The sequence below is a fragment of the Zea mays genome, chromosome 2 (genome assembly GCF_902167145.1).
Source record: "Zea mays cultivar B73 chromosome 2, Zm-B73-REFERENCE-NAM-5.0, whole genome shotgun sequence".
NCBI classification, from domain to species: domain Eukaryota; kingdom Viridiplantae; phylum Streptophyta; class Magnoliopsida; order Poales; family Poaceae; genus Zea; species Zea mays.
Genome location: NC_050097.1, coordinates 118,069,703 through 118,140,959, shown reverse-complemented (window position 1 = coordinate 118,140,959; position 71,257 = coordinate 118,069,703). Strand labels below are relative to the sequence as shown.

The 71,257-nt window shown below is 52.3% G+C and overlaps 1 protein-coding gene across 1 annotated transcript; it reads right to left on the bottom strand.

Annotated features, from left to right (window-relative positions):
- Window positions 1-31,109: 31,109 nt before the first annotated feature.
- LOC103646897 (probable LRR receptor-like serine/threonine-protein kinase At1g06840) lies at window positions 31,110-55,809 on the bottom strand. Its single transcript, XM_008671521.2, has 20 exons — window positions 54,957-55,809; window positions 54,058-54,228; window positions 53,670-53,820; window positions 53,024-53,095; window positions 52,828-52,899; window positions 51,909-52,052; window positions 51,765-51,836; window positions 51,623-51,694; window positions 49,986-50,060; window positions 41,060-41,128; window positions 40,838-40,906; window positions 40,632-40,703; window positions 40,134-40,220; window positions 39,988-40,056; window positions 37,967-38,457; window positions 36,725-36,877; window positions 36,232-36,515; window positions 35,790-35,841; window positions 31,917-32,167; window positions 31,110-31,839 (listed from the first exon to the last, which is right to left on the bottom strand). The coding sequence occupies exons 2-20, from the start codon at window positions 54,167-54,169 to the stop codon at window positions 31,348-31,350; spliced, it is 2,859 nt and encodes a 952-aa protein (XP_008669743.1). The 5' UTR covers window positions 54,170-54,228; window positions 54,957-55,809; the 3' UTR covers window positions 31,110-31,347.
- Between the last annotated feature and the right edge of the window lie 15,448 nt (window positions 55,810-71,257).

The following is a 71,257-nucleotide window of genomic DNA, read 5'->3' as shown; positions in this document are numbered from 1 at the left end:
GCCGACCACGCGGCCATGTCCGAGGCCATCTCGGACTTCTGCCGGGTCTTTGGCTTCGGCGACGTCCCCTCAGGAAGCTCCCCTCAAAGTCGCCTGCAGGCCTTGGGTGATCACGTGCGCGGCAGACTCCGCAAGGCGCTACACCACGACGTCAGGCGGGCCTTCGCCGTGCTTGCTTCCCACTACGTCATGGATCTGGAGCGGGTCAGCGAGGGGTATTGCCTTCCTGACGAAGATGAAGCCGCCCTGGCTGAAGTCCAGAGGCTCGACGCGGCCGCCGCGGACCCGAGCGCAGTGCTGGTGACCACCTTCGAGGCAGAGATCCTCCCGCCTGTGCCGTCGTCCGAAGCCGGGGTGGACTTTGCCGAAGGCGGGGGCGAAGCCGAAGGCGCGGCTCCTTCCCCGGGCGACGCCTAACTCTGTCGGAGCAGTTTCCTTTGAAAGCACGTGTGTCTTTTGCGGCCGCTGAGGCCCGAACACTTTATTATCGTAGTATAAAGTAGTGCCCCTTTTCCTTTCATTTTGCGTGTCCAGCCCCGCTCGTCAGTAGCAGGGTGGCTTGCCCAAGTAGGAGTCATTTTTCGTGGTGGGTGACGAGTGAGGTATCCGTAACCTAGAGGCATAGGAGTCCCTCGGCTCAGTCAGCCTTGCCACTTACATGCACCCGCGTTCGCTTCCTGGGGTCCTGCTTCCGACATAGCCGGGGGAACGCGGGAGCCTTTTTGATTGAAAATTTTGACGCAGAGGGGGTTCCCCCCTTTTAGCCCCCGAGGGAGGGTCGGGCTTTGCCGAGGCAAGGCTGACCCTTCATTGATGACCAAATTTTGCGTGGGAATGAGGTATACAAATAACTTGAAAACATCTTAAGGGTAGAAGCGACGTAGCTGTTGGATGTTCCGAGTGTTGGTGTAGACCTTGCCCTGACTGTCGGCCAGCTTGTCCGTTCCGGGCTTCAGAACTTTGGCGATGACGAACGACCCTTCCCAGGGGTGCGTGTAGCCCCCGGGTGCCTTCTGCAAGGGGTCGACGAGGTCCAGACCCCACACAGCAAAAGGCCAGGTGATGGGTATCGCCTGCAGGGCCTGAGCGGCAGGTGGGTCTGCCTCGCGTAGAACTGACACCTTTCGCAGGTGCGGGCAATTCTAGTGGCGTCGGCCACCACCGTCGGCCAGTAGAAACCTTGTCGGAAGGCGTTTCCAACAAGGGCTCGAGGTGCTGCGTGATGGCCGCAAGCCCCCGAGTGTATCTCTTGTAGGAGCTCCTGGCCTTCGGCGATGGAAATGCATCGCTGGAGGATGCCTGAGGGGCTGCGGTGGTAGAGCTCCTTCCCATCTCCCAGCAAGACAAACGACTTGGCGCGCCGCGCCAACCGCCGAGCTTCGGCTCGGTCGAGGGGTAGCTCTCCTCGGTGGAGATATTGCAGGTACGGGGTCTGCCAGTTTCGATTAGGCGTGACCCCACTTCGCTCCTCCTCGATGCGCAGTGCTTCACCCTCGGGGGCCGAGGGTACCTCGGGCCGAGCCGAGGGTACCTCGGACTGAGCCGAGGGTACCTCGGACTGAGCCGAGGCCTCCTCGGGCTCGGGCATGTCGTCGGTCTTGACGGAGGGTTGATGCAGGTCTTGGGAGAAGACGTCCGGGGGAACCGTTGTTCGCCCCGAGGCTATTTTAGCCAGCTCGTCCGCAGTCTCGTTGTAGCGTCGGGCGATGTGGTTGAGCTCGAGCCCGTAGAACTTGTCTTCCAGGCGTCGAACCTCATCGCAGTAGGCTTCCATCTTCGGGTCGCGGCAGTGGGAGTTCTTCATGGCTTGGTCGATGACGAGCTGCGAGTCACCGCGAGCGTCGAGGCGTCGGACCCCTAGCTCGATGGCGATGCGCAAACCGTTGACCAGAGCCTCATACTCAGCCACATTGTTGGACGCCGGGAAGTGGAGGCGTAGCACGTAGCGCAGGTGCTTTCCGAGGGGCGAGATGAAGAGCAGGCCCGCGCCTGCTCCTGTCTTCATCAGCGACCCATCGAAGAACATGGTCCAGAGTTCCGGTTGGATCGGAGCTGTTGGGAGCTGGGTGTCGACCCATTCAGCCATGAAGTCCGCCAAGACCTGGGACTTGATGGCCTTCCGAGGGGCGAACGAGATCGCTTCGCCCATGATTTCCACCGCCCACTTTGCAATTCTACCTGAGGCCTCTCGGCACTGGATGATCTCCCCCATGGGGAAGGATGACACCACAGTTACCGGATGAGACTCGAAGTAGTGTCGCAACTTCCGTCGTGTCAGAATCACTACGTATAGCAGCTTCTGAACTTGTGGGTAGCGGATCTTGGTTTCAGACAGTACCTCGCTGATGAAGTAGACTGGCCTTTGGATGGGCAATGCATGCCCCTCTTCTCGTCTCTCAACCACAATCACGGCGCTAACCACCTGAGTGGTCGCGGCGACGTAGATCAAGAGGGCTTCTCCGGCAGCGGGTGGCACCAAGGTGGGCGCGTTTGTAAGGAGCGCCTTCAGGTTCCCGAGGGCTTCCTCGGCCTCAGGGGTCCAAGTGAAGCACTCGGCCTTCCTTAAGAGGCGGTACAGAGGCAGGCCTCTTTCGCCGAGGCGCGAGATGAAGCGGCTCAGAGCCGCAAGGCATCCCGTGACTCTCTGTACGCCTTTCAAGTCCTTGATGGGCCCCATGCTGGTGATGGCCGCGATCTTCTCCGGGTTGGCCTCGATGCCCCGCTCGGAGACGATGAACCCCAAGAGCATGCCTCGGGGAACCCCGAAGACACACTTCTCGGGATTGAGCTTCACGCCTTTCGCCTTGAGGCACCGGAATGTCACTTCAAGGTCGGAAAGGAGGTCGGAGGCTTTCCTCGTCTTGACTATGATGTCATCAACGTGGGCCTTGACCGTCCGGCCAATGTGTTCGCCGAACACATGGTTCATGCACCGTTGGTACGTCGCACCCACATTCCTCAAGCCGAACGGCATGGTGACATAGCAGTACATGCCGAAGGGTGTGATGAAAGAAGTCGCGAGCTGGTCGGACTCTTTCATCCTGATTTGGTGTTACCCTGAGTAGGCATCGAGGAAAGACAGGGTTTTGCACCCAGCAGTGGAATCCACGATTTGGTCGATGCGAGGCAGAGGGTAGGGAACCTTCGGACATGCTTTGTTTAGACCAGTGTAGTCTACACACATCCGCCATTTCCCTCCTTTCTTTCTCACAAGCACAGGGTTGGCAAGCCATTCGGGATGGAATACCTCTTTGATGAACCCTGCCGCCATTAGCTTGTGGATCTCCTCGCCTATGGCTCTGCGCTTTTCTTCATCGAATCGGCATAGAAGCTGCTTCACGAATCGGTCTCCAGCTCGGATGTCCAGCGAGTGCTCGGCGACATCCCTCGGTATGTCGGGCATGTCCGAGGGACTCCACACGAAAACGTCGGCGTTCGCGCGGAGAAAGTCAACGAGCACTGCTTCCTATTTGGGATCAAGCTCGGAGCCAATCCGGATCTGCTTGGAGGCGTCGTTGTTGGGGTCGAGGGGGACGGACTTAACCGTCTCCGCTGGCTCGAAGTTGCCGGCGTGGTGCTTCACGTCTGGCACCTCCTTAGAGAGGCTCTCCAGGTCGGCGATGAGGGCCTCGGATTCGGCGAGGGCCTCGGCGTACTCCACGCACTCGATGTCGCATTCGAACGCGTGTCGGTACGTGGGGTCGACGGTGATGACCCCGTTGGGGCCCGGCATCTTGAGCTTGAGGTAGGTGTAGTTGGGTACGACCATGAACTTCGCGTAGCATGGCCTCCCTAGTACTGCGTGGTAGGTTCCTCAGAACCCGACCACCTCGAACGTGAGGGTCTCCCTTCGGAAGTTGGAGGGTGTCCCGAAGCAGACGGGAAGGTCGAGTTGTCCGAGGGGCTGGACGCGCTTCCCGGGGATGATCCCGTGGAAATGCGCAGCGCCTGCCCGGACCGAGGACAGATCAACGCGCAGGAGCCCGAGGGTCTCGGCGTAGATGATGTTGAGGCTGCTGCCTCTGTCCATGAGGACCTTGGTGAGCCTGACGTCGCCGATGACGGGGTCGACAACGAGCGGTTATTTCCCCGGGCTCGGCACGCGGTCGGGGTGGTCGGCTTGGTCGAAGGTGATGGGCTTGTCGGACCAGTCTAGGTAGACTGGCGCCGCCACCTTTACCGAATAGACCTCTCGACGCTCTTGCTTGCGGTGACGAGCCGAGGCGTTCGCCGCTTGCCCACCGTAGATCATGAAGCAGTCGCGGACCTCGGGGAACTCTCCTGCCTGGTGATCTTCCTTCTTGTCGTTGTCGCGAGCCCTGCCACCCTCCGCGGGTGGCCCGACCCTGTGGAAGTGACGCCGAAGCATGGCGCACTCCTCAAGGGTGTGCTTAACGGGCCCCTGATGATAGGGGCACGGCTCCTTGAGCATCTTGTCGAAGAGGTTGGCACCTCCGGGGGGTTTCCGAGGGTTCTCGTACTCGGCGGCGGCGACAAGGTCCGCGTCGGCGGCGTCGCGTTTCGCTTGCGACTTCTTCTTGCCTTTCTTCTTGGCGCCGCGCTGAGTTGACGCCTCGGGGGCATCTTCCGGTGGGCGGCCCTGGGGCTGCTTGTCCTTCCGGAAGATAGTCTCAACCGCCTCCTGGCCAGAGGCGAACTTGGTGGCGATGTCCATCAGCTCGCTCGCCCTGGTGGGGGTCTTTCGACCCATCTTGCTCACCAGGTCGCGGCAGGTGGTGCCGGCGAGGAACGCGCCGATGACATCTGAATCGGTGATGTTGGGCAGCTCGGTGCGCTGCTTCGAGAATCGTCGGATGTAGTCCCGGAGAGACTCTCCCGGCTGCTGTCAGCAGCTCCGGAGATCCCAGGAGTTCCCAGGGCGCACGTACGTGCCCTGGAAATTGCCGGCGAAGGCTTGGACCAGGTCGTCCCAGTTGGAGATTTGTCCTAGAGGCAGGTGCTCCAACCAGGCGCGAGCAGTGTCGGAGAGGAACAGGGGGAGGTTGCGGATGATGAGGTTGTCATCGTCCGTTCCACCCAGTTGGCAGGCCAGTCGGTAGTCCGCGAGCCACAGTTCCGGTCTCGTCTCCCCCGAGTACTTTGTGATAGTAGTCGGGGTTCGGAACCGGGTTGGGAACGGCGCCCGTCGTATGGCGCGGCTGAAAGCCTGCGGACCGGGTGGTTCGGGCGTGGGACTCCGATCCTCCCCACTGTCGTAGCGTCCCCCACGCCTGGGGTGGTAGCCTCGGCGCACCCTCTCGTCGAGGTGGGCCCGACGGTTGCGGTGATGGTGCTCGTTGCTGAGGCGACCCGGGGCCGCAGGCGCTGTGTTGCGCGTGCGCCCGGTGTGGACCGAGGCTTCCCACATGAACCGAGAAGTCGCGGCGCGATGTTCCGAGGGGTACCCCTGCCTTCGAGAGGTGGAGCTTTCGGCCCGTCGGACCGCAGCGCCCTCCAGGAGATTCTTGAGCTCTCCCTGAATTCGTCGCCCCTTGGTGGTTGATGGCTCCGGCATCACGCGGAGGAGCATTGCCGCTGCAGCCAGGTTTTGGCCTACTCCACTGGAAGTGGGTGGCGGCCTCACCCTGACATCGCCGGCAATGCGGTGCTGGATACCCTGGGGTAGATGACGCACTTCTCCGGCCGGAGGTTGGCCCGCCCACTCCTGCCCGACGTCCTGGCAGATCGGCTCAAGTGTTCCTGCTCCCTCGTCGAGTCTGGCCTGCACCCCGCGGATTTGCTCGAGCTGTGGGTCATGACCCCCCCGCCGGAACGGGGACCACAGCTAGCCCGTAGGATGTCAACGCGAGGCACAGGCCTAGGGAGATCACCGTTCTCCGGCATACCAAGATGGTTGCCTTCGGAGGGACCCCCTAGATCGACGTGGAAACATTCACGACTCGGGCCGCAGTCCTCGTCGCCGAGGCTGCGGCTACCGTCAGAACAGTCAGAAAGGCAGTAGTCGCATGCGGTCATGAAGTCCCGCATGGCACTGGGGTTACCAAGTCTAGAGAAATCCCAACAGAAGTTGGGCTCGTCATCTTTCTCGGACCCCGAGGGCCCGTAGGTCGAGACGTCCATCAGCCGGTCCCAGGGTGACCGCATACGATACCCCAGAGGGTTTGGACTCGCCTCTATGAGAGCGTCCGCCAAAGCGAAGTCGCTTGGCGGGTCGAGGCTAAATCCAAAAGGCGTGAGATGGGAATCGGTGGGTACCTCTTGGTCGACGGGCGGTGACGAAGTCACGTCAGGGACTGACTGCACCGTCGTCTCAGGTACAAGGGTGACGCCCAGCAAGCCTTTCGCGAGCGTGCTGGCATCGTCCGTTTGCTTGGGATTGGCGTGTTGCGGGGAGACGGCGCTCGTCTTCGTCTTAGACGCGAGGTCGATGCCCGACGTGCCCCCCCTTTGGGGCGCCGGCGTCGTCGACTCGCTCGACAGCCGACGTGGTGCCGCCTTCTACTTGGCCTTGGTTGCCCCGCCTCCTCCTCCGTCGGCGGGGGAGGGGACGGGGTGAGATCGAATGTTGTTCTTCCACCACGCGGGGAAGACGTCGTCGATTCCGCCGCCGGTGGGCGGGCTGTCGGCCGCCATTGTCGATGTCGCACGGCGGGGGAAGGAGTATCATGTCGTAGCTGCCGTCGAGGGACATGAACTCAAGACTCCCGAAACGGAGCACCGTCCCGGGCTGGAAAGGTTGCTGGAGACTGCCCATCTGGAGATTGACGGGAAGCTGTTCGTCAACACGCAGCAGGCCCCTACCTGGTGCGCCAACTGTCGGCGTTTCGAGACCGGGGGGTCCCTGGGCCGACGAGTAAAATGTCGCCGCGTGCCCCAGCCCAGATGGGTCGGCGCGAGACGGAGCGTGAAGGGGGGAGGAGACGGGCGTGAGAGGTGGAAATCCCGCGGCCTTCGTGTTTGTCCCGCGCCCAGGTCGGGTGCGCTTGCAGTAGGGGGTTACAAGCGTCCACGCGGGAAGGGAGCGAGCGGCCTCACGCGAGCGCCTGTCCCGTCCTTTCCCCGCGCGGCCAACCTTCTGTAAGAGGGCCCTGGTCCTTCCTTTTATAGGCGCAAGGAGAGGATCCAGGTGTACAATGAGGGTCTAGCAGTGTGCTAACGTGTCTAGCGGAGGAGAGCTAGCGCCCTAAGTACATGCCATCGTGGCAGCCGGAGAGGTTTTGGCACCCGGTTTGTGTGGTGTCGTGGCCGTCGGAGGAGCGCTGGAGCCTGGCGGAAGGACAGCTGTCGGGGCTGTCGAGTCCTTGCTGACGTCCTCTTGCTTCCGTAAGGGGGCTTAGAGCCGTCGTCGTCATAGAGCGTGCGGGGCGCCATCATTACTTGTCTGGCGGAGCGAGCCAAATGGGACGCCGGTCTTGTTCCCCGTAGCCTGAGTCAGCTTGGGGTAGGGTAATGATGGCGCCTCCTGTTGACGTGGTCGGTCCGTGGTGCCCTAGGTTGAGCGATGTGGAGGCTCCTCCGAGGTCGAGGTCGAGTCTGTCTTCCGTGGCCGAGGTCGAGTCCGAGTCCCTGGGTCGGGCGAGGCGGAGACTGTCGGTTGAGGCCAAGGCTGAGTCCGAGCCCTGGGGTCGGGCGAAGCGGAGTTCGTCGCCTTCCGGGGCTGAGCCTGAGTCCGAGCCCTGGGGTCGGGCGGAGCGGAGTTCGTCGTCTTCCGGGGCTGAGCCCGAGTCCGAGCCCTGGGTTCGGGCGAAGCGGAGTTCGTCGTCTTCCGGCGCTGAGCCCGAGTCCGAGCCCTGGGGTCGGGCGAAGCGGAGTTCGTCGTCTTCCGGGGCTGAGCCCGAGTCCGAGCCCTGGGTCGGGCAGAGCGGAGTTCGTCGTCTTCCGGGGCTGAGCCCGAGTCCGAGCCCTGGGTCGGGCGGAGCGGAGTTCGTCGTCTTCAGGGGCTGAGCCCGAGCCCGAGCCCTGGGGTCGGGCGAAGCGGAGTTCGTGGTCTTCAGGGGCTGAGCCCGAGTCCGAGCCCTAGGGTCGGGCGGAGCGGAGTTTCCCATGGCGCCTAGGGCTGGACTTGGCTGCTGTCAGCCTCACTCTGTCGAGTGGCACAACAGTCGGAGTGGCGCAGGCGGCGCTGTCCTCTTGTCAGACCGGTCAGTGGAGCGGCGAAGTGACTGTGGTCACTTCGGCTCTGTCGACCGGAGGGCGCGCGTCAGGATAAAGGTGTCAGGCCACCTTTGCATTAAATGCTCCTGCGATTTGGTCGGTTGGCGTGGCAATTTGGCCAAGGTTGCTTCTTGGTGAAGACTGGGCCTTGGGCGAGCCGAAGGTGTGTCCGTTGCTGGAGGGGGGCCTCGGGCGAGACGTAGATCCTTCTGGGTTGGCTGTCCTTGCCCGAGGCTGGGCTCGGGCAAGGCGTGATCGCGTCCCTCGAATGGACCGATCCTTGACTTAGTCGCACTCATCAGGCCTTTGCAGCTTTGTGCTGATGGGGTTTACCAGCTGAGATTTAGGGGCCTTGAGGGTACCCCTAATTATGGTCCCCGACACTATCAATGATCCAACTTGAGCCCTCGGATGCATAAACCTACAAAACAATTTTAGGTCTTGTTCTTAGGTATCCAAACGGTCTTGGGTCCTTTGACATTAGAAACAAGCACCTTGGGTACCCAAACACAAGTCTTTGACCCCTTGTGTTTGCCCCCAACATATTTGGCAACTATTTTGCCTGATTTGTTAGTTAAAACATATGATGCATCAAAAGTCTTAAATGAAATGTTATGATCATTTGATGCAATAGGAGTTTTCTTCTTAGGCAATTTAGCATGGGTTGATTGCCTAGACCTAGATGCCTCACTCTTATACATAAAAGCATGATTAGAGCCAGAGTGAGACTTCCTAGAATGAATTTTCTTTGCATGAATTCTCCTAATCTTATCCTCAGGATAACCAGCGGGATATAAAATATATCCCTCATTATCTTGAGGCATGGGAGCCTTGCCCTTAACTAAATTAGACAATCTTTTAGGAGGGACATTAAGCTTGACATTGTCTCCCTGTTGGAAGCTAATGTCATCCTTAATGCCAGGGCGTCTCCCACTATAAATCATGCTACGAGCAAATTTAAATTTCTCATTTTCTAGTTCATGCTCGGCAATTTTAGCATCTAATTTTGCTATATGATCATTTTGTTGTTTAATCATAGCAAGGTGATCATGGATAGCATCTACATTAATATCTCTACATCTAGTGCAAATAGTAACATGTTCAACGGTAGATGTAGAGGGTTTGCAAGTGTTTAACTCAACAATCCTAGCATGTAAAATAGCATTCTCATCTCTAAGATTGGAAATAGAAACATTGCAAACATTTAAATCTTTAGCCTTAGCAATCAATTTTTCATTCTCAATTTTAAGGCTAGAGAGAGATGCATTCAATTTGTCAATCTTAGCAATTAAACTAGCATTATCATTTCTAAGATTAACAATTGAATCATCACAGACATTTGATTTCTCAACCTTAGCAATTAATTTGGCATTTTCATTTCTAAGGCTAGAAATAGTGTCATGGTGCTTAGCTCACTAGTTAATTTTTCACATTTTTCTACCTCTAGAGCATAAGCATTTTTAGTCTTAACATGCTTTTTGTTTTCCTTAATAAGGAAGTCCTCTTGGCTATCCAAGAGTTCATCCTTCTCATGAATAGTGCTAATTAATTCATTTAATTTCTCTTTTTGTTGCATGTTAAGATTGGCAAAAAGAGTAAGCAAGTTATCCTCATCATCACTAGAATTATCCTCATCACTAGAGGTTGCATACTTAGTGGAGGATTTTGATTTTACCTTCTTCTTCTTGCCGTCCTTTGCCATGAGGCACTTGTGGCCGACGTTGGGGAAAAGAAGACCCTTGGTGACGGCGATGTTTGCGGCGTCCTCGTCGGAGGAGGAGTCGGTGGAGCTCTCGTCGGAGTCCCACTCCCGGCAAACATGGGCATCGTCGCCCTTCTTCTTGTAGTACCTCTTCTTTTATCTTCTCTTTCCCTTCTTATCGTCGCCCCTGTCACTATCACTAGACAAAGGACATTTAGCGATAAAATGATCGGGCTTACCATATTTGTAGCAAACCTTCTTGGAGCGGGGTTTGTAATCCTTCCCCCTCCTTTGTTTGAGGATTTGGCGGAAGCTCTTGATTATGAGCGCCATTTCCTCGTTGTCGAGCTTGGAGGCATCGATGGGAATCCTACTTGGTGTAGAATCCTTCTTTTCTTCTTCCATCGCCTTGAATGCGACGGGTTGCACCTCTGGTGTTGAGGTGGCGCCTTGCTTGATGATTTTCTTGGAGCCTTTGATCATCAATTCAAAGCTCACAAATTTTCCTATCACTTCCTCGGGAGACATTAGTTTATACCTTGGATCACCACGAATTAATTGAACTTGTGTAGGGTTAAGAAAAACGAGTGATCTAAGAATAAACTTGACCATCTCATGGTCATCCCATTTGGTGCTCCCGAGGTTGCGCACTTGGTTCACCAAGGTCTTGAGCCGGTTGTACATCGCTTGTGGCTCCTCTCCTTGGTGAAGCATGAAGCGACCGAGCTCCCCCTCGATTGTTTCCCGCTTGGTGATCTTGGTCACCTCATCTCCTTCGTGCGCGGTCTTGAGCACGTCCTAAATCTCCTTTGCACTCTTCAACCCTTGCACCTTATTATACTCCTCTCGAAGAGAGGCGAGGAGTATAGTAGTGGCTTGGGAGTTGATGTGTTGGATTTGTTCAACCTCCTCCGAATCATAATCCTTGTCCCCTTTGTTTGGTACCTGCGCTCCATATTCAACAATATCCCATATGCTTTTGTGGAGTGAGGTTAGGTGATGCCTCATTTTATCACTCCACATAGAATAATCTTCACCTTCAAGCATAGGTGGTTTGCCTAATGGTACGGAAAGTAATGGAGTGCGTTTTGAAATACGAGGATAGCGAAGGGTCATCTTACTATACTTCTTGCGCTCATGACGCTTAGAAGTGGCGGATGCCGATTCCGAGCTGGAGGTGGAGGGTGACGAAGAGTCGGTCTCGTAGTAGACCACCTTCTTCATCTTCTTCTTCTTGTCACCCTTCCGTTGGGACTTGATGGAGGAAGAGGATTCCTCCTTGTGCTTGTGGGCAGACTCCCTTGAGTGTGTTCTCCCTGAGCTTGCGAACTTGTCGTCGGTCCCGATCTCCCTAATGGCGGATGCTCCCGACATCACTTCGAACGGTTAGGCTCTAATGAAGTATTGTGCTCTGATACCAGTTGAAAGTCGCCTAGAGGGGGGGTGAATAGGCAAATCTGAAATTTACAAACTTAAGCACAGACTACAAGTCGGGGTTAGCGTTAGAAATATAAATGAGTCCGAGAGAGGGCGAAAAACAAATCACAAGCGAATAAGAGCGGATGACACGGTGATTTGTTTTACCGAGGTTTGGTTCTTGCAAACCTACTCCCCGTTGAGGTGGTCACAAAGACCGGGTCTCTTTCAACCCTTTTCCTCTCTCAAACGGTCACCTAGACCGAGTGAGCCTTTCTCTTCAATCAAATGGGACACTAAGTCCACTACAAGGACCACCACAACTTGGTGTCTCTTGTTTTGATTACAAGTGAGTTGAACACAAAAAATAAGGAAGAAGAAAAGCAATCCAAGCGCAAGAGCTCTAATGAACACAAATGTCTCTCTCTAGTCACTAATTTCTTTGGAGTGATTCCGAACTTGGGAGAGGATTTGATCTCTTTGGTTGTGTCTTTGAATGAAGTCTATAGCTCTTGTATGAGGTTTGATGGCTGAAAACTTGGATGCAATGAATGGTGGGTGGTTGGAGGTATTTATAGCCCCAACCACCAAAGTGACCGTTAGTGAGGGCTTCTATCGCATGGCGCACCGGACACTGTCCAGTGCGTCAGCCACGTCACCTAGTCGTTGGGTTCTGACCGTTGGAGCTTATGACAGGTGGGCCACCGGACAATCCGGTGGTGCACCAGACAGTCACTATTCACTGTCCGGTGCGCCTTCTGGCGCTGCTCTGACTTCTGCGCGCGCAGGCACGCACTGTTCACTTTTACTGTTCCGTTGCAGACGATCGTTGGCGCTGTGTAGCCATTACTCCGCTGGCACACCGGACAGTCCGGTGAATTATAGCGGAGCGGCTCCCAGAATCCCGAAGGTGGCAATTTTGGAGTTCGGTTCCCTGGTGCACCGGACACTGTCCGGTGCGCCAGACCAGGGCTGCCTTTGGGTTGTCTTTTGCTCTCTTTGTTTGAACCCTTTCTTTGTCTTTTTATTGGTTTGTTGTGAACCTTTGGCACCTATAAAACTTATAATCTAGAGCAAACTAGTTAGTCCAATTATTTTGTGTTGGGCAATTCAACCACCAAAATTCATATAGGAAAAGGTGTAAGCCTATTTCCCTTTCAGAAATCAAGTGAAGAAAAATATCTTGAGTGAAGTGGATCTTGCCCCGGGAAGGGGTAAGATCCTTGTGTTGTCTTGCGGTCGGCAGGCCACTCAAGACAGATCTGGATGACGTAGAGTCGAAAAGAGGTGGAGGTGGATATGCGGAAAGCTACAACTAGTACTACGCTACATCTACTCATAGGGCAGGAATGACAAAGAAAGTAAATTGATTCAATTGAAATGTGTTTAGGGGGTTTTCAATTGACCATACCTTTCATATATGTAGGAGGAGGTCTGGACACGTTCCTAAACAATATCAAACTGTCGGCGTTTCGACCCCGGGGGGTCCCTGGACCGACGAGTAAATTGTCGTTGCGTGCCCTAGCCCAGATGGGTCAGCGCGAGACGGAACACAAAGAGGGGAAAACTGCGGCTTCGTGTTGCCCTGCGCCCAGGGTGGATGCGCTTGCAGTAGGGGGTTACAAGCGTTTGCGAGGGAGAGAGAGAGAGAGCCCGTTCGTCAGCCCGTCCTCCCGCGTGGCCACCTCTTCGTACGAGGGCCCTGGACCTTCCTTTTATAGATGTAAGGAGAGGGTCCAGGTGTACAATGGGGGGGTGTAGCAATATGCTAACGTGTCCGACAGAGAGGAGCCAGAGTCCTATGTACATGCCGACGTGGCTGTCGGAGAGGTGCTAGTGCCCTGTGCATGTGATGTCGTGGCCGTCGGAGGAGCGCTTGAGCCTTGTAGAAGCACAGCTGTTGGGGCTGTCGGGACCTTGCTGACGTCTCCTTGCTTCTGTAGGGGGCTGAGAACCGTCGTCGTCATGGGAGCACGCGGGGTGCCATCATTACTTGTTTACCGGGGCGAGCCAGATGGGACACCGGTCTTGTTCCCCGTAGCCTGAGCTAGCTAGGGGTAGGGTAATGATGTACCCCCCCTGTGGCGTGGTCGGTCCGAGCCCAAGGTCGGGCGAGGCAATGACTCCTCCGAGGTCGAGGTTGAGGCCGAGCCCTGGGGTCGGGCGAGGCGGAGACCGTCTTCCGAGGTCGAGGTTGAGGCCGAGCCCTGGGGTCGGGCGAGGCGGAGACCGTCTTTCGGGGTCGAGGTTGAGGTCGAGCCCTGGGGTCGGGCGAGGCCGAGACCGTCTTCCGAGGTCGAGGTTGAGGCCGAGCCCTGGGGTCGAGCGAGGCGGAGACCGTCTTCCGAGGCCGAGGCGGGGGCCGAGCCCCGGGGTCGGGTGAGGCGGAGCTTCCTATGGCGCCTGAGGCTGGACTCGGCTGCTGTCAGCCTCACCCTGGCGGGTGGCACAACAGTCGGAGCAGGGCAGGCGACGCTGTTTTCCTGTCAGGTCAGTCAGTGGAGGGGCGAAGTGACTGCGGTCACTTCGGCCCTGCCGACTAAGGAACGCGCGTCAGGATAAGGTGTCAGGCGATCCTTGCATTGAATGCTCCTGCGATACGGTCGGTTGGCGAGACGATCTGGCCAAGGTTGCTTCACTGTGAAGCCTGTCCGAGCTGGGCCTCGGGCGAGTCGAGGGTGCGCCCGTTGCTTGAGGAGGCCCTTGGGCGAGGCGTGAATCCGCCTGGGTCTACTGTTCCTGCCCGAGGCTGGGCTCGGGCGAGGCGAGATCGTGTCCCTTGAGTGGACAGAGCCTTGACCTGAATTGCACCCATCAGGCTTCTGCAGCTTGTGCTGATGGTGATTACCAGCCGAGTTTAGGAGTCTTGGGGGTACCCCTAATTATGGTCCCCGACAGTAGCCCCCGAGCCTCAAAGGGAGTGTTGGTACTCGCTTGGAGGCTTTGTCGCACTTTTTTGCAAGGGGACCAGCCTTTCTCGATTACATTTTGTTCTGGTGGGTGCGCGCGAGTGCACCCACCGGGTGTAGCCCCCGAGGCCTCGGAGGAGTGGTTTGACTCCTCCGAGGTCTTAAGGCCTTTCGTGACGCCTCGGCCGGTATGGTTGTTCCCTCATGCGATCTGATCGTAGCCCGGGTGCATGGTCAGGTTCCGAGTTCTTGGGCTGGTATGTTGACGCTGTCAACGGTTTGGCCGGAGCCGGGTTTGCGAGAGCAGCCCCCGAGCCTCTGCACAAAGCGAGAGGACGATCAAGGACTGACTTGGCTTTTATCATACGCCCCTTCGTCACCTTTCCGCAAGGAGGAGGGAGGGAAAGTGCCATGTTGTCCTCGGAGGGCGCCGAACTTGGTGTCTCCAGTGAGTTGCTAACGGGTGATCCGAGTGGACGTCCGTCCCCGTTCGATAAGGGTCAGCTAGTGGCCCAGAGGCGCGCTCCAAAAGTACCTGCAGGTGATTTGCCGGACTCGGTCCCGTTTGATAGGGTCCGAGGGCTCGATGCCTCCCTCTGATGGGATTCCATTACAGAATCGCTCCTGCTGGTCTCGGAAATGTCCTAGGGTACCTCGGGAGCGTAGCCCGAGCCTCGGCCATGTATCGGACGTACCCAGAGTCATCCCTCGCTCTGCGTGTTATGGGGCGGCCATCGAATCCTTCGGGGGGCCAACCTTCCACCCCTGATCAGTAGTGGGCGCGGAGCCCAAGTGGTCTGAGGCGGCTGTCGAACCCTTCCGAGGGGCCAGCCTTCGAACCTCTGATCAGTAATGAGCCTGAAGCCCGAGTGCTCTGGGGCGGCTGTCAAACCCTTCCGAGGGGCCAGCCTTCAAACCCCTGATCAGTAGGAGGGCTCGGGGCCCGCTTCCTTCGCGGAGAAGGATCCCTTTTGGATTATCCCCTTTCCTGGTCCCTGTAGCAAGAGAGAGAAAGGGGAAGAGGAAAAGGATACGAAATTAAACGATGTGGCGCACCTTTTTTGACACGGTCATCATGGTGGAGGTGAAACGTCGCCCGCTTCACCTGCCAAAGGTGTCGCCTGCCCTGCCGCGAAGTTAATGCGACGGGACGGGTGGTTCGCGGGGCAGCCGTTGCGCGAGCCGTTCGAGGGACGGAACACGGGCGCGTCGTCTTCACGCCATGGGAGAGGGCTCCCTGCTGCTCCAGGAGGGGACGTGAGCTTGCAGACGATTTGACTGCTGCTTCCGCCCGCCTGCTGCCGCCATTACTGCCGGCCCACTTTTGGCCATATCGACCGTCGTGCCTTCTCCCGCGGCTGACTGACCCTTGACCAATGCGCTTGGTTGGCACTGTTGGGCCATGCGCAGGGTTGCCTTGAGTCGCGGCATTGGTTCCGCAATCGAGAAGGCGCGACATTAGCGTAAGTGGCGGTGCAGTTTTTCGCACATAGTAACCGGCGCGCCGGTTACATGACGTGTGGGCCTGGTCCTCCATGCTGGATGCGTCGAAGTCGAAAGGGTGCGTCTCCGTGGTGCAGTTGCATGCCACCTTCATGGCGGTCCGCCCTTTCACCCGCTGGTTTAGGCGAAGATGGAGGTGTGCTTGTAACCGCTGGGCGGTTATACGCTCCGCGCGCGGCGGTTTGGCTTCTTCTGTCCCGGGCCAGCTTGCATGACGTGTGGGACCCATCCCCCGTGTCGTAGGGGGAGGACCTTGGAGCGCGTTGGTGAAGACTTAGTCCGTGACACCTGAGGACGCGAGTGGGGAGAGTCGCCTTTAAAAAGGGATCGACCCCCTGGGTGGTAGCCACGCCTTCGCACTCCCCTCATGCATTGCGCCCTTCCACCTTCTGAGCCCCCAGATGGGGAGCGCCCGTGTTGCTTTCGTCTTGCTGCTGTTGGAGGAGCGCAACTTCGCGGAGGTTGGCACCTTTCAGCCATTGCTCGGCTTCAAGGATTTTCATCACGCAGCCCGGCTGCATTCCCTCACCAATGGTCACACAGGATGGCGACCATCGGTTTGATGGTGGGAAGAAGCAAGCCAGGCTGCGGCCTCTGCCCCCCCAGCTTCAAGGATCTTCATCATCCTTGCTAGGGCGGGGGGGCGAGCTGAGCCGGAGCTCTACCTCCCGTATGGGTCGGCGGGCCACCTCTTCCTTCAGCGTTCAGAGGAGAGGGCACTCACCAGCCTAGCGGAGGGGGCGGACTTCGATAACGCGGGGCCGATCGGCCACAAGCGTCGTCAGCTCGAGCATGCCTGGTTCGCTGGCCCAGCTGCCTCTGGCGCAGCTTCCGGTGCCACCTCCCACCGCTGGGCGGAGTGTGGCTATCTGCCCACCGTACGGGCGGCTGTTGCGCCGCGCGCACCGGGGGACCGCCCAAGACATCGCACGCCGCTAGGGCAGCGTTCATGTTCTTGGGTTGTCCTGCCCTCGCTCCGGCACGACGCCTCCGCGCAGGGGTCGGTGCTCGCCCGTCCGGGAGGACTTGAGTGGGGATCTACCGGTCGACAAGTGGCTATTGTCGTCGGTGCTGAGGTGGTGGCAGCTGGAGAAGGCTTCTCTGCTGACGAGACCGTCAGCGCCACCCGCAGACCGATCTCCGGCTCTTTAGCTTTGATAGCTTCTCCTCGCCCCTCGAGTGGGGACGCGGGCGAGGGCCTTGTTGCAGCAGCGTCTGCCCTGAGGTCATCGCTGCTGTTGTTTAGCCGCCCGGAGCGGAGGTTGTTGTCGCTGCTGATGGAGCAGGTGGCGGCGAGCCAACTGGAGTTTGTCGTCCTGCAGGCCCTCCGATGTGGAGGTTGTTCATACCCGCAGGAGTGGAACCGGAGTTCCGTTTGTAATGGCACCTTGAGTGTCGGTGTCTGTTCATTGTGGCTATCGGGGCCTGAACATCTAGGTATTTGGGTGCAATACCGTGTTTCTTCCTCATTTCGAGCACCAGGACTCGCCCGTCGGCTAGCTAAACCGCTTAACCAAGTGTGAGTTGCCCTGTGCGGAAGGTGACGAGCGAGGTATCAGTATCCCGGAGGCGTAGGAGTCCCTCAGCTCGGTCGGCCTTGCCACCCAAGGCTTCTCTTGCTCAGTTAAAGAAACCCTAGGCCGCTCTGCGATGAGCCGGAGCCGGAGGCAGCGGTGTCAGCGTGGACAGAGGCGGAGTCGGCTCGAGAAGAAGCTTCGTCGGCCCAGGAGCAGGTGACTTCCTAGGCCGAGGAGGCATAGCAGCGGCGGCTGGAACCTGGCCAGGTCGTCCACTGGCGGGACCAACCCCGGAGTCAGGCTGCCGAGGCCATGAGCCGGGCTGATGTCCTCGGGGGACAGCTGGCTGAGGCTACGGAGCGGCCGGTCAAGCCGTCTGCTCGGGTCGGGTTCCTGGAGGAGACCCTGGCGGCGATGGCCCAGGCGCGGTGCTGACATCTTCCTTCGAGGTGGAGATCCTCCGCCCGTGTCGCCGTCTGAGGCCGGGCCAGATTCCGCCGAAGGTGGAGACAACGCCAAGGGTGCTGCTACTTCCCCTATTGATGTCTGAACCAGCAGGAACAGTTTGTCTATAGTATGCATATGTTTTTTGCGGCCGCCGAGGCCCAAACATATAATTGTCGTGTTATAAAGCTGCGTTTCTTTTCCTCTTGTTTCGAGTATCAGAACTTGTTTGTCGGTAGCAGAATTGCTTATCCGAGCGAGAGTTACTTATCGCGAAAGGTGATGAGTAAGGTATCCGTATCCCGGAGGCGTAGGAGTCCCTCGGCTCGGTCGGCCTCGCCGCTTACGTGTACTCTTACTCGTCCGCAGGATTTTGTTATCGATATAGTCGAGAAGGCACGAAAGTCGTTCTGCCAGAAAAGTTTTTGAGCGTTAAGACCTGTTCGGCAGCAGAATCGCTTATCCGAGCGTGAGTTACTTATCGCAGAAGGTGATGAGTGAGGTATCCGTATCCCGGAGGCGTAGGAGTCCCTCGGCTCGGTCAGCCTTGCCGCTTACGTGTACTCCGTCGTTTTCAGGATCCCGCTATCGAAGTAGTCGAAAAGCGCGAAAGATGTTCTGGCAGAAATACTTTTTCCGAGGAAAATTTTGACGCAGAGGGGGTTCCCCCCTTCTAGCCCCCGAGGGAGGGTCGGGCTTTGCCGAGGCAAGGCTGACCCTTCCTTGACGGTTAGACTCTATTTGTGTATGTAAAGAGAATGAGGTATATGAACAACTTGAAAACATCTTAAGGGTAAAAGCGACGTAGCTGTCGGATGTTCCAAGCGTTGCTGTAGACCTCGCCTTAACTGTTGGCTAGCTTGTATGTTCCAGGCTTCAAAATCTTGGCGATGATGAACGGCCCTTCCCAGAGAGGAGTGAGCTTGTGGCGCCCTCGGGCGTCTTGTCGTAGCCGAAGTACCAAGTCCCCCACCTGGAGGTCTCGAGACCGAACCTCTCGGGCGTGGTAGCGTCGCAGAGACTGCTGATACCGTGCCGAGTGTAGTAAGGCCATGTTCCGAGCCTCTTCCAGCTGGTCCAGTGAGTCTTCTCGGCTGGTCTGGTTGCTTCGGTCGTCGTACGCCTTTGTCCTCGGGGAACCGTATTCTAAGTATGTGGGCAAGATAGCCTCGGCCCCATAGACTAGAAAGAACGGCGTGAAGCCCGTGGCTCAGCTTGGCGTCGTCCTCAGACTCCAGACCATCGAGGGGAGTTCCTTCATCCGTCGCTTGCTGAACTTGTTGAGTTCGTTTGTAGATCCTCGGCTTAAGTCCCTGCATAATCATGTCGTTGGCACACTCTACCTGCCCATTCGTCATGGGGTGAGCTACGGCGGCCCAGTCCACCCGGATGTGGTGGTCCTCGCAGAAGTCCAAGAACTTCCTGCCAGTGAACTGGGTGCCGTTGTCGGTGATGATGGAGCTCGGGACCCCAAAGCGATGGATGATGTTGGTGAAGAACGCCACCGCCTGTTCGGACCTGATGCTGTTTAGGGGTCGGACCTCGATCCACTTGGAGAATTTGTCGATAGCGACAATCAGGTGCGTGAAGCCCCCAGGTGCCTTCTACAAGGGACCGACGAGGTCCAGACCCCACACAGCAAACGACCAGGTGATGGGTATTATTTACTGGGCCTGAGCGGGCAGGTGTGTCTGCCTTGCGTAGAATTGACACCCTTGGCAGGTGCGCACAATCCTAGTGGCGTCGGCCACCGCGGTTGGCCAGTAGAAACCTTGTCGGAAGGCGTTTCCAACGAGGGTTCGAGGTGCTGCGTGATGACCGCAAGCCCCCGAGTGTATTTCTTGCAATAGCTCCTGACCTTCGGCGATGGATATGCATCGTTGGAGGATGCTTGAGGGGCTGCGGTGGTAGAGCTCATTCTCGTCACCCAGTAAGACGAACGACTTGGCGTGTTGCGCTAGTCGCCGAGCTTTGGCTCTATCGAGGGGTAGCTCTCCTCGGTGGAGATATTGCAGGTACGGGGTCTGCCAGTTTCAATTAGGCGTGACCCCATTCCGCTCTTCCTCGACGCGCAGTGCCTCACCTTCAGCGGCCGAGGGTGCGTCGGGCTGGGTCGAGGCCTCCCCGGGCTCGGGCGTGTCGTTGGTCTTGACAGAGGGTTGATGTAGGTCTCAGGAGAAGACGTCCGGGGGAACCGTTGTCCGTCCCGAGGCTATCTTAGCCAGCTCGTCCGCAGTCTCGTTGTACCGTCGAGCGACGTGGTTGAGCTCGAGCCCGTAGAACTTGTCTTCCAAGCGCCGAACCTCGTCGCAGTAGGCCTCCATCTTCGGGTCGCGGCAGTGGGAGTTCTTCATGACTTGGTCGATGACAAGCTGCGAGTCGCCACGAGCGTCGAGGCACCGAACCCCTAGCTCGATGGCGATGCGCAACCCGTTAACCAGAGCCTCGTACTCGGCCACGTTGTTTGACACCGGGAAATGGAGGCGCAGCACGTAGCGGAGGTGCTTCCCGAGGGGTGAGATGAAGAGCAGGCCCGCACCCGCTCCTGTTTTCATCAGTGACCCGTTGAAATACATGGTCCAGAGTTCCAGTTGGATCGGAGCTGCTGGAAGCTGGGTGTCGACCCATTCAGCCACAAAGTCCGCCAAGACTTGGGACTTGATGGCCTTCCGAGGAGTGAACGAGATTGTCTCGCCCATGATCTCCACCGCCCATTTTGCAATCCTACCCGAGGCCTCTCGGCACTGGATGATCTCCCCTAGGGGGAAGGATGACACCACAGTCACCGGATGAGACTCGAAGTAGTGTCGCAACTTTCGCCGCGTCAGAATTACCGCGTACAGTAGCTTCTGAATTTGCGGGTAGCGGATTTTGGTCTCAGATAGTACTTCACTGATGAAGTAGACCGGCCTCTGGACGAGCAATGCATGCCCTTCTTCTCGTCTCTCGACCACCTGAGTGGTTGCGGCTATGTAGGTCAAGTGGGCTTCTCCCGCAGCGGGGGGCACCAGGATGGGCGCGCTTGTAAGGAGCGCCTTTAAGTTCTCGAGGGCTTCCTCGGCCTCGGGGGTCCAAGTGAAGCGCTCGGTCTTCCTTAAGAGGCGGTACAGGGGTAGGCCTCTTTCGCCGAGGCGCGAGATGAAGCGGCTCAGAGCCGCAAGGCATCCCATGACCCTCTGTACTCCTTTCAAGTCCTTGATAGGCCCCATGTTGGTGATGGCCGCGATTTTCTCCGGGTTGGCCTCGATGCCCCGCTCGGAGACGGTGAACCCCAGGAGCATGCCTCGGGGGACTCCGAAGACACACTTCTCGGGGTTGAGTTTCACGCCCTTCGCTCTCAGACACTTAAAGACATTTCAAGGTCAGAGAGGAGGACAGAGGCTTTCCCCGTCTTGACTACGATGTCATCGACGTAAGCCTCGACCGTTCGGCCAATGTGCTCTCCAAACACGTGGTTCATGCACCTTTGGTATGTCGTGCCTGCATTCCTTAAACCGAATGGCATAGTAATATAGCAGTACATGCCAAAGGGTGTGATGAAAGAGGTCGCGAGCTGGTCGGACTCTTTCATCCTGATTTGGTGATACCCTGAGTAGGCATCGAGGAATGACAGGGTTTTGCACCCAGCAGTGGAATCCACGATTGGATCGATGCGAGGTAGAGGGTAGGGAACCTTCGGACATGCTTTGTTTAGACCAGTGTAGTCTACACACATCCTCCATTTCCCACCTTTCTTTTTCACAAGCACAGGGTTGGCTAGCCATTCGGGATGGAATACCTCTTTGATGAACCCTGCAGCCATCAGCTTGTGGATCTCCTCGCCTATGGCTCTGCGCTTTTCTTCGTCGAATCGGCGCAGAGGCTGCTTCACGGGTCGGGCTCCAGCTCGGATATCCAGCGAGTGCTCGGCGACATCCCTCGGTATGCCAGGCATGTCCGAGGGACTCCACGCAAAAACCTCGGCGTTCGCGCGGAGAAAGTAGACGAGCACTGCTTCCTATTTGGGGTCGAGCTTGGAGCCGATCCAGACTTGTTTGGAGGCGTCGTTGCTGGGGTCGAGAGGGACGGACTTAACCGCCTCTGCTGGCTCGAAGTTGCCAGCGTGGCGCTTCGCATATGGCACCTCCTTGGAGAGGCTCTCCAGGTCGGCGATGAGGGCCTCGGATTCGGCGAGGGCCTCAGCATACTCCACGCACTCCACGTCGCATTCGTACGCGTGTCGGTATGTGGATCCGACGGTGATGACCCCGTTGGGGCCCGACATCTTGAGCTTGAGGTAGGTGTAGTTGGGGACGGCCATGAACTTGGCGTAGCATGGTCTCCCCAGCACTGCGTGGTAGTTTCCTCGGAACCCGACCACCTCGAACGTGAGGGTTTCCTTTCGGAAGTTGGAGGGAGTCCCGAAGCAGACGGGCAGTTTGAGTTGCCCAAGGGGCTGGACGCGCTTCCCGGGGATGATCCCGTGAAAGAGCGCCGCACCGGCTCGGATCGTGGACAGATCGATCTGTAAGAGCCCGAGGGTCTCGGCGTAGATGATGTTGAGGCTGCTGCCTCCGTCCATGAGGACCTTGGTAAGCCTGACGTTGCCGATGACAGGATCGACAACGAGCGGGTACTTCCCTGGGCTCGGCACGCGGTCGGGGTGGTCGCCTTGGTCGAAGGTGATGGGCTTGTCGGACCAGTCTAGGTAGACTGGCGCCGCCACCTTCACCGAGCAGACCTCCTGGCGCTCCTGCTTGCGGTGCCGAGATGAGGCGTTCGCCACCTGCCCTCCGTAGATCATGAAGCAGTCGTGGACCTCGGGGAACTCCTCTGCTTTGTTGCCCTCCTTCTTGTCATTGTTATGACCTTTGCCACCTTCGGACGGGGGCCCGGCCTTATGGAAGTAGCGCCGAAGCATGACGCACTCCTCAAGGGTGTGCTTGACGGGACCCTGATGATAGGGGCACGACTCCTTGAGCATCTTGTCGAACAGGTTGGCCCCTCCGGGAGGCTTCCGAGGGTTCCTGTGCTCGGCGGCGGCGACAAGATCTGCGTTGGCGGCGTCGCGTTTCGCTTGCGACTTCTTCTTGACCTTCTTCTTCGTGCCGCGCTGAGCGGACGCCTCGGGGACGTCTTCCTGCTGGCGTCCCTGAGGCTGCTTGTCCTTCCGGAAGATGGCCTCGACCGCCTCCTGACCAGATGCGAACTTGGTGGCGATGTCCATCAGCTCGCTTGCCCTGGTGGGAGTCTTGTGACCCAGCTTGCTCACCAGGTCACGGAAAGTGGTGCCGGCAAGGAACGCGCCGATGACATCTGAGTCAGTGATGTTGGGCAGCTCGGTGCGCTGCTTCGAAAATTGTCGGATGTAGTCCCGCAGGGATTCTCCTGGCTGCTGGCGGCAGCTTCGGAGATCCCAGGAGTTCCCAGGGCGCACGTATGTGCCCTGGAAGTTTCCGGCGAAGGCTTTGACCAGGTCATCCCAGTTGGAGATCTGCGCAGGAGGCAGATGCTCCAGCCAGGCTCGGGCGGCGTCGGAGAGGGACAGGGGGAGGTTGCAGATGATGAGGTTGTCATCGTCCGTTCCACCCAACTGGCAGGCCAGTCTGTAGTCCGCGAGCCACAGTTCTGGCCTTGTTTCCCCCGAGTACTTAGTGATGGTAGTCGGAGCTCGGAACCGGGTCGGGAACGACGCCCGTCGTATGGCCCGGCTGAAAGCTTGCGGACCGGGTGGTTTGGGCGAGGGGCTCGATCTTCCCCGCTGTCGTAGCGTCCCCCACGCCTGGGGTGGTAGCCTCGGCGCACCTTCTCGTCGAGGTGGGCTCGACGGTCGCGGCGGTGGTGCTCGTTGCCGAGGCGACCCGGGGCTGCATGTGTTGCGTCCCGTGTGCGCCCGGTGTGGACCGAGGCTTCCCGCATGAATCGGGAAGTCGCGGCGCGATGCTCCGGGGGGTACCCTTGCCTTCGGGAGGCAGAGCTCTTGGCCCGTCAGACCGCAGCATCCTCTAGGAGATTCTTGAGTTCTCCCTGGATACGCCGCCCTCGGTGGTGGATGGCTCTGGCATCGCTCGGAGTAGTATTGCTGCTGCAGCCAGGTTCTGGCCGACCCCACTGGAAGCCGGGGGCAGCCTTGCCCTGGCATCGTCAGCGATGCGGTGCTGGACGCCCTGGGCCGGATGACGCGCTTCTCTGGCTAGTGCTCGGCCTGCCCACTCCTGCCCGATGTTCTGCCAGAGCTGCACAAGTTGTCCTGCTTCCTCGTCGAGCTTGGCTTGCATCTCCCGGATTTGCTCGAGCTGTGTGTCCTGACCCCCCGCAGGGACTGGAACCACAGCTAGCTCCCAAAGGATGTCAACGCGAGGCGCAGGCCTAGGGGGATCGTCGTCCTCCGGCATACCAAGGTGATTGCCTTCGTCGAGACCCCCTAGATCGACGTGCAAACATTCGCAACTTGGGCCACAGTCCTCGTCGTCAAGGTTGTGGCCACCATCGGAGTAATCGGAGAGGCAGTAGTCACATGCGGTCATGAAGTCTCGCATGGCGTTGAGATTACCGAGCCCAGAGAAATCCCAACCAGAGTCGGGCTCGTCATCTTCCTCGGAACCCGGGGGCCCGTGTAACACCCACTTTGTAAGAAAATCTAAAAGGAGGGATTATATTCCTTTATACGTATGTGTGTGTCCTCTCTATCTATCATTTCATGTGAACCCCTTACTTACACAAATAAATAATTAACAAGAGACACTTAAATAACTTGTGCATCATTTGGATTTTTGTTTGTTTGTGCATTTAAAACAATAGTAACATGGATAAAAAATAATATATTATAATGAGTAGAAGATTTAGATTAAACCCTAGATTTGAATTTGGATTATTATGGAAAAGAAGAAAGGGAATTTTAATGGAACCATTTATACCTTCCATAAATACATGACAAAGAAAATAAATGATAATATGGTGAACAGTAGAGTCTATATATTCACATTAGTAGGAATTCGGACATCTGGAGATTTGATGGTCGAAAGAGGAGTTTGAATTTGAATTGAATTTGAAAAGAGTAAAAAAAAAAAAAAAAGAGGAAAAGCTTAATTGGGCCACCGGGCGCCAATTCGGCCCACTTGGACTTACCCTGCGCTCGGCCCAACTCCACGTTCGACGCAGGAGGGCCCCACCGGGCAGACTCACACGCGCGCACTGACGGGCGGGTCCCGCGCGTCATACACCTCGTCCACGCTTCCTGCGCATATCCGTGTCTCTCTGCGCGTGGGACCCACTTGTCGGGTTCATCCTCTTCGATCGACCGAAACAACCTCCGCGCGGTCGCTGGCGGACTCCGCGCTCGGGCGCGTAGTAATCGGCGCTTCCGTTGCGCCCTGGACTATAAAAGAAGACCGCCGTGATCCCCCACCCTCATCTCATCCAATTGTACCCACCTCCGAGCACCAACACCGTCGCCGCCGTGAGCTCGTAGGACCATAGCGACCCGCCGCCGTCGACTCCGCTCTATATCGCCGCCGGGCGGCCCGTGGGTGGCCGGTTGAGTTCGCCGGACCACGGGGAAACTATACGCGTGCTCAGACTGCGATGATTGGCTTCCGCTCGGCGTGAATTGCTCACCGGAGTACAAACTCCGCCGCGGATCCGCACACCTCCGTGGGCAGTGGCCTTGCTGCCGTGAAGCAAGGTAATTTACCACCCGCACGCTTCCGTCATGCCCTTCACATTGTTTAGCGTTGGTCAATTTTGGGATTCGGGCTCAGGGGCGTCGAGCGATGCGCACCGGCGACCATCACCGCCGTGGAGATGTCTCGGCGGCGCTCCCCGTTGAGCTGAGGTTGGGGGCGATTCGTGGACCGTCTGATCGATCTTTGACGGTCCCGATTAGATCAAAGACACCCCTTCGTTCAATCGAGTTCGACCGTAGATTCATGATCCGAGGGTTGCGCGTCGATCTCGGTTACGTTGAGCGCGGGCCGTTGATCGCCGATCTAACGGCTGTGGATGTGTACCGGTTCGGTTTATACTAAGTCTAATCCGTGCCGTCCGTGGGTGATCCAACGGTCCAGATTAGATGTTACCCCTTCGCGGGTCGATTTTGTTAAAGAACCCCTCGGGTTTCACTAAATCAACCCGCCGTCCCTCGGGCACTGTTCCCTGTGTCTGGGATGACTTACACCGAGCCCCCTGACCTTTCTTATAATTGAGGCCCAGTCCAGTGAATAGGAAAATCATAGAAAATGATTTAGAAAATGATTTTTAGTGTTAAAATAAATCCAGAAACTTAATTAATTCATAACTAATTCATTTTAGCTCCAAATTGAGTCATTCCAATTCCTAAAATTTTGTAATAATATTCTCTACCATTTAGAATCACTGTTTTGACATGAACTCTGTCAGAAAATTTATTTATCATTTAATCATATTATAATCACCTTAAATCTTAGAAAATTCATAACTTGAATTCTACAACTCCAAAATTAATAATTCTTTTTCCTGTGATCTTATTTTAATATGTAGATTATTACTGTGTATTTTGTTTATATGTTTGATGTGATGTTCATTTTGCCTATACCATGTTTGTTTGTATTGCTACGACTAGTGCGAGGTCACGAGTCATCTGAAGAATCATCCTGGTACCTGGAATCTCAAGGCCCAGGCAAGTTGTGCCCTTGATCACTTCTTTTTACCTACTCATGTTCTGATTAATCATAATGATCTGCATAGGTTAATTTTGATGGGACCCAATAGGTTACCCTAGTTTGTCTATCTTTATACCTTGTTTACCACTGAACTTTTTGGGTAGTACTTGCTAGTGCTTTATGTGGTTTTGGGTATGAAGATACATTATTCATGATCACACTTTTATTATCTGTTTATTATCACTGTTCATGATAAGATCATTATGTTAATTGGAACATGGAGAACCACCCGGGAAAACAGTGCTACCACAAGGGTTTAATGGGACGCCCTTGGCCGATTAATTAGGAAAGCTAGTGGAAGACTACCTTACCCGAAAGGGGCAAGGGCAGTAGGGGAGTGGTCAGTGTAGGGAGGCCCTCGGGAGGATTTTGCTGTGATGGCGGTCCTGCAAGGGATTCCTGGGAAGGCCCTCGGGAGGATTTTGCTGTGATGGCGGTCCTGCAAGGGATTCCTGGGGAGGCCCTCGGGAGGATTTTGCTGTGATGGCGGTCCTGCAAGGGATTCCTGCATTGGAGCTTCCTATAAACTGTAGCGGGTTTTCTGAAGCTAGTGGAACTTTGTAAAGGCCTCGTAGTGTTACCCTGCCTCGCCTCCTCGGTAGAGGTGTATGGGAAGTCGCGATCCCTTGGCAGATGGGTAACATGACTTGTGGGTAAAGATGCGCAACCTCTGCAGAGTGTAAAACTGGTATACTAGCCGTGCTCACGGTCATGAGCAGCTCGGACCCTCACATGATTAAATTATGGAATTAAACTCAATTTGTCATATGCATTGCATCGCAGGTGATGTTGTACAGGTGATGTTGTTACTTCTGTTCTACTATTTAATTGGGTTGGTATTTACTTATACTTAGTAATTGCTAATAAAATTTTGACCAACTTTAAAAGCAATGCTCAGCTCTAACCATCCTCTTTGGTAAGCCTTACACTTCACATGAACTCCCACCTTTGGCGAGTTCATTCACATTATTCCCCACAACTTGCTGAGCGATGAACGTATGTGAGCTCACTCTTGCTGTCTCACATACACCACAGGTCAAGACCAGGTACTGCAGGATGATGCTCATGGTGGATGTTGCGATGAGTTCGTGAGTGGTCTAGGTCGTCGTCTCCCAGTCAACTTTGGGTTGCTGGACCGTTGTCTCCTTATAATGTAATTATTTATTTTGTATAGAACTCCTGTTATATATAAAGATGTGACATTCGATCCTGTGCCACTTTACATCATATGTGTGAGACTTGGTCCCAGCATACCTGGTGTTTATGTTAGCGCCCGGGTTTTGGACCCCTAAAATCCGGGTGTTACAGCCCGTAGGTTGAGACGGCCGTCAGTCGGTCCCAGGTTGACCACATATGGTACCCCGGAAGGTTAGGATATGCCTTTATGAAAGCGTCCAACAAAGCGGGGTCGCTTGGTGGGTCGAAGCTGAATCTAAAAGGCACAGGGTGGAAAACGGACGGTGCCTCTTGATCGACGGATGGTGACGAAGTCGCGTCGGGGACGGACTGCACCGTTATCTCAGGTACGAGGCTAATGCCTAGCAAGTCCTTCGCGAGCGTGCTGGCGTCATCCGTCTGCTTGGGGTTGGCGCGTTGTGGGGAAACGACGCTCATCTTCGTCTCAGACGCGAGGTCAACGCCCGACGTGTCCCCCGCTGGGGCGCCGGCGTCGTCGACTTGCTCGACAGCCAACGAGGTGCCACCTCCTGCTTGGCCATGGTTGCCCCGCCTCCTCCTCCTGTGGCGGGGAAGGTGACGGGACAGACCCGGATGCTGCTCTTCCGCCATGGGGGGAAGACGTCGTCGATTCTGCCGCCGCCGGGCGGGCTGATGGCCACCGTTGTTGCTGTCGCGCGGCGGAGGAAGGAGTACCATGTCGTAGCTGCCGTCGAGGGACATGAACTCGAGACTCCCGAAATGGAGCAACGTCCCGGGCTGGAGAGGTTGCTGGAGACTACCCATCTAGAGCTTGACGGGAAGCTGTTCGTCAACACGCAGCAGGCCCCTACCTGGCGCGCCAACTGTCGGCGTTTCGACCCCGGGGGGTCCCTGGACCGACGAGTAAATTTTCGCTGCGTGCCCCAGCCGAGATGGGTCAGCGCGAGACAGAACACAAAGAGGGGAAAACCGCGGCTTCGTGTTGCCCTGCGCCCAGGGTGGATGCGCTTGCAGTAGGGGGTTACAAGCGTTCGCGAGGGAGAGAGAGAGCCCGTTTGTCAGCCCGTCCTCCCGCGCGGCCACCTCTTCGTACGAGGGCCCTGGACCTTCCTTTTATAGATGTAAGGAGAGGGTCCAGGTGTACAATGGGGGGTGTAGCAATATGCTAACGTGTCCGGCAGAGAGGAGCCAGAGCCCTATGTACATGCCGACGTGGCTGTCGGAGAGGAGCTAGTGCCCTGTGCATGTGATGTCGTGGCCATCGGAGGAGCGCTTGAGCCATGTAGAAGCACAGTTGTCGGGGCTGTCGGGACCTTGCTGACGTCTCCTTGCTTCCGTAGGGGGCTGAGAACCGCCGTCGTCATGGGAGCACGCGGGGTGCCATCATTACTTGTTTACCGGGGCGAGCCAGATGGGGCGCCGGTCTTGTTCCCCGTAGCCTGAGCTAGCTAGGGGTAGGGTAATGATGTACCCCCCTGTGGCGTGGTCGGTCCGAGCCCAAGGTCGGGCAAGGCGATGACTCCTCCGAGGTCGAGGTTGAGGCCGAGCCCTGGGGTCGGGCGAGGCGGAGACCGTCTTCCGAGGTCGAGGTTGAGGCCGAGCCCTGGGGTCGGGCGAGGCGGAGACCGTCTTCCGGGGTCGAGGTTGAGGCTGAGCCCTGGGGTCAGGCGAGGCGGAGACTGTCTTCCGGGGTCGAGGTTGAGGCCGAGCCCTGGGGTCGGGCGAGGCGGAGACCGTCTTCCGAGGCCGAGGCGGGGGCTGAGCCCCGGGGTCGGGTGAGGCGGAGCTTCCTATGGCGCTTGAGGCTGGACTCGGCTGCTGTCAGCCTCACCCTGGCGGGTGGCACAGCAATCGAAGCAGGGCAGACGGCGCTGTTTTCCTGTCAGGTCAGTCAGTGGAGGGGCGAAGTGACTGCGGTCACTTCGGCCCTGCCGACTAAGGAACGCGCGTCAGGATAAGGTGTCAGGCGATCCTTGCATTGAATGCTCCTGCGATACGGTCGGTTGGCGAGACGATCTGGCCAAGGTTGCTTCACTGTGAAGCCTGTCCGAGCTGGGCCTCGGGCGAGTCGAGGGTGCGCCCGTTGCTTGAGGAGGCCCTCGGGCGAGGCGTGAATCCGCATGGGTCTACTGTTCCTGCCCGAGGCTGAGCTCGGGCGAGGCAAGATCGTGTCCCTTGAGTGGACGAAGCCTTGACCTGAATTGCACCCATCAGGCTTCTGCAGCTTGTGCTGATGGTGATTACCAGCCGAGTTTAGGAGTATTGAGGGGACCCCTAATTATGGTCCCCGACACTAACTGATCTCATATGATTAGATGGATAACCACATACGAAGTAAGAAGAATCGTCTGAGTCAATCTGATCGCGAGGGCATGAATTGTCCGCCAATTTTGGTGTTCAACAAGATATATAATAAATACTATTAAATCATAGTAAATTTTCTAGTAAAAATATTGTTTTTCTTACAAACACGGTTATTTTCTTAAAAAATACTCATTCAACCATAATTTATAATTTGTTTGGTAATCGATTTGTCGTATTATTTTTTTTAGAAAAAATAAAAAATAAAGTCATACTTAAAATATATTATATACTAAACGATATCACGATAAAAAATATATTATATATTCTGAAATGCTCAGTGACTTTGGGAAAAAGAGTATGTATATGTGTAAGACTGTCTTCAACAACGTGTGCTAAAAGGATTCGTACGCTAAATTAGCATTCCATACGCACGCTATCGCTTCCAACAATGTTCGCTAAGACGTCCACTAAAATATAGGAGCTCTCAGTCATCTCCCAAATCTAGAGAATCAGAGAACACTACTCGGTAGTTGCAGCTCGCTGTGTCGCACAACAGCACGCCTTGGCCGTCGTGGCCGAGTTCGGACATTGCGGCAGCGCAGAGCACCTTGACTGTACCATCCCCATCACCGTTGTGTCAGGCTGCGTGGTCGCCTGGTCGGTATTGGGTCTGTTTGATTCAGCTTTTCTGAGAATCAGAATATGGCTGTGTAGAGAATCTGAGTATCATTACAATTACGTGCGGAGAAAGATAAATGTATCCATAGGACTCAGGATGTAGAAAGTGACAGATTCCTACTATTGCAACGACTCAACTGATTATGTGTTTATGTTGATTTTGAATGATTTTTATACACATGAATTTTATAGAAGCTGACTGAAAAGCTGAACGTTTAGCAGTCCGCAGCAGATTTTGGTGGGCAGAAGCTCAAAAAGCTGAAACAAAGAGGGCATAGTCTGGCGCCCGCACGAATTGAGCTCGTCTACTCTCCATTGCGACGGCCTCCATGCGAGTTTGCTTGCTTGCACCAACTCACGTCGCGGAGCAGGAAAGAGCAGCAACGTCAGGGAGGAGGACCAGCTGGCTGCACGTGGTGGAGGAGTGACGCCTCGAGGAGGACCTGGGAAGAAGACGGGTGTGGGGAAGGTTGGGGAAATAGCAGCGCACACCCGACCAACGCAACTTTATTTTGGCAACAAATTAAATAATGTGAATAAACATTAATTTACAATTTGTAGATCAGTTAAAATTCTATTAAAACAATAGGGGTTCCAAAATTTCTAATAACAGGATTTGTGATAATATGGAAGATAGGATATAGATGATGAAATTTAAAAGAGACTACCGGGGATGATGAAGATATAAATGACGTAATCTTTTAGAGTGCAATTATATATATTTTTTAATGGATGAAATTTAGAGAACGTTGCTAGAGACCGTCTAAGGAATGAAACTTTCACAGTCTAAGTGTGACAACAATAAAATTGAACCCGATAAGAGAATGAATACATGTTTGGTTGCTCACAAGTAGCCTACATCCTCGTCGTGGTGAGTCCAAACTATAATACACACCGCTAGAACAGCAACATATACTAGCAGGTCAGCGCGGATTGATGCTGGGCATAACGCCACTGAGCAGGTTGCTACCGGAGACCTCCATGGACGAAATGTAGTGATCATCCATCCGAGACCCCGATGCTGTGGGTGTGCTGGTGCTGTTGGAGCCCATCCCCATGACGCCAGACTCTGACGATGCAATGTTCTCCGTCCCCGGCGTCATGCGCCATATCATGTCCAGCTCCCGAACCACCTCCACCATGGATGGCCTCGAGTCCGTCTCGTCCTGGCAACACCGCAGCGCCAGCGCAGCAAACTTCTCCACGCACTCAGCAGGGTACGAGCCCATCCGGTTATCCACCACCGAGAATATCATCCCTGACTGATTGGCTGCCAAAACCTCTCTGACAATATTCCTTCCATGAGAGATTGGCTGCATCCCAGTCAGCAGCTCCAAGAACACAACGCCCAGGCTGTACACGTCGCTCTTGTCCGTGAGCTTATGGGTGAGAAAATACTCTGGGTCAAGATAACCCTACAAAAACCAACCAAGAGAGGAGGTATGAATTGATCTGTGTGCTTCACCAGTAAGTATGTATCTGAGGTACTTACCGGGGTGCCTTTTACGACTGTGGAGACATGACCAGGGGCACTCCCCTCTGTTTCTGGCAGCGGAGCAAGGCGTGAGAGACCGAAATCAGCAACCTTTGCGACAAACTTCGAGTCCAGTAGAATATTGCTGGCTTTGATGTCACGATGGTATATTGGAGGATCTGCTTCCGTGTGCAAATACAGGATACCACGTGACGATCCCAGCGCGATCCGTAGCCTCATGGGGAAATCTAGAGGCACCTTAGCTCTAGCTGCACACAAATAAACTTGTCTGGTCAGAAAGCCAGCATAGCAGAACATGAAATAGCGCAGTAATGAAGGTGAACTGTCTTAGCCCACAAAAAGGAAAGTAAAAAAGGTCAGATATAGTTATGGAGTCCTGCAAGATGACATGGTATTCAGGAAACATTTTTTTATATATATAATTTGGAGGCATGGCATTTGAACAAGAGGTAACATACTAATATTTTTAGAGTACCCGTTTAGGGTTTTGGGGTTAACCCTTTGTAATTACAGTTATACCCTGTGTAATAGGCCAGGCCCAACAACCCGAGTCTATCAATACAACTCCCAACCTGAGTCAGGGTTAGGGTTTACCATTCCAACTTGGTATCAGAGGCTAGCTTTAGATTTTCTCTCCTCCCCCCTCACCCCGCACGCGCCCTGCTGCGCTTCTGCCGTGCGCAAGGGCCGCGCTCCTCCTCGCTGGCCTCCGTCACGCCGGCCACTCGGGACGCCTGCGTGCCTGGCCGCGTGCCTCCCTCGACGCACAGGCTCGATCGTGCGCCGCCGACCCTCCCCACGCTAGTGAGGTTCCCCTGCTCGGCTCCCTAGACGCGTGCTCCTTCCCTTGGCCGCCACAGCAGAGCTCACGCCGCTCATCGGGTTCGCAGAGCCACAACAAAGGTTGTGCGCCGGCTCCGAGCTGCTCCTCGTCCACGCCGACATGGATGGCAACTGCGCTGCTCTCCTCCCGAGCGCAGCCCCTCCCTTCCCCAACGCCTCTGGTGGACTCCTCGCCCTGGCTGCCGCCCCGGTCTTCTCTGACCCCCGCTGGACCGCCCCTCTCGGTGCCAGGCATTATCCCAGTGTGGACGTCCTGACCAGCGCCGGCACTCTCCTCCCCGTCGTGCTCCCCCCTGTGGCGCTCCCTGCACTGCTATCCCAACACTTCTGCCACCCTCCCCATAAGATATCTCCCCGCTCCACTCGCTGCCTCTTCCTCGGTTACTCCCCTGAACACAAGAGGTATCGTTGTCTTGACCTCGTCTCCGACCGCGCACCGCATACTCATCCCTCATCACGTTGTCTTCGACGAAGATGTGTTTCCCCTTGTTGGCTCCTCCCCACCCACCGATCTCGACTCTCTCCTTGAGTCCGATCCGGTCCCCCCTACACCCCATTATCGTTGTCTTGACCTCGTCTCCCACCGCATACTCATCCCTCATCACGTTGTCTTCGACGAAGATGTGTTTCCCCTTGTTGGCTCCTCCCCACCCACCGATCTCGACTCTCTCCTTGAGTTCGATTCGGTCCCCCCTACACCCCAGTCGCTCCCGCCCGTTTTTCCCCAGGCTCAGACACCATCGCTCGCACCTCTACCCGCACCACGTGCGGCTCCGACGCCTCCGCTCGCGCCTCTACCCGGCCGCGCCACACACGGCCTCGACGCCTCTGCTCGTGTCTCTTCCCGCGCCACGTGTGGCCCTGTCGACCCCGCCAGGGCCACGCGCGGCCCCATCCACCCCTCCCACGCCATGTGCGGCCTACTTTGCCGACCCCGCCCTGGTCTATCGCTACCGCGGGCGGGCCACTCCCTCGGCTTCCGCCGAACTAGCCCCGTCGATGAGCGCGGCTCGCTTCGCCGACCCTGCCCTAGTCTACCGCCGTCGCGAACAAGCCACTCCCTAGGCTCCCGACGACCCGCCAGCCCGCACCGAGCCTCCCGTGTACCACCTGGTTGCCATCCACCGCGACCCCGGGCACGTCCACCCGATGGTAACTCATCGCGCAGCCGACGTTCTCCGACTCGTCGACCGGCTGATCCTGATGGCTGACGCTCCTCTGAACACCTCCCCGGTCCCCTCCTCCGTTCGCGCCACCCTCGCCGACCCCACTGGAGACGCGCTATGGAGGAGTACGTGGCCCTGCTGGCCAACCACACCTAGGACCTGGTGTCGCGTCCACCAGGCACCAACGCGGTCAACGCGAAGTGGATTTTTCGCCACAAGCTAACCTTGAATGGCTCCCTCGACCGCTGCAAGGCATGTTGGGTCCTTCAAGGGCTTCACCCAGTGCCCCGGAGTCGACTACGACGAGACTTTCAACCCCGTCGTCAAGTTTTCCACAGTTCGGGCCGTTCTCACCTCGCCCTCTCCCGGGACTGGGCAATTCATCATTTCGATGCCAGAATGCCTTCCTCCATGGCACTCTGACGGAGACTGTCTACTGCAGCCAACCCACCGGCTTCGTCGACTCCACTCGTCCGGATCAGGTCTGTCGGCTGAATCACTCCCTGTACGGCCTCAAGCAGGCGCCGCAGGCCTGGTACAGTCGTTTCGCCTTCTACTTGGCCTCCATCGGCTTCGTCGAAGCCAAGTCGGACACGTCCATGTTCATCTACCGACGCGGCTACGACACCATCTACCTCCTGCTCTACGTCGACGACATTGTGCTCACGCCATCCACCACCGACCTTCTACAGCGCACGATCGACGCCCTTCAGCGGGAGTTCGCGATGAAGGACTTAGGGCCTCTCCACTTCCTCGGCATGACCGCCGAGCGCCGGCCTTAGGGTCTCTTCCTCCACCAGCGCCAGTACGCCATCGACATCCTGGAGCGGGCTGACATGTTCGACTGCAAGCCCCGCTCCACGCCTGTCAACACTCAGGCGAAGCTCTCTGAGGACGACCCTAGTCGTCGACGTGGCGTCCTACCGGAGCCTGACCGGCACCCTCCAGTACCTGACCTTCTCCAGGCCCGACATCGCCTACGCCGTCCAGCATGTGTGCCTACACATGCACACCCCGAGGGAGCCCCATCTCGTCGCTCTCAAGCGGATCCTGCACTACCTCCGCGACTCCCTCAACTACGACCTTCTACTCCGACCCTCCCCGACGTCGGAGCTTGTGGTCTACAACGACACTAACTGGGTCTACTGTCCCGGCACGTGCCGGTCCACTTCCGGTTACGCCGTGTTTCTGGGCGCCAACCTCGTCTCCTGGGCCGCCAAGCGGCAGCCCGTCGTCTCCCATTCCAGCGCAGAGACCGATTACCACGCTATGGCCAACGGCGTGGCAGAGGCCTCCTAGCTGCGCCAGCTCCTCTAGGAGCTCCACAACCCCCTTCAACGTGCCACCCTCGTCTACTACGACAACATCAGCGAGGTCTACCTCTCCACCAATCCCGTGCAGCATCAGCGCACGAAGCACGTGGAGATCGACCTGCACTTCGTCCACGAGCATGTCGCTGCCGGTGACGTTCGGGTTCTCAGCATCCCCACCACGCTGTTGTTCGCCAGCATCTTCATCAAGGGACTATCGTCGAGTGTATTCGCCGATTTTCTATCCAGTCTCAACATCTGTATAGGATAGAGTTGAGACTGCGGTAGGTGTTAGAGTACCCGTTTAGAGTTTTGGGGTTAGCCCCTTGTAATTACAATTATACCCTGTGTAATGGGCCAGACCCAACAAACTGAGTCTATTAATACAACTCCCAACCCTAAGTTAGGGCCATTCCAACTAATATGAATGCACAATGATCCATAACAAGGACCCATAAATTTCTATATCGGTCTTTTGGGACCTCGTTTTCCTTCTTAATATAACGATGTGCAGTTCTCCTGCGCGTTCGAGAGAAAAAAAAAAGTCTAACCTGAAAGATGATCACGCAGATTTCCATTGGGCATATACTCGTAAACCAGCATCTGAAAATAGGCTTAGCAGTGTCAAGCTACTTTTATAGTATGTTGAATGGAAGGTATACCTACTACTAACTTCATGTACATCATGATTTACAAGGAGATGGGATATCAAGAAGAAAGTTCTACACAAAAGAGGCATTAGTACCTACCAACAAGGAATGCTTGTTAACTAAGAAATGAACACTTCATTGAATCAATCTACAAGAAATAGGACGGTAGCAGAAACATGTGTTTATGTGCCCTTCCACAAGTGCATTAGAACCAAAAAAAAGTCAACTTTTTCATAACTCAATTCAAAAGAAGCAACCAAATCGAATAATCACCAACATGAAATTGTGTTTAAAATTTGTCTTCTTTAGGGGGGAACAAAGAAAAAGGATTTGAAAGCACTACCTGTTCATCATCTTCATCACAATAACCGAGCAAAGAGACTAGATTACGGTGATGCAGCCTCGATAGCAACTCTATCTCTGTGAAGAATTCCTTAGAACCTTGAAGAGACCCTTGCTGTGCTCGCTTTATTGCTACTACTATTCCATCAGCCAACACACCTCTGTATACCTTGCCATACCCTCCTTGGCCAATTAGTGTTGAATCATTAAAGTCATGTGTACAATGTGACAATTCATCAAAAGTGAAGTCTTTTACACCAGCAATTTTCATTGAAATTCTTTTCGCTACAATGACAATAAAAGCTTGTCATTTGAACAGTACATAACTTGTATGGAAAGGGCATTGTTTTATGGACAGTAAGTCCTACTAAAATAGTAAATAAATTAATGCAGAGGAGGGAAATTGGAACACTTACAATTTTCAGAAAAAAATGATAATTCTAACTTTTTTAATTGTTTATTAAAAACATAGAAAGTAGAGGTGGAGTGTTTACCGGTGCGTTTATTTGAAGAAGACTGTCTTGAGCGTCTCCGCAATATGATGATAGTAACGAGGGATGAAAGAATGGCAGCTGCAACAAATGCCGCCATGACCACCCCAACAATGGCACCTGTACTCAGACCAGACTTTGTACCCTGTGGTATTACTGGAAAGATAGCATAAGAACAGGTGAGACCTTTATCTTCTAGACTTGCTAAGATTGTGGAAATTCAAATGGATTTTCTAGAATATGCAAAAAATGGTCGGTAAACTTTTCCATAACACTAACTTTTGTAGGCATGTTTGACCAACAGCGTCATATCAGTGCCATAACACATTCAAACCTCAAATATTGTAACTTTTAGGCTCATACCTGAAGGTTTTTGTAAAAATGTTTCTATAATATAAAATATTTATGAGAAAACTGTAAACCTCCAAATATTTTAAAAGAATTAACCCTGCAGTTGAGTTCGGTATCCACCAATCACCACCGCCCCAAATGACCAAACTTAACACGTTCACCAATGGACATTCTACAGAGGCAATTTTCTTACCAATGTGGAGTAGCAGCTAAGAAGCTAAGCACAAGAGTAGATAGGCCTATTATTATAAACATCTTTTCATAACTTGCTCACACATACGTTATCACAGTTACTGGTTAGATTCAAGTTTAACTGCATCAGGCATCCTTATGATGGTTAAAACTCATAAATGTTGTCATTCACTCCAGATCGTGCTGCCGCTGCTGCTGGCCGGAAGTCCGGCGAGCTGCGGTTGTTTGGTGGCTGGATGGTTGCAGATCTGGCCCGACGTCGCTGGTCGCCGGTGCAGGCCATGGCTTCATCCAGGCTGTGGTCTGCTGCGGGTGGACAGCGCATGCCACATCTAGCGTTGAGTGGTGACATGGTGTGTCCACTTTTGGAGGCTAATAGGCTTGTTGTGAGTAGGTGGTGACATGTTAGGGCTTCGGCCGTGGAAGTCAGACCTGCTTATCGCTTTTGTGTGATAAGCTTGGCAACAATGACGTGTGGTGGGTTTCTTAGAGTTAATCGTCAGGGTTGTCGTGTTTAGTTTTTCGTTAATTTTCCTTCAATAAATTGTGAGCTGCGAGGTTTATAGGCCTGGCTTTCCTTACAAACCGAGTTCATTCTATTTTTTTCTTAATTGCGTTCAGAAAAAAACTCATAAATGCTCTAATAGAGTCCTCCAATAAATGGACAATACAGAAATAAAAATAAGAGAAGATATATCATACTTGTGTTGTACCACCCTTGGTTGAAGCTGATAAGTTCATATGGGCCAAATATATCAGAGTCTGCAATCTGCCAAGCTGTGAACATACCATTAAGCCTGAACACCTCACTTACAGTGAAAAAGGGAGTGTTATTTGGAAATATTTTCAGGTCCATCTTCAGCCTTGGGCCTTCTTCCCACATAAAAGTAGAAACTTCTAATTGGTACGATGACAGTGAAAGCCCAGATGTTAAGTACTGCTGGAACTGGGATTCGTATGGAATGAAATTTGAGAACCCAGGACTCTTAAGCCGGTAACCCACATAAACTGGAACGACACATGAGCATGGTATTGGTGACATCGGTATTCTTTCAAAAGGAAAGTCGCTAGAGCATGGTGGACAAACTGTACTGTTATCTGCTGAACCTCCACGTGCAACATATGTTCCTGACTGACAATACTGAGAAATATTCAGTTGGTTTTGCCCAATGCATACTGGGTTTCCATGTAATCTAAACATGACAAGTTAAGGAAAAACAAAATCAGATCCTGCAAATAAAGCTGCACATAATAAGTAAAAACTACAATAGCAAGTTTTACAGATTATACTCTCCAATTTTTACATGAACAACCTTTTCTATTCCAAATAAAAATTGGAAAAAGTAAACATTAGTATTTTAAATAGAATCAAGGAAACTACAGCGTATAACATGATTTTTTTTCAAACATGCATGAGGGCCTACATCGCGATATTATAAGAAACACAGTATAAAATGGCAAAGTGCAAAAATTATACAAAAGGGACCATATGGATAGGAAGTACATCAAGGGAAAAAGGGAACCATGTTTCACTTCCTTTCTGTTAACTTTTGACAATTAGAGAATAGAAACAACAGATCTCCTAAAAGGTTCTAACACCAAATGGCCAACTGGACACGTTTTTACATAAAAAAAACTTGAGTTTCTTTTCCCAAGTGGTACACCATATCTGTATCAGGCCATGTAAGGCACAAATTTAAAGTTATCGAACATGCAACAACTAATTACACCTCAACTCCATTCCACATAGGAACCACCAATTACTTTGGACTTGGGATCTCCAGGAAAGGTTAGGTATTGACCTTCACTTATGGAAGCATCCATAAATGGAAAGCAGAGTAAAACTGCAGGGATCTTATCGGGGTTTGTGGATATTCCTGTTAAGGTATAATACTATAAGGGTATTAGTGTAATCTCCTGGTCTAGGGTTTCCTCTTGTGTCTATCATGTACTCTATATGTAGTCCCTTTGAGCCTCAATACTATCATCTAATTCAGCCCCTATTTTTCCTAACAATTCCAATCAACTTAATAACCAATTTTTTGGAACATTTTTTTCCGTAAACGTGCAGGAGAACTGCGCATCAATATATTAAGAAGAATAAAGAAAAGGTCTAAAATAGACCACAACAAGAAAAACCACCTCACGGTGGCCAAAAACAAAAATATACAAAAGGGTCCATCTAAAAAAGAAAAGAAAGATCAAGAAGCAGCCAACACTAAGGATAAAGGGCACGCAGCCCCCAGCACCTGCAAGGCACCATCAATGAAAAGCATAGAAAAAAACTAAGCTGAGTACAAGGTATACTAGGACGCAAGATGGATGACTACAAATACAAAGGTAATCTTCTTATATGCTGATATGTTCTGATATTCAGATAAAAGATATTGCACATATCATTGTTATACTTTATGGAATTTACAGTTTTTTTGAAGCTGAAGGGCAGGCTTGGTACCATGGTGAGAGTTGTTTCACCGAGTCACAAGGTCGTAGGTTCGAAGCAGCCTCTCCGCATTTGCGGGGAAGGTTTGCCTCGGTTTATCCCTTCCTCAACCCCAGGATCTACCTCTTTTTACAGTATTTCAGAAGCTACCATATAATAGATAGGTTGGCATTGGTTCGTCTTTAGCAAAGATCACCAGACAGACAGTGACAACATAACATCTCTCTAATGAGTTAAGGTTTTGTGAAATAACGAGAAACACATTGAATAGAATGCATACAGGATGGTAACATTGGGAGGGGGCGAAAGAGGAGTTGACAGATTGTTGAGAGCATTGTTCTGGAAATCCCTGTAAAATTCAACACAGAATTAGACAATACATTACCTTGTTCTAGAAAAGTGAGATGAGTGAAGATTTGGTCTTACAGTACAAGACTTTTATTTCCTCTTAGATCAATATCTTGCCAGATATTAGATGGAACAGAACCAGTCAAATTGTTGTCGTCAAGTGACCTGAGCAAAGACAAAATTTGGGTCTCAGTTCAGCCTGATATGACTGCATAGCTAGTCCAGTAGTGTTGACAAATAAAGTATCCTCAGTGAAAGCTGAAAGGAATTATTTTTTGTAAGCATGGCATGGGCCTGCAGAAGGTACTGAGAACACATTGATTTTGTCTTGTGGTTACACTGTTTGTGTATTAGATTAAATTCATATAAAAGGAGAGTCCTCTATAAGGAGGCATATTGTAACCATTAGTCCGTTACTATTAAGAAATAATTGCATCAAGGCTTCCACTATTAATGTTGTTATCCTCAATATATAGAGATATATCTTTTATGCAAAATCATACAAGTGATACAAGATATTAACAGTTGTTGCACACACTAACACAAATAGTGCGAAAAGGGTTAGGTCAAACTTACAGTCTTTGGAGATAAGGAAGGCCAGAGAAAATTCCTGGAATGGAACCATTAAGATTATTGTGGGAAAGATCACTGCAGAATATGAATAAGTGAGAATCACCGTCTATGCATTTATAATGATCATTATAGTTTTTTGTCAAATGTTTAGTAATAAAATAAATAAAATACTATTATTTGGCTGCAAGGGTTCTGTTTTGTAGTAGTACATTGTAGTTATGTTGCTCGAAAATTGAATGGATGGTATTGGACCCCTCAATTGATTCCAGCTAACATCCCTGAAACACATTAGACAAAGATGAGAAAAAATAACTTGCCAAATTCTCATAAGCACTAGGTGCAAAAAAAAACTAATGTTTTTTCCTAATAACAAAAAAGGATAATTTCTTGTTCCTAAAAGGTGATTCTGCAGTATAGAATTTTGCACATACAAGTAGCCAAGTTGGGGTATCCCACTGACATCAGGAACAGGTCCTTCCAAGCTGCAGTTCCTTAAACTCCTGATGGTGACAGTATCAATTATTAATAATTAATATAAATTGTAATAAACACTATAGCAGAAAAAAGGAGCAGAAATAAATCCAAATCAAACTTGAATTTTTGACATGCATTAAAGCTTTATGGCTTGTTTGGGAGCAAGGGGATTGAGGGGCCTAAATCCAGGCTGGACAGCAAATCAATTGCAAAAAAGAGGGTTGGCTGTTGCTAAGTGGTGGCTAAGGCGAGTAGAGCAACAACATGGTACTCGGTCTCGGCACTGGAGCGAGAAACCACATGTGAGGTTAGCCCCAAGAAATATTGCATAGCCGGAGGTCGACCGGCGGGTGCCCGGGCATCCGGCCCAGTCAACATCGATGTAGACAATCAGCTAATGGGTGGAGGAGCGCCAAAGGTGGAGGCCGTAGTCGACAATGCCACAAAGATACCGAAGGATCCAGGGTGTACTACTGCTGCTGGAGTAAGAGGCCCCCAGAGTGAGGCTCAACAACAATCCCCAGAAAGTGGTAAAGGGGACCCAAATCCTTCATGGCAAACTCGTGCTGAAGAGTGGTGATGATCCGGTGAGTAGAGCCGAAGAGGAGGCAGTGAGCATGGTGTCATCAACATAGAGGAGCAAGTACACGATGTAACTGCCACGACGATAGATAAACAGAGATGTGTCCGACTTGGTCTCAACAAACTCAAGGGAGAGGAGGTATGTGGCAAATCGGTTGTACTCGGCGTGAGGGGCATGCTTCATACCATAGAGGGACTTGTTGAGCTTGCATACCATATCGGGGTGATTCCATAATGTCGTTCTCATTACCTTCTCCTTTGCTCTGATTACCAAAGTCTCCAGACAGAGTGACAGGCTCAGAGTCCATTACAGGTGTTAGACTACCCGTCTAGGATTCTAGGGTTTGGGGTGTTCCCCATGTAATTACCGTCTTACCCCTCACTGTAATGGGCCTGGCCCAGTTACTAAGTCTATTAATACTACTCCCCATCCCTGGTTAGGGGCATGGGTTCAGTTTCCAACATGGTATCATCAACCTAGGTTTAGGTTTCCTGTTTCTTGACCTACAGCCGCCAGGGGCATCCTCTCCCCTGCGCAGCCGCCAGGGGCCTCCCCTCCCCTGTAGCCGCCGGCCCCAGCCGCCGGCTCCTCTCCCTCCTCTCCCCTGCGACGTTCGCGCCTCTCCCTCCTCTCCCCTGCGACGGTCGCCGGCCCCCAGCTGACGTCCGCGCCTCTCCCCATCTCCCCTGCGACGGCCGCCGGTCTCCAGCCGCCGACCGCCGCACGCCGAGCACCCCCGTCCACGCCCTCTCTGCTTCCCACCTCTCCCCGGCCGCGCCCTCCATCTCCGACGTGCCCACCCGCCGGATCCGCGCGCGCCCTGTCAGAGCCAGCCGCCGCCGGCCCTCCTCTGCTGGCCGCCTCTCCCCCCCCTGCCGGTCGCGCCCCAGCCTGCGCGCCCTCCTCCCCCTTCGCCACCGCCGCTGCAGCCCTCTGTTGCCCGCCGCCGCGCCCTCTGCCCATGGCGGACCTCCCCCCGGACGCGCACACCGCCGGCCTGGCGCAACCGCCCCTGACCGCGGGCCTGGGCGCGGCCCCCGCTTCCCTGGCCGCCGGCGTCGCCTCCCTGGGCCTTCCGGCTACCGGCCAGACCCACCCCATGGGCCCCGGCCGCTCCGTGGCAGATGCCGAGGCTCCCTACATCGTCGGCCTACGGCCCATCCGCGACGTCTCTTCCCCGGCCCACCGTCGAGGCTCTCCACCGGGGTTTCCTGCCCTCGCGGCACCCCCGGTACCGACTCCACACTCGGCGACACCCTCGCTACGATCCAGGCGGCTGTGATGGCCTCGCGGGAGCGTGAGCGCGCCGCCTCCCTCGCCCTGGAGCGTGAGCATGCCCTGGGTGCCGCTCTGACCACCCAGATGGCCACCACGCAGCGCCTCCTCGGACGCCCACCGGTCGCCCCTGTGGAACCCCCGGAGGACCCCCTCGCCTCTGACCTCGACGCCGACCTCATCGCTGCTCTCCACGCTCAAGCCGCAGGTCTGCACAACATCCGGGCTCTCGTGTCCGTGGTGTTGGATCCGGCGTCTCCCCACTACCCCCGTTGGCGAGGACAGGTCCTTCTCACGCTGCGGAGGTTCGTCCTCGACGACCACGTCCTCATTGACCACGACGCTCCGCCGCCTCGCTCCTGGTGCCTCATGGACAGCGTTGTCCTCTCGTGGCTCCACGACACCATCACCGTTGAGCTCCAGGACATCATCCGCGACCAGGCGGACACTGCGCGCCAGGCGTGGCTCGCTCTCGAGGATCAGTTCCTCGGGAATCGGGATGCGCGGGCGCTCCACCTCGACGCCCAGTTCCACCTGTTCTCTTAGGGGGACCTCTCCGTGGGCGAATACTGCCGCCAGATGAAGGGCCTGGCTGACTCTCTCCGCGATCTCGGCGAGCCAGTTGCCGATCGTACCCTGGTGCTGAACCTCCTGCGTGGCCTCAGCCCTCGCTACGGCCACCTGAAGGCTCTCATCAAGCGAAGCGTGCCCTTCCCCACCTTCCACGCCGTGCGGAACGAGCTTCTCCTTGAGGAGCTCACCATGGCGAATGAGGCACCCACTCCTGCCTCGGCTCTCTACAGCACTCCTACCAGCGGTCTGCCACCTTCAGGGGGCCAGGCCACCCGTCCTGCGTCGACCGGGGCTCCCACCCGCCCTCCACCCGCCGTCCCGGCGGCCCCTCGTCCGACTTCCACGACCGACGGGGGTCGTCGCTCCCGCAAGGGCGGCCGTGGGAGTGGCGGCTCCTCTCGTGGTGGTCCCTCCGGCCGGGGTGGCGGCCACGCGTGACCGTCATTCTACAACCCCTGGACCGGAACCATCGCCATGTGGCCGGGCCAGGCACCGAGTGCCTCCCGTCCTCCGGCGCCGGCCCTCCTGACTGCACCACACTACGGCGCGCCTCCTTACGGTGTCCCCATCGTGCCCCAGGCCCCGCCCGCGCTCCTGCCCCTGGGGACCCACACCTCGACGCCTTGGTCCCCGTCGGCCGGTGGTTGGGACAACGCCTCCCTCGCTGCTGCCTTCAGCACCATGGCGATGACCCCACCCCCCTCCGACTGGGTGATCGACTCCGGTGCCTCGTACCACACCACTCCCACGACAGGCACGCTCTCTCGCTCTCATCCCCCCCTCCCCTCTCACCCATCCTCGATCGTCGTTGGAAACGGTTCCACTCTGCCAGTCACCTCAGTAGGTGCCTCGGTTCTCCCTGGGCCGTTTTACCTCAACGATGTTCTCGTAGCTGCCCACATCACTCACAATCTTCTTTCTGTTCGTCGATTCACCACTGACAACTCCTGTTCCATAGAGTTTGACCCCTCTGGTTTTTCTGTGAAGGATCTGGCCACCAGGACCCTTCTCGCCCGCTGTGACAGCTCGGGGCCGCTCTACACGCTCCAGCCCTCCACCGCCGGCGTGTCTCCACCCCCTGTCCTGGTCTCCACCACCTCCTCCACCACATGGCATCGTCGTCTCGGCCATCCTGGACCCGACGTCATGACCAAAATTACCCGTAGTCTAGATCCTTCATGTAGTAGGGGACATTTTGAGGGTCTCTGTCATGCTTGTCAGTTAGGCCGACATACTCGTCTCCCATTTACTACTTCTTCTCGGGCTGAGCAGGCTTTTGACCTGGTTCACTGTGATCTTTGGACCTCCCTGTACTCGGTCTTTCTGGTTATAAATACTATTTGGTGATTTTGGATGATTTTTCCCATTTTCTCTGGACCTTCCCGCTTCGGTTGAAGTCGGACACATTCACCACCCTCACACACTTCTTCACCTGGGTATCCACTCAGTTTCGTCGCCCGGTTCGTGCTCTGCAGTGTGACAATGGCCGCGAGTTCGATAACAACGCCTCTCGCTCTTTCTTCCTCACTCATGGCGTCCAGTTGCGTCTCTCGTGCCCCTACACCTCTGCACAGAACGGCCGAGCCGAACGCATGATCCGCACCACCACTAATATGCTCTGCTGCCTCCTCTTCCATGCGTCTCTCCCTGCCAGCTACTGGGCAGAGGCCCTGCACACTGCCACCCACCTCCTCAACCGTCTTCCCTCGAAGGCGGTGTGCCACCCTACCCCTCACTTCGCCCTATACGGCACAGCCCCTTCCTATGACCACCTTCGCGTGTTCGGTTGTGCCTGCTACCCTAACACTTCCGCTACCGCTCCACATAAGCTTTCTCCTCGCTCCACCCGCTGTCTATTTCTTGGCTACTCCCCTGACCACAAGGGGTACCGGTGTCTGGACCTCACCTCCCACCGCATCATCATCTCTCGTCATGTCATCTTCGACGAAGATGTGTTTCCCCTTGCTGGCTCCACCCCACCCACCGATCTTGACTCCCTCCTCGAGTCCGATCCGATTCCTCCCCCACCTCCAGCTCCCCGTCTTGCGTCGTTACCTGCTCCACGTGCGGCCACTACGACCTCTTCCGCGCCCCACGCGGCCCCGTCGACCCCGCCTGCGCCACGCACGGCCCCGTCGATCCTGCCTGCGCCACGCGCGGCCCCGTCGACCCCGCCTACGCCACGCGCGGCCCCGTCGACTCCGGCTCGCTTCGCCAACCCCGCACTCGTCTACCATCGCCGCGGCCACGCCACTACCTCGGCGCCCCTCGACTCGGGCCCGTCGACGAGCGCGGCCCGGTTCGCCGACCCCGCCGTCGTCTATCACCGCCGCGAGCCGGCCCCACCAGCCACTCCCGACGTTCCGGCGGTTCGCTCCGAGTCGTCCGTTTACCACCCGGTCGCCATCCACCGCGACCCCGGGCACGTCCACCCGATGGTGACTCGGCGCGCTGCTGGCGTTCTCCGCCCCGTCGACCGGCTAATCCTGGCAGCTGCTACGTCTGGCACTCCACCCGACGCTTCCCCGGTGCCCTCCTCCGTTCGCACTGCCCTCGCCGACCCACATTGGCGTCATGCTATGGAGGAGGAGTACGCGACCCTCTTGGCCAACCACACCTGGGACCTGGTGCCGCGTCCACCAGGCACCAACGTGGTCACCGGCAAGTGGCTATTTCGCCACAAGCTGACCTCAGACGGCTCCCTCGACCGCTACAAGGCCCGTTGGGTCCTTCGGGGCTTCACCCAGCGCCCCGGAGTGGACTACGACGAGACCTTCAGCCCTGTCGTCAAGTTCGCCACTGTTCGCGCCGTCCTCTCCCTCGCCCTCTCCCGCGACTGGGCGATCCATCAGCTCGATGTCAAGAATGCCTTCCTCCATGGCACTCTGACGGAGACTGTCTACTGCAGCCAGCCCACCGGCTTCGTCGACGCTGACCGTCCGGATCTGGTTTGCCGGCTGAATAGGTCCCTGTACGGCCTCAAGCAGGCGCCACGGGCTTGGTACAGTCGCTTCGCCTCCTACCTGGCCTCCATCGGCTTCGTCGAGGCCAAGTCGGACACGTCCCTGTTCATCTACCGGCGCGGCGACGACACCGTCTACCTCCTGCTCTACGTCGACGACATTGTGCTCACGGCATCCACCGCCGACCTTCTACACCGCACGATCGTCGCCCTTCAGCGGGAGTTCGCGATGAAGGACCTGGGGCCCCTACACCACTTCCTCGGCATCACCGCCGAACGTCGGCCTCAAGGTCTCTTCCTCCACCAGCGCCAGTACGCCATCGACATCCTGGAGCGGGCTGGCATGTCTGACTGCAAGCCCTGCTCCACGCCTGTCGACACTCAGGCGAAGCTCTCTGAGGACGACGGGCCTCCGGTCGCCGACGCGACGTCATACCGGAGCCTCACCGGCGTGCTCCAGTACCTCACGTTCTCCAGGCCCGACATCGCTTACGCCGTCCAGCAGGTGTGCCTGCATATGCACACTCCGCGGGAGCCCCATCTCACTGCGCTCAAGCGGATTCTGCGCTACCTCCGCGGCTCCCTCGACTACGGCCTCCTACTCTGCCCATCCCCGACGTCGGAGCTCGTGGTCTACACCGACGCTGACTGGGCTGGCTGTCCCGACACGCGCCGGTCCACCTCCGGCTACGCCGTGTTCCTGGGCGCCAACCTCGTCTCTTGGGCCGCCAAGAGGCAGCCCGTCGTCTCTCGCTCCAGCGCTGAGGCCGAGTACCGTGCCGTGGCCAACGGTGTGGCAGAGGCCTCCTGGCTGCGCCAGCTCCTCCACGAGCTCCACAGTCCTCTTCAGCGTGCCACACTCGTCTACTGCGACAACGTCAGTGCGGTCTACCTCTCCACCAACCCCGTGCAACATCAGCGCACGAAGCACGTAGAGATCGACCTACACTTCGTCCGCGAGCGTGTCGCTGCCGGTGACGTTTGGGTTCTCAGCGTCCCCACCACGCTGCAGTTCGCCGACATCTTCACCAAGGGACTACCGTCGAGTGTATTCTTAGACTTTCGATCCAGTCTCAACATCTGTACAGGATAGAGTTGTGACTGCGGGGGGGTGTTAGACTACCCGTCTAGGATTCTAGGGTTTGGGGTGTTCCCCATGTAATTACCGTCTTACCCCTCACTGTAATGGGCCTGGCCCAGTTACTAAGTCTATTAATACTACTCCCCATCCCTGGTTAGGGGCATGGGTTCAATTTCCAACAACAGGGACGGAGAGGAGATTCTCTGAAGCATCCTCTGCGCGCAAATCGTCAAGGCTAGGACCGATCTTCAAATTTGACGCCATTAATGAAACAACTATGGGGCAAGAGCGAGCAGCCAACTGGTCCACATGACTGTCCCGCTTCCCAGTACTTAAACATTTCTGAACCGGACTACCGACTGAGGGCTTTGCCTTGGGAATCCACACACATGTCTTCATCATAAGCTCTTCCATGTGAGTCTTTCTTGTCTTGGGAATCCATACATGCCTTGCTGCTTTAAATGCGCTTGGGGGGATTACTTCGCCACCTCAAGCCGAGGAGAGCAAACAACAATCCAACAGCTGGATTTCCCAGTGGGGCTGAGCCGCGCATGGACCGACAGACGAGGCGCCTCGGGTGCCTCCAGTCCGACGTTTCGCTGATGTGGGCCCAACCGCGCATGGCCGAAACCCAAGGCAGGGAGGGCGCCAACGTCCCTTGATCAGAATAGCTGTCATCAAGGGACGACCGCCTGGATCTCCTACGCCTCTGCAACTTGCTTCGATCACGATCATCCTTCATTGTGAGGGTGGCGAAGGGGGGGAGCATGCTCTCCTGGTCGATCGAAGATCAAAACTAACACCTCAATTGGATAGGATAATGACCGACGCAACCCCCCCCCGGTCAGTCACCAGGGGCTCAATAATCTCAAGATGAAGTTTCTTTGGAATGGAAGACGGGCTGGAGCACCAGGCGATCACCCTGAATACCTCACGCTGATGGGCAGAGACTGGATGGATCTCAGTGATCCAACACCATTCATTCAGAAGAGTTTCCATAGATGCCAGATCCCAGGCATGAATTGGGATACCTCTTAATTCAACTTCAACTTGATATTGCAAGGCTGCTGCAGAGGAATTCAAAAGTCTACTCCATCTCATGACATGAGCTCTGAGGGAGGGTGAAATGTCAACAATCATGCCCTTGTCGTAAGCCCTATCTGCCATTTCCACACATGGCAGGCCGAGAAGAAAGCTTGCAGGGACATCACTTCTTCTATCTCGAGACGCCGGGCAAAATTGGCCAAAATGGCCCATTCAACATCTGACTGATTATCCACTGTTACATTGATCACAATGGCACGAGCCAACTCCTCTGCCTTCAGAGCTTCCGGAACGTGCCTGATTGCCTGATTGGTTGGCACTCGAGACGTCTTCTCATCTTCTGCACGCGGCGACTTTCCACGATAGTGAAGCCTTCATGGTCCTTCAAGAACTTCTGACTCTTCGGATTCTTCAACAGATGCGGAGGAAGCCAAATATCATCTCAGCCAGGGGAGATGGATCGGCGAACCGCGCCATCAGCGGCCTTCTGGAACTGGAACTTTGCTGAAACCCTCTGCAGCGCGAAGGCCTGCCAAGTCTCATCTGGTGCGCCTTGGTGAGCAACACCATCAAGCGCTTCCGGATCTGAGATCGAGACCATACCCGCAAGAAGGACTTCTTTGAAAGACGTGGGATCTTCTTCCTCGCAAGAACTTGAGGTAGGACTAGATTCTCTCCATCTAAGAGCCTTGCGGCGTCCTAAGGTAGAAGATGGGCAACCTTGAAGCTGATTTGGATGATGTCCCTGCGCCTAGGTGGTGGCCGTCGAACTTGGACTAAGAAACGACATGGGGCTGGTGGGGAAGGCAGAAGCCTGCTGGGGCTCTGCCTCCGACGATGGCTGGGGAAGGGTGGCGCAGGGCAAGGCAGGAGGGGAGTCGGCGGGGGGAGGGGAGCCGGCGGGAGGAGGGGAGCCGGAGGGGGGAAGGGGGAGGAGCGCCATCTCCGCAAGGCCAATTCAAACCTTGAAGGTCTACTTGGGCGACACCTCCTCTGGCTAGTCGCAATAGCTTGTTGTTTCAACTGCTATTCTACCATAAGCATATAGCTAATAATTGGAAAACGTATAGTATGCATTTTGCATTATAGACAATTGGTAGATCCCTTTGTGGAACAAAACATGTTATTAAGTCAATATCCATGCAACAGTAACTACATAAATAAGACACAAATACAGAAGTATAAATTGACAAGTCTAGATCGCTTTTTTCTGTCAAGGATTCAATCAAATTGTGGGAGTTGCCATTGTATTTGGCAGATAATGACGAGGGTTGTCAAACAACATGGATTCCCATTACTGATACTCAAATTTGTGTGAGAACTAATATAAGAATACAGAATGCAAAGGAGATAAAGCAAACTTACAATTTTAGAAGTGTTGAGATGTTGCCATAAGATGAAGGAATTGTACTTCCAGAGAAATTATTATTGTCCAGTTGTCTAAAAATCAATTTAAAAAGATGTAGTTAGAAATAAAATGGACAATGGATGCAATGCAATTCCAAAGTGAAATTGCAAATGCATATTACAATAATTGAAGAAAACAAAAAGCTTAGTGCGCAGTAATTTTTGTACACTAAACCAACACTACTACAAGTCTACAAAATGCCCTATCCATGCCAGTTTGTAACCCACAACAGTAAAAAATGTCAACCAACAGGTACCTTTTGGCCCCAAAAACAATTGTAAAGAAAAAAGTCACTCCAACAACCCCCATCCCAGGTCACCTTTTTGCAGCAGGGTTACACATTTTCTCACACTTGGTGTTCGTGGGAGTCAAACCCACGATGGGTAACCTCCTTGCCATTCAACTAACATTGATCATCCATAGCAATAGAATCTTTTCCCCTTCGACCTAGTTCTTTAAATCTTTAATAAATTATTTGGCCATCTAAATGGCTAGAAATTAATATATATTGTCAGAACCTAAAAAATCATATAAAGCTTGCCTCCATCAGAGTCTATAAAGAAGTTATGAATTTCTGAAACAGGAAACTATCGGTGTGGGATTGTAATATCAACCAACAGGGACGCTAAGGTTCCATGGCGATTCATAATACGAAAGGCACAGATAGTTATGAAGGTATCCATGCCCCTTGGTAACATGAACTGGCACGTATAGTCATCAAGCCATCCATGTCCATTGATAACATTTCAGGTGTTTCTCTAGCTTATGTTATGATCCAGCAATGGTGCACTATCTGTGACACTTCCATTTTTCCTGCAGGGATGTCTTTTCATAGTAGTGTGATATGTTCGACTACTCTTGATTCGTTACTGATCTTGAAATAGTAGTAAAAAGCCCCCCCCCCCCAAAAAAAATAGAGTGAAAAATATTTAAGCAGCAGGTCAACTTGAGCTACTGGTCACATAATTAGTGTTTATTGAGAAAAAAGTGCATTACTGATAAGGATAAAACCAGATCTAAACCAAGACTACAACTTTATCTACAGCAGACTCATTGAGAAAATAAAAGACGTTATCACAAGTAAGCAGCTATTTTACAAAAAAAAACACACACACACACACTCCTACAGACGTTAATATGTTGTGTTGTTCACTCTAGTTATTTAAAAAAACTCTACCTGCGAGGAGAGAAACCACCCCACAGCATTGCATTAAGAAGAAACTTAGGCCGAGAAACACCCCAAAGGCGAACGCCCAAGACACATGCATGTGGCCATGGGCATCTCGCTGCAGGTGGTTCACATGCATAGCTCAGGGACAGAGCCGACGAGGGTTGTTTTTGCTCCCACAAGGAGTCAAATCTAGGACCTGAGGTGCTACCAAGGCACATGTAACCACTAGGCTACAGACCCGTTCGCCAGTTAAAGTTCAATGAAGCTATGAGATAACCCATATAGAGTTACTACTGCATGGGAGATGTGTGCTTCATGCCAAGCAAAATTTATACAATTTCTGACCAAAGAATGATAGGCAGCCAAGACAACCAAATTAACAAAACAGTATGTCTCAAGGTATCGCAATAGAAGCTTACATACATGATGAGCACATTTGGCAACTTTGATAGTTCTGGAGGAATGTAGCCTGACAAGTTATTGTTATCCAATAATCTGCAAATTAATTGTGTTCTCAATAAAGTATAAAGACTAATGATGCAAATATGCAATGTCAGAAACTTACAGGTGAACAAGTGAAGGTAATCTGGATAACTCAGGTGGGATTTGACCGCTCAATGAGTTGTTGTTCATGTGACTGGATGAAGATAGAAAATTCATTAGGGTACGTATTCCTTGATAACAGAGATACAAACCATATTATACTCACAAGTGCTTGGTTTTATTCAGGTTAGCAAATGATTTAGGTATAAGTCCAGATATATGGTTCTGATCAATCTGAATCCGATTCAGATTAGGAAGGAAGCCAATCTCCTCTGGTAAAGAGCCATTCAATTGGTTTCCATTCAGGAGCCTGCAAATGCACAATGGGGGCACCTTGTTATAGAGCAGAAACAATTGCGTGAAAGAAATAAAAAAAAAAATTGCAAAGGTCATCCCATGCTACATAGGATGTACAACAATGGCACACATGCCAAAAACTTGTACCAGAGAAACACCTTTAAATTATTATGAAGGAAAATAGAAATACCATGTTTTTGGGTGAATCTTAGATTCAGTCTAATGAATACTAAATTAAATTAATAGCTCTGAAGAACCAAACAGTAATTTGGTTGGTTATTGCCTAAATTTGGTAGGATAGACACCCGGAGTCAAACTCGGGGCTCACCAATTTGTCAATACCTCCCTGAGAAATTGGTTTCAGCATGTTTCCTGGCCAGACAGGGTTTAGTACACCTCAACCTTCAATTAAAAAAATGGCATGGGAAGTATCTCCTCTCCCAGTGATCAAGTTAAAAAAACTTACAGCCATGACATGCCCCATGTGCAACCAAAACATCAAACAATGTTTTTTTTGAACTTTAAATACAGCAGGGGAGATCCCCACGGTAAGGATTTTATTAACAAATGAAAAGAACACCACTGCACAAAGAGGGAGAGGGGAAAATAGGAGCCAGGGAGCTACAAGTCTACAACTAAGAGAACTGCACAAGCTGTACAAGCAGAAACAAGACCAACAAAGTTAAGCTAGGACAGTAAGAAGGGAGAAGAAACTAGGTTTTTTAGAGGAGCCGGTCAGACAATGTTGTTGACCAAATTTCTAAGACGTGCTGCAGATTTCGACTTACATTAACTCCAGAGAAGTGATATTTCCGACCTCCTTAGGTATGGTCCCGCCAATCGAATTCCACATAAAATCCCTTCAAAAGAAATAAATACTCAGCATCTTTGTGCATGTACGATTAAATAAGTGGGCAGTTCAAATGACAAGCTAAACTTAGCTCAGCAATCAATCAATTGCCAGCTGAAATTAAATCCACTCACATAATTTTCATTTGAGAAAGCTGACCAAGCTCAGGAGCCAAAATTCCAGATAGATTCAAACTTAGGAGCTGTCTGCAATCAAATTTGTGTTATACACGTAAATGCTTTAATAGCTATGGAATTAACTGGCGGGTGGGGTGGGGTGGGCTTTTTTGCGGTTGTAAATTATTCTCTTCTTTATTGAAATGACATGTTGCTCTCCTATGCTTTTGAGAGGAAACTGGTGGATGGAAGATGTGGTCAAGTGAAACAAGTGCACAGAATCACAGTAATTACATCTGATTGTAAAAATAGCTAACTTCAGTCATAACAGAATAGTATTAACACATTATGTTCCAAACAAAATATTGTCTATTTTCCAACAATGCAAATCAGGAAGAGTATAATGAATGCTCCAACATATTTCTGCTTTGGAGAGAGAATGTGTGATAGCAGTTAATAGGTAATCAATTTTTATCTTCCCAAAAATGTTGGAAAAAAGATCCAGGTGCAAACTTTTGGCCTACTAAGGCAGTAAACAAATTTATAACAAAACTAAGTTCAGGTTTAGTCACTCATCACCAAAAGTAACTCATAACCAAATGTTAAGGTGTAGTGTGGAATATAACAAGCACTTGATTGACAAAGAGATCGCTTATGCTCATACAATTCTTTTACATGGAAGTATCCATCACTGCCTGTTGCATTGTAACAGATAACATGGGACCAATTTCCCATGCATGGATCTCCTCGGTTCCAGCTGCTAAGATTTCCGTGTGGATCTATCAAGCTGCCCCTAATAGCCTTGAGGGCATCAACTGCAGAGCAGATGAATTAGTTTGAGAATAATGTTGCAAAGAAAAAATTGAAGGCATGAAAAACAATTGTGATAATATAAGTAGTACTGCTGAATTGTATACACCTCTCCACCAAAGTAAGGGGCTAAGGGCCATGTTTACAAGGTAAAAGTGAAATGGGCACAAATGACGATTATGCAGAGATCAAGTCGAGTAATGGGTATGCATGCAAAGTGCAGTGAATAAGAAGGATTTTACCTTCCCATGGTGCAGTGATCTGTGCAGCGGTCGGTTGCAAAAGGGTAAAAAATAACGTGAGGATAATGGAGCACAGGCAGAGCACTTGTGGCTGTAACATATTTTGCCCCATTTGTCCAGAATATATAGATTTCACACTTGCAGGATCCCTCTGATAGCAGAATCCATTCCCTGTTAGGGAGCAGTGAAGTAGGTGTTAGTTGTACAAAACCAAGATACATAAAGGGCACCAAGATACATAAAGGGCACCAAAATAAACCAAGATACATAAAGGGCAACAAAACCAAGATACATAAAGCGGCTGGCAAATTTATGAGAAGTATTCATCAAAAAGGGAAAAAATCTTTGTTAGTTGGAAATTCTTTGTGCAGTTGTCAGCTTATATTATATGAAACTTAAAAGAGTAAGTTTTGTATTATAACAGCATCAATCGGTAGGCGCTTGGTGACCATTAGCGCCAATATACACAAGAACTGGAAGTAAAAAAACAAATAAACAGTAGGATGATAAGGGCCTAAAACATGGCATTAGAAAGTTTTGGAACACAGACACAGTACAAGGTGGAGAAAGAAATTCCTTTGCTGCTCCAATTCACAGGCAATGAAATGTTGCTGCTACATCCCTAACAAACAATTGTAGGCACGGCACCGTAGCTGAGTATGCGCTCATCAAAGGATTAAAGCATGGCATGGCATGGCATGGCATGATATTTCTTCAACTGAAGACGAAGAAAAAAACTTGCAGATTGCAGCTAAGCAAAGTACTCCTTCCGTTTCTTTTTAGTTTGTCGCTGGATAATTTAATTATTATCCAACGACAACTAAAACGAAACGGAGGGAGTAATCGAGAGCAACTTCGTAGTATTAGTATGGGAAGAAAAAGAAGAAAGCTGAACTCACCAGCACCAGGTACAGGTAGCAAATCAAGCAGCAGAGAGGACGCCAAGCAGAGGGATGGATTGAGCCGAATAGGGCGCTGACAGTGGAGTTGCCGGATGAAGGGGACGAAGCAATAAAGAAACGCGCCAGTGCCAGCGGTCGAGTAGCAGAGCAGGTAGCTACGGCGAGCTTACGCTGGCGACTAGGATAATATTGAAATGGCAACGGAGGGTGTGTGAAATGTGAAAGGGACGATCCATCGTCCACCTCTGAGAGTGATAGGGACACCGGGAACAAGCAAGTAAAGTAGGGGCGCCCGTGTTGAGGTTGAGGGACACCGAGCAGCATTGACCCTTTCCTTCCCTCCACCTCTTTGCGACCATTTCTTCTTTCACCCTCCCTTCCTCTGCTGCTTCTCCGGGAAGGTGGAGGAAGACAGGAAGTAGTACATGGAGTCCCAAAATACCAATCCGCCACCCAACCATCCCGCATTGACCGCTACCAGAAACATTAAATGAACGAACGCGAGGCTGACACTGCCCAATCATCCAGCCGCAGCGATTGGACGGGGGTTGGTGCTGATTGCTGAAATGAAACAGACTTGATTTGTTGCTCTGCTCGCCTTCCCCACTTCTCTCGCTCTCCACCCGTCGTCTGTCTCCTCTTCCCCTTTTCTGACATCAACCCGACGAATTTTCTCCCTTTGAATAGACCAATCCGCGGGGAGGAAATATCGAAAAAAATCAAGGAAGAAGATGTCAATCCTGGACAAGAGCCCCTCGAAAGTCATTTTACCCCCGCCGTCACCGCCTACCTCACGACGACGCTGTTCCCTCCCTTCACAGGGAGAAAAAAATACGGCAGCTTTTCACACGCTGCATTCTTCTCGCTTCAGAGCCGACCCTAAATATGGGGCCACCCGGTCCGACACAGGCTGAGGCCTTGTTCGTTTGTGTCGGATTGGTGGATCGGAACAATTCCCGACCGGATTGTTTCTCTAATTTATATAACCTTTGATTAGCCGGAACGATTTCGGGTGCAATCCGACGCAAACGAACAAGCCCTAAGCAAGTCCGGACACAATTGGATTTTGGGTTAGCTCTGTCCATAATTAACACGGCTTGAGGTTTTTGAGGTGTTGAATTGGTCCATGTACTTAGCCTTCAGGGCATGACATGTTATTGGTTATACCCCCATCTTTCATTCTTTCATCGTTATCAGCAATAGGTCCACTCTATGTGTCAGTAGGTGACACGGTTATACTCAAGACCATCCTTGTTGCTCTCGATGACATCCAAAATATTCTCGCGTTTGATTAGGAATGGAGAAGAATGAAGTGACTCCATTTCTATTTTTTGGATGTTTGATTTTCAACAAAATATCAGTAGAGCGGCTCCTAAAGTCTGCATATAAAAATTTACCAAAAATAGTGGAATGCTCTCGCTCCAATAAAATAACTGGATGCGAGCGCTCCTCCGCTCTCCTCCCCTCTACACTCAGGGCTGGTTTAGCAGCCTAATTCCTCGTCGGGTTCCCAGCGTTTTCCTGTGTCAGCAGCTCACGCGCTAAACTCCCACGGGCCACAGTTTTATCTTGTTTGGAAGCCTGCTCTGCGGGGATAGTGGCCCACCCCGAGCCCAACTTCCACGTGGAAAATCATCCAGCCTTCACACGTCGGGCGACGATCCCCGTCTCTTCGTCTCACCTCGTCTCATCAGGGTCGCCGGTCGGACGCCACCCCTCCGCTGGTCGCCGCCACCGCTCCACCGGTCGTCGCGCACCCCTCCGCCGGAGATTTTATCGGGTAAATCCACCGATCGCTGTGCACCCTTCTTGGTCATGCTAAGATTGTTTTTCTCCACTCTCGCTTCTTGGACGGTCATGGACGGTCGCCTCCTCTCAACCCTGTCCACCAGTGGCAGCCATACGCCGAGGCCATGGACGGTTGTCTCCTCTCAACCCATGGGAGGGAGGAAGCATATGCTAGAGCATGCCCAGTCGGTAGCAGTGGAAGAGCAAGTTCTCTTTCTAGCTAGGGTTTGTTGATGTCCTTGTTACGCTCGCCGCACTGCATTAGTGGCAGCAGAAGGAGTTGGTGTTGGTCTTGTCGAGATACTTTAGATCTTGATTAGTTGTTGTTTAGACATGTATCCATCAACCTCGTTCATCAGTTTATTGGGCAACGACTCACAATCTGTCACTACCTCTCTCATCAGTCTATGAAAATGTGATGGCTACTAGATCGAATGGCGAAGACAAGAATTAATTGAAGAGGAATTAAATTACGGTATTTCTGTCCACAGCTTTAATTCTATGGACCTCATTCTAGTGGATGAGTTTTTTAGAATTTAAAGGGTTTAGAGCCTGTTTGGTTTGTGGCTAAATGTGCCACACTTTGCCTAAGGTTAGTCGTCTAAATTGAATAACTAGGGCGTGTTTGGTACATGGCCTAAGCCGCCGCCACCAGCCACACTTTTCCCGCCACAGTTGTGGCGGCCGATTTGGCCGCCCCAACTTAGGCGTGGCGTGGCGCCACACGCCACAAACCAAACATGCCCCTAACCTTATACAGAAAAGTTAGGCAAAGTGGCAACTTAGGTAGCGAATCAAACATGTCTTTAGTCTGAAATCGATGTTCACGTGATTGAATGGAGTAGTAAACCAATTCTTGTATTTCACGGATTTCTGTTTTTGTTTTAGTTGTTCTCAAATTTTTGCTACCATACTGTTGGGTGCCTCTCAATTAGCTAATTATGTCTTGTGCGAGGTCGCTACTAGCGAGTGGGCCGTTGTTTGTATTCAGAATAAGTAATCACTGTTTAGATATGCTGACAGCTGACAAATTGTAATTGATGGCTTCAACTATCAGTAATAGTCTATATATTTATACTATACTAAAACCATCGATAATAGTCTATATTCTATTCTATATATCTATACTATACTAATTTATGGCTACAATCGGCTTCAACCAATTCATGAAAATATTTTGTTGCTAATACTAGTTGCTATTTTATTTTAAATACAAGATGGACAACTAATACATGATTGTCAATCTATAGAACATGTTAGCAGCAACATCTTCATATTGTTTACATATGTCCATATTGTATTATTGTTTTTTAGTTTTCACTCATGATTTTGGAAACTTTGACGCTCCTGCCATAAGTGTCAAAATCATTAGACAACCAATTTACGTAACTGCATCTTTGAATAGTAAAGTAGCTTGTAGGATACTTGGAACATAGCATTATGATCTTTGTGCATACATTGCATATTTGTGCATACAATGCCTGGCTGTGGGTATTTCATTGTGCATACGGTGCATATTTGAGCTAAATGAACATAGCAATTTTTCTGAACTGTACGACAGTGTATATCTATATGTTCTGCACTACATGCCTAGCTGTAAACTAATGCATACTTCTGCAAGTTTCTTCGCTTTGTCATTTCCTAGTTGTAAAATGTTGGTACATGGTGTAAACTAACTGTGTGTCAATTGGTGTCACTTGGTATTTGTAGAGTGCTAATTGGAAGCAACACATGAAGCTGACATGGAGAAGGAAAATAGAACGACAGTCCACATGAAGCTTGTAAAAAAGGAGTTAAACTCATAATTTATTCTAGTGTCAAAGTTCATAACGAAGGGACTTGTACTATGTTTCTATGTTATATTGTTTATTTGTACGTGTGAATGGAGATGATCTTATGTGATGTGATGATGGATATATTAACTTTGTTGGATATTAGATGATATTTAAGTTAAACTTTGTAGGATATTAGATGATCATATCCGATGCATGTTTTTTAGATTTTTAGTGATGTTTCATTGTGTTTTTTATTTTTCTAAATATTTCCTATTTTTCTTTGATTTTTGTGATTTTTCTGAAATATTTTGTCTCAAGATGGGTATTTAGCCCCTTGGTTGCCAAACAGTGGCATGGAAATACACCCGGAAATTGAAGTGTCATTTAAAATCCTCTTGGTGGATTACTTCTTTAGGTTTTTTGTCCATTTGTTGCCCAACTAGCCCTCATATGGCTCTCCAACCAAACAAAAACAGAGTGGCTCCGCTTTTTTATACTCTTCATCCAAACAAAAAAGTGCAGCGACTTTGTTCTGTTTGCCAAACGCAGAATAGAACTACTCCATTCTCAAAAACTAAAATGGAGCTGTTCCATTCTAATTGATTCACCAACCAAACGCACCCTTAGTCGACCGCTTCACCACTGACAACCACTATTGTATGGGGTTCGATCCCTAGGGTCTCACCATACGAGATCTCACCAATCGTGATGTAGTCGCTTGATGCAACAGCTCTGCTCATCATATGCCATTCACTTCACCACCCCACCTTCCTCCGCCCATGTTGCCACAACTTACACCCTCGCCTCTGCTGCCTCTACCCTCCACTTGGCACTGTCATCCCTTGTCCCCATGGCAATGTTGCCTCACTTTGCTATGCTTGTCACCTTGGGTATCACACTCGCTTACCCTTTTCTTCTTCCATGTCCTACACTACTCGTCCCTCCGACCTCATCCACTGTGATCTTTGGACATCCCCTATTCTAAGCATCTCCGGTCATAGGTATTATCTGGGCATTCTGGATGACTTCTCTCACTATTTTGGATCTTTCCCTTCGCCGTAAGTCTGACACCATCACCAGTCTTTGTCACTTCTTTGTGTGTGTATTGACTCAGTTCGGTTGCACCATCTAGGCTGTTCAGTGCGATAATAGTCGGGAGTTTGATAACTCAACATCTCGTACCTTCTTTCTCTCCCATGGTGTGCAACTGCGGATGTCGTAACCTCACACCTCCCCTTAGAATGGTCCAGACGAGCGCATGATTCACCACCAACAACATGTTGTGTTGCCTCCTTTTTCAGGCTTCTCTTCCCGTCTGTTACTAGGCTAAGATGCTGAACATAGCCACCTACCTCACCAACCGTCTTCCCTCAAAGGCGGTCCCCCATCCTACTCCGTTGTTCACCCTCTTCGGCACCGTCCCTCCTATGATCACCTTCATGTCTTCGGGTATGCTTGCTATTGCATCCCAACAACTCTGTCCAATGCTTCTCACAAACTTGCACACTGATCCACTCGTTGTCTTTTTCTCGGGTACAAGGAGTACCGCGGCCTAGATCTTCTCACCCGCCACATTAGTTTCTTTTTTTGGGAGGGTTTCCAAATATAGTCATTTTTATTTTAGATTTCTTCTTCGTCAAAGATAGAAAACAAAATAACTCTCTAGAGTCTACACGAGATATAGAAAATTGTTAGAGAAACGAAAGATATATAAAAATGATTTATTATGTAAATGTGTCTCCAAATAATAATTTGAAGGCTAGGTTTTAGAATAATGACTTTTGGAGATGCTGTGACCTATCGCTCAACAACAATTATTCCTCAGCAGCGAGCTAGCTACATGATTAACGGGTTGAATAATGAAAACTCAAGCATTGTCGCTAACTCGAAAGCACATGCATCCAAACAGATAATAACTATACTAGAACATAAGGCGCCCGTCAAAATAATGTAGATCCTGTAAAAATGTTAGGATGTGTAGATTGGAGCACATGGCTAATAAGAAATACAGTAATCGCTCCGTTCTATTTTATTTATCGCGTTTTAGTTTAAAAATGAATTAGCGAATGAAAAATATTCGAGAACGGGCAGTAGTTTTTAGAAAAGCAAGTCGACATAGTGCTTTAATTCTTATGCACCACTTGCAAGTAGCAAGTTCGTACAGGAAAAATGTTTTTGCAATGCAAAAAAAAACTTATGTCAAATGTTATTTCACTCATTTATTACGATGATTGATGATGGAAAATAAGCACAAAAAATTAGCTTATGTAGCCGCACATCTCACTTGCTTGGTGACTATATCACTCACCTCAGGTAGCAAGATTTTCACCAGGTAGAGGCACCTTCGTACTAGTTGTGTCGTGTTATTTATAGAAGAAGCATTATTATCAGAGGATGAAGCAGCTATATCACAAAACCACCATTTTTCAAGCATAGCTCTAATCTTCTTACAAAATAACTGCAAAGACGCTTTGTTAGATTTTTTCTCGAATGCACAGGAGAGCTACGTATCATTATATTAAGAAAAAAAAGATCCAAAATAGACCAAATACAGGAACAATGAGGAACACCAAACAGTGGCCAAAACAGTAAATAAACTACACAACAACATCCATAGGCGACAGACTGCTAAAGGAATTCTCCCCACTAAATCCCAGGAATGGAAGCCGTTACGAGAGAAAGACTCTTGGCCCCTACCATCTCCCACAGCTCTAATTCCTCCTCAACTTTTCTAATGGCCGAAGCAACATCAGGAATGAGCATCTCAAAAACTCAGTCGTTCCCGTGCACTACACCAAAATCGTACACTTCCTACAGTTTTTTAACTTACTACAACTTTTATAATAAACCGTAGGAAATAAATAACTTCCGAGATGCAACTGGTAGCTCTAGGAAATAAACATAACTTCCTACGATATTTTATCAAAGCCGTAGGCAGTTAGTATGGGCAGCTAACTTCCTACGGCCTCCTCTAGGAAGTTAGCTTTTAGTTGCTAATCCACGGTTGTGGTCAAACGAAAAGCTAACTTCTTACGACCGGCTCTAGGAAGTTAGCATGAGCAGCTAACTTCCTACGGCATCCTCTAGGAAGTTAGATTTCAGCTGTTGGCAAGTCAAAGAAAAAGCTAACTTCCTACGGCCGGCTCTAGGAAGTTAGCTGCCCAGCTAACTTCCTACGACCTCCTCTAGGAAGTTAGATTTCAGCTTTTGACCAGTCAAACGAAAAGCTAACTTACTACGACCGACTCTAGAAAGTTAGCTGCCCACCTAACTTTCTACGACCTCCTCTAGAAAGTTAGATTTCAGCTTTTGACCAGTCAAATGAAAAGCTAACTTCCTACGGCCTCCTCTAGGAAGTTAGATTTCAGCTTTTGACCAGTCAAACGAAAAGCTAACTTCCTACGGTCGGCTCTAGGAAGTTACTTAACTTCCTAGAGTAAATGTACAAACTTTAGGAAGTTATGTAACTTCCTACAGCTTTACTCTAGGAAGTTATATTTTTTATTTTAAACCTCTCCTCGACCTTATCTCTTTTCTCACATTTCTCACTCTCGTCTCTCTCGCGTCTCTCTTCCTCGGTCCAGCCCGACACCAGCCGACCCCGCCGCGCCCGCCCACGCCACCGGCCGCCCGCGCCGCGCCGGCCCCCGCCCGCACCCGCCGCGGCCGCCCCCGGCCCCGTTCGCCACGGCTACCCCGGCCCGCCTCTGGCCCCGCCCGCTGTAACAGGTTCTCCTGCTCCTCGAATGGTTTTTGTTTGTTTGTTTGTTGGTTCTGCTTTGGTCCTATACTACGACCGCGATATCGATGTGTTTCTATGGATAATGTGGGGAACTCTAGTTGTTTAAATGTTTTATGAATGACCAAACACAGGTTCGGTTTCTACATTTGGAAACTGTTTATTTTATCAATGGTGCACTTCCATGTAGGACTGAATGCTCTTGGTTGGGTGACTGAATGCTCTTCGTTGGGTAGATTATACATGGCTAGGTTGTTTGTTGGGATTTAGTTAGATCGCACGACTAGATTGTTTGTTGGTGATTTGGGTAGATTACACGGCTAGATTGTATGTTGTGTTTCTCTTACTCAATAACCTGAAATAGCCTTGGAAATATTATTTGTTGCTGAAAATAAGATTGGACGCTAAACCGCTAAACCAACCACAGCTTATAATCTTCTTTTAACTTGTGTGGAATGGTGAGGTGAGTTTCCACTACAAAGGTGATTGTTTAGAGCATAACATTAGTTTGGTTGGAACATGGAACAGTTTACTCTGTCGATGCTATAAGTTGCTTCTGCTATATAAAATTGGTCATGGTTTGGGACTCAGATAGATTATATGTTGCTTTAGTCGTATGCAACATATAAAGCATGGTGTACGACCTACAAGATGCTTTTAACTTGTGGACGATAATGTTTGTTTTGCAATGCCATAATCTTCGTTATACTGAGGTGCTTTGTCATTACTCACTGGGATAGGAAGTGACCGTGCAGAACATCACTTGATGCAATATGTCAAAAAGTGGTGTGCCTAGACAAGTACCTTGTTATTTTTTGTCAAATATTGCTTGAGTCGTAGGAAGTTAGTCAACTGACGGCGCTGACGGCGTGAAGCTACTAACTTCCGAGAATCTACTAACTTCCTAGAGGCTTCTTTGGCTGTAGGAATTTAGCTAACTTCCTAGAGGGCTCTAGGAAGTTAAGCTAACTTCCGACAAAAAATTTCCGAGAGCCAAACTTCCGACGGGATGGCTTAACTTCCGAGAGTTTAGCTAACTTCCTAGAGTTTAGGCCTAACTTCCTAGGGTTTAGGCTCTAGGAAGTTTACTATTTTGGTGTAGTGGTGGTTCCAAAGTGTCTAGAACCCTAGGATGATAAGGGAATTGAGCCATTCCGCAGCAATGCCCTATAACTGATCAGAGACCTTATTCCACCAATCCATAGTGTTCCTATCGCCATGCTGAGGAGTGAGGCCCTGCAGATTGACCTGCCCAAACCATCTATACCAGAATTGTCTAGAAAAAACACACCCCACTAACAAGTGATCAATATCTTCAAATTCTTGATCACAAAGAGGGCAACATTCAGGGTGTGAGAGTTCCTGTTTATGCAGCCTATCAGCAGTCCAACATCTTTTGTGAGCCACAAGCCACATGAAAAAAGACGCTTTATTAGATGATGCTTACATTTGGAGATGATCATTAATGTTCCTTCTTGCCCGATGGAAGAGATTGATGTTCTGCAAGGGAGAATAAAAATAACTACAAAATAATGTTCATCATGTATTATTGGAGGAAAGAGTAATGTTGTTCTGTCACACCCGGTTTTAGAAGGTAAACCGAATGCGAACCATATACGTGCTAGGATCAGCAATTCACGTACACAGCAGTTACATATCTGGACATCATCACACAGTGCTCAAATCATAATATAAAAGGGGAATAATAGTCGATTACATCATATGTCTGAGACATCCACATAGTCTTTACAATAATCAAAGTGTGGAAAAGAAACGTAGATACACGCGGCCTTCACAGGCAGCCAACTGGGGGTTGCCGCTAACCCACACCTAGAACTCGTCGTAATCTTGGAACTCCTGGAAGTCTCCTTCCACGACTTCATCTTCTCCTGAGCAGTGGTTGCAATGCTGACAACCTGGGGATGGGGGGGGGTTTGGTGTGTAGAGCAAGGGTGAGTACACATCAACATACTCAGCAAGTATCTTGTCTGGCTGTAGTGGACTAGCTTTATGTGGGGATAAGTCAAGCAGTTGCTTTTAGTTGGTCAGATTATTATTACTAGTAGAGAAAGCTAAGTTTTAGAGTTAACCCACGTTATTAACCCAGACATACTCCTTTCCAAACGGAAAGAGCACCACTTACCATTACCAGAGTCAATACCAAAAACCATCAATCTCATTGCCCCCTGTAATCCGAACATCTCTGATCAAGTATCACTAATCAATGGAGCTCCCTTGGCCGCTCATAACCGCGAGCACGATTGATATATTAGTTTAATAACACTCTGTAGAGGTTGCGCACTTTACCCACAAGCCGTGATTCCCTCTTGCCTTGGGCCGATCAAACCCTTAAACACTACCAAGGTGAATAGGAAGGGTCTCACTACGTAGCCTTTACAAAGATTCCCCGGGGCTGTAGCCGCCCGTTAGGTTTCCTAAATGTACCACACTCCTCTCCAAGGGGCGAACCAAACTTGGCGAAGCAAGCCACATACACCGAGCCCCATTAACGGCATGACGGCTAAGCGAACTACACCTCGGTTCCTCTAATTATTCAGCTAAGGGCATCCCATTCCACCCTCATGGTTGCGCTGTTTTCCCGGGCGGTCATCCAACGAACACGTCCTTACGGAGAGGCACTCGAGAAACCGCTCGAGCCCCCTTGAATGACACAAGTATAACATCATAATAAAGAAGGGAAACAACGTATCATTGATAAATCTCATCATGTTCATTGATTAGAGTTGAGCAATAGCATAAAGCTAAACAATAATAATCCAACCCAAATAGGTAAACAAGGACATGGATAACAAAAGCTAGTCAATCCTTAGGTATAACTGTGAAATGCGGGAGGTGAATTAAAGGATGTATAGGACAAAGATAGGTCAAGGGACACTTGCCTCCACCAACCAGCTGCTGCTCAGGGGCTTCTCCTGTGAGTTCCTCGGGCTCTTCAACCAGATCGTTCTCTATACAAGTTCAAACATACATTCCACACATTTAATACTAAAAGAACAATACACCATACAATGGAATGCAATAAATAAACAGACGTTCAACGCGGGGCTCGCAATTACGGTTAAGAGAGAAAGAGGAAATGACAGTCGGGTCTACGGTCGAGAGGCAATCACTTTACATAATTATAAATTAAACCATTCGTTTAAACAGAAGGGTATCAAATTAGACACTGCGTTTAGCATAAAGTAAAGTCATGTTCCACATTTAGTCACTATAAATAGGTAAAGATGAACGAAAGGGATTGGTCATACGACGAGACGTACGACACATCATTTAAATTGAATTAAAAAATAAATGACTTGCCGCGCGACAGAGCGCGCAACAAGATTCTTGCATTAATTAAAGACAAATGTTAAGCGTTGCGCGACGAAACGCACGACGGCTTACGCCAACAGAACTGCTTTTAAAACGAATCATCGCGCGACGAAGCGCGCGACGCAACACATTAATAAATATAAATTTAAAAGGGCTGTCGCGCGACGAAGCACATTGACTAAATAAAATTAAAATGGATTAAACGAGGGTTAAACGAAACGCGACTACGGTCGCACGCGCGAGAGCACGCTGCGCGTGCCGAGGGCACGCGAACCGTGCAAGCCGTGCGGGGCGCGAGGCTGCCGGGGCACGGGCTCGGGTAGGGGCGCGCGGGGGCGCAGCCGGGGGCACGGCCGGGGCACGCGGTCGAGGGCACGACCGGGGCGTGGGCCAGGGCATAGCCGAGGGCGAGGCCAGGGCACGCGAGGACGCAACAGAGGGCGCGCGGCTAGGGCGCGGCTGGGGGAGCGGCGCGGCCGGGGAGGGGCTCGCCCGGGGGGGCGTGACGCGGGGAGGGGCTCGGCTGGGGCGGGACTCACCGGGGGGGGACGACGTGGGGAGGGGCTCGGCCGAGGGGACGCGACGCGGGGGGGGGGGGGGGGGGGGGGCTCGGTCGGGGCGGGACTCGCCGGGGGGCGCGACGCGGGGAGGGGCTCGGCCGGGGCGGGACTCGCCGGGGTGGGGCGACGCGGGGAGGGTCTCGGCCGGTGCGGGGCTCGCCGGGGGGACGCGACCCGGGGAGGGGCTCGGTCGGGGCGGGACTCGCCGGGGTGTGACTCACCGGGGGGGCGCGACGCGGGGAGGGGCTCGGCCGGGGCGAGACTCGCCGGGGGGGGGGGGGGGGGCGACGCGGGGAGGGTCTCGGCCGGGGCGGGGCTCACCGGGGGGACGCGACGCGGGGAGGGGCTCAGTCGGGGCGGGACTCGCCGGGGGGCACGACGCGGGGAGGGGCTCGGGGCCGGGCGCGGGATGCGGCGCGGCTGGGCCGCCGCCACGGCGCGCGACGGGGCAGGGGAGGGCGGGCGGCGCGCGAGGGGGAGGGCGCACAGCCATGGGAAGAAGAAGGGAGGGGGAGGAGGGAGAGAGAGAGAAAGGGAAGGGGAGGGGAAAACTCACCTCCAGGGATCCAAACTCCGGCGATCTCGTCTCCAAACCCTAGGGCACCACGGGGAGAGAGAGATGGGAGAGGGAAGTTACTGCGCGGGAGAAAATCAAATGAGACAACAGGATTAGGGGGAGGGGGGCGTGCATGGGTAGGGCAAGGGGCGCCAGGGGCGCGCGGGCCGGACTGGGCTGGACCGGGCCGGACTGGGCCAGGCTTGGTCACTCCGCGGGTCGAACACCAATCAGAAATCTGATCGCAAACCGAAATCCGAACTGGGACGAGACGAACACGCGATTAAACACAATATCAGACAGAGAAATATGCTTCGGCATGATGCAACACTCATGACACTTAGGTTTTGTTTATACATGACACGGACACCCGTCATTATGCTGGTTTGAAATTGGGAAGAAGGAGCGAAACAGGAAGAGAAAAGAGAGTAACGCCCGAATTTGGTGAATGAAAAGAAGAAAAAAAATTCTACCCCCAAATTCAGGGTGTTACAAACCTATCCCCCTTAAAAGAATCTCGCCCTCGAGATTCAGGGTTGGCTAGCAAAGAGCTCAGGATATTTAGCCATCAGATCATCTTCACGCTCCCATGTTGCTTCTTCCTCAGAGTGATGACCCCATTGACTTTGCACATTCTGATAGTCTTCCTCCAGGTGACTCTGTCTGCAGTCTCAAGAATCTGCGCTGGCTTCTCTATGTAGGTCAAGTCCTCCTGGACCTCCAGACCTTCCACTTGCAACTGCTCTTCTGGCACACGCAAACACTTCTTCAACTGAGACACATGAAAGACATCATGCACTACGGACAAGCCTTCTGGCAAACTGAGTTGATAGGCCACTTCTCCACGCCTTGCGAGAATCTGATATGGACCGATGTAGCGGGGTGCTAGCTTGCCTTTGACTCCGAATCTTCTGACTCCTCTGATCGGTGACACTTTTAGATAGACAAAATCTCCGACTTCGTAACTCAGCTCTCTTCTTCTTATGTCTGCATAGCTTCACTGCCTTGATTGCGCTATCCTCAGATTCTCTCGAACCATCTTGATGTTCTCTTCAGCTTCAAGTAGAATGTCTGGCCCGAACACTTGCTTTTCTCCAGGCTGATCCCATTGCAACGGAGTTCTACAACTCCTCCCATAAAGCGCCTGAAATGGTGACATCTTCAAGTTGGCCTGGTAGCTGTTGTTATAGGAGAATTCTATGTAAGGTAATCTCTTGTCCCATCCGGACTGATCTTGCAACGCACAGGCTCTCAACATGTCTTAAAGGATCTGATTAGTTTTTTCGGTCTGGCCGTCTGTTTGCGGATGATAAGCTGAACTGAAATTCAGGTGTGTGCCCAAGGCTTCATGCAACTGCCGCCAGAAATGAGAGGTGAACTGCGTTCCTCTGTCTGACACTATCTTATTTGGCACACCATGAAGACAAACAATCCGGGACATGTACAGCGCTGCCAATACTGCACTGCTATAGTTGGTCTTGACAGGTATGAAGTGGGCTGACTTGGTTAAGCGGTCCACCACTACCTAAATGGAATCATAGCCGGCTCAAGTGCGAGGCAATCCGACTATGAAATCCATACCGATTTCATCCCATTTCCACTGAGGAATTTTCAACGGCTGCAACAGTCCAGCGGGCCTCTGATGCTCTGCCTTGATCCGTCGACAACTATCACACATCGCCACATGCTCTGCGATTTCCCTCTTCATTCCGTACCACCAGAATTTCTTCTTCAGATCTTGGGAACACACAAGCGGTCCTTGAACCATATCACACCTTCTGCATATTCCCGAAAAATCTTTGCCTTTGCCTTCCGGAATCAGTCGCTGGATGTCACTGATCTTCTCATCATTCTTCTGCGCTTCTTTGATTTCCTGCTCCAGTGTAGGTTCCAACTCAATCGTGACTCCTCGCGTATTGTTCAAAAATCCAAGGCTCAACCTGTCAAACTCTTTGGCCAACTCATAAGGCATCGGATGAGCGACCATCAGATTGACCTGACTCTTCCTGCTCAAAGCGTCTGCCACTACGTTCGCTTTCCCTGGATGGTAATGAATCTCCAGCTCGTAGTCTTTGATCAGCTCTAACCATCTTCTTTGCCTCATATTTAGCTCTGACTGAGTGAATATATACTTCAGACTCTTGTGGTCTATGTAAACATCACATTTTTGCCCATACAGATAGTGTCTCCATGTCTTCAGCGCGTGAACCACTGCTGCTAACTCTAGGTCATGGATTGGATAATTCTTCCCATGAACCTTCAGCTGTCGGGACGAGTAAGTCACAACTCTTCCCTCTTGCATCAACACACATCCCAAACCTGTGTAACAAGCGTCGCAATACACCGAGAAGGGCTTGTGCACATCGGGCAAGACTAAGACAGGCGCTGTAGTCAACTTCTCTTTCAGCGCTTCGAAGGCCTCTTGACATTTCTGGGTCCACTTGAACTCAACTTTGTTGCCTAGCAAAGCTGTCATTGGTTTCGCAAACTTCGAAAACCCTTCAATGAATCGCCTATAATATCCGGCCATTCCAATGAAGCTCTTGATTCCTCGGGCATCTGTTGGCGCTTTCCAGTTCAAAATATCCGCCACTTTCTTCAAATCCATAGCTGTGGGGGACAGATATCCCCCGGGTCCACTGGAAGGATAAAGACCTCATGAAAGGCCCAAGGGCCAAATAAATCGTAAGGTCACCCCTTCGTGGGCCTAGGAGGAATGACTAGTGAAGCAGATTGACACAAGGCCGGACCGGCGCGAATCCAGACGGCCCAACGACTTCGAGCGAGTAATCACAACAGAGACCCGACCTTCCCGCACTGGAACCCCGTGCAGCGGAACCAAGAGAGGATGAGTCGGCGGAACTATAGGAAGATAGACTCAATCAGTTCACTATTTCTTAGGTGCACATTGTTATCATATCCGCATGTATTGCCCCACGGTCGAGTATATAAGGCCTAGGGGGACCCCTTCAGAACGATCGAATTCACTACTAGCCACCCACCCAATTCTCTGCGCTCTCAGGGTCAGAGAACTCTCTTGTAACCCACCAAGTAAAACACTCTCGCCAGGACGTAGGGTGTTACGCCTTTCAAAGCGGCCCAAACCTGTAAACCACTGTCCATTGTTCCTCGTGCGTCCAGCACGAACCATTTAGCTACAGTCGGCAACACCGTCCTACTCCTAAAAACACCTTGAGGGGCAACCCCGGGTGTGCGGTCGGACCCAAAACACCGACAGCTGGCGCGCCAGGTAGGGGGTGTGTCGCCGATCTAAGCTAGCTCAATGGCCGTCACCTTCCAGCGTAAGATCAACCTCCGCCCTGGATCCGTGTTCTGCTTCAGAACTATCTCATCCATAGCAGATGAGGAAGGAACTCTACATCGCATCGCAGATCCGCCAAGGAAGAAGTCTCCTCCAGCAACCTCCGAAAATATCGGAGTAAGGCAGGGAAAAGCGCGACCTCCAGCGCTCCGAAAAAAGATCGCCTTCAGCAAGCCAGGGGCCAAGGGCCCGCTGACCCGGAGAACTCCGCTATCTACCTCTCCGACGAAAGAATGGACACAAATCTCAAGGAAGAAAGAAACAAATAAAACTGAGGGGAAGCAAGTTGTTCTTTCCGTGCCTCCGCCCTCAAAGGAGAACGGAAAGAAGATCGCCACGACAGCCGCACCATTCTACCCCGACGTCCTCTTCATCGGGAGAGTGGAGTCGCCCCCCGTCTCCGACGACGAGCCGACTGCACCCAGAGAGGAACCTCCTCAGTGGGAATCCCGCCGACGGAGGAACCGACGCCGAAATATCCGGCGACATCACGAGGCCGGAGAGCGGGACCCGGAGCAGCCTGTTTCGCGAGACGAGGTCTCAGAAATAGGAGAGACTCCAGAGGAACGTGTCTTCAGGGAACGAAGGAATTCCCGACGGCGTGATCCCCGACGAGCTCAGGAACAAGCCGAGCAGGAAGCAAGGCAACGTCGGGAAAATCCACTCTTCGGGCGCAACCTGAACCCCGACTTCGCCCGAGCCATAAACACACCGAGTGAAGTCGGAGGGGTACTGGCCCGGATAGCTGATGGGCTCCCTCGGACTCCCGACGCCGAAGGCTATCGACGACTATTCACTCAAGCAGCCAACCATCTTCTACCTCTCGCTCACCCGCCGAACGACCTACGACACGCCATCAACAGTCGCCGGGACGCGCAGAGCTCCATCAATGCCTCGCGTGAACGGCGACATGAGAATGAGATCCACCGCCGGGAAGAGTACGACAGGGACCACGGCATCCCAGCCCGGAGTCAGGCCACCAGAACTGAGTCGGCAACGACCTCGACTGGCGGTACCACCCGGGGATGGTCGAGGCACCACGACAACCACTCCCCTCCCCGGGACAGACATCATCCCCGACGACAGGAAGACACGTGTGGAGTGTCTGCACTTACTCCACGCCTTAGGGCCATTCAATAGCCCCCTAACTTCAAGGTATCCAATGTCGATAAATATGAACCTAAGCAGGATCCAGGAGGCTGGCTGGCCGTCTACACCACCGCTG

Excerpts from the sequence above, each read along its gene's own strand:
- LOC103646897 (XM_008671521.2), bottom strand. The coding sequence starts at position 54,169 with ATGGGGCAAAATATGTTACAGCCACAAGTGCTCTGCCTGTGCTCCATT. Across the intron at positions 50,061-51,622 it reads TTGCCAAATGTGCTCATCAT|ACAACTGGACAATAATAATT; the intron begins GTATGTAAGCTT and ends ATTGATTTTTAG. Across the intron at positions 40,704-40,837 it reads TCGAGCAACATAACTACAAT|TGATCTTTCCCACAATAATC; the intron begins GTACTACTACAA and ends CATATTCTGCAG.